The sequence below is a fragment of the Clarias gariepinus genome, chromosome 6 (assembly GCF_024256425.1).
Source record: "Clarias gariepinus isolate MV-2021 ecotype Netherlands chromosome 6, CGAR_prim_01v2, whole genome shotgun sequence".
Classification (NCBI taxonomy): Eukaryota; Metazoa; Chordata; class Actinopteri; order Siluriformes; family Clariidae; genus Clarias; species Clarias gariepinus.
The window spans coordinates 25,994,190-26,066,278 of record NC_071105.1 but is presented as its reverse complement, the minus strand read 5'-3'; the positions used below and the strand labels follow the sequence as shown (position 1 = coordinate 26,066,278).

General features: G+C 37.6%; 1 protein-coding gene across 2 annotated transcripts; it reads left to right on the top strand.

Moving 5' to 3' along the window:
- The first annotated feature begins 19,283 nt into the window (after window positions 1-19,283).
- frmd4ba (FERM domain containing 4Ba) lies at window positions 19,284-69,535 on the top strand. 2 transcript variants are annotated; one of them, XM_053498550.1, is made up of 24 exons: window positions 19,284-19,575; window positions 40,833-40,898; window positions 41,099-41,193; window positions 41,697-41,789; window positions 42,067-42,151; window positions 46,383-46,439; window positions 47,066-47,088; window positions 53,892-53,975; window positions 54,630-54,695; window positions 54,933-54,990; window positions 55,223-55,309; window positions 61,246-61,322; window positions 61,937-62,075; window positions 62,442-62,583; window positions 62,731-62,864; window positions 62,945-63,061; window positions 63,158-63,386; window positions 63,595-63,651; window positions 63,768-63,891; window positions 64,458-64,622; window positions 64,875-65,614; window positions 66,244-66,376; window positions 66,693-66,892; window positions 67,881-69,535. In XM_053498550.1, exons 2-24 carry the CDS (start codon window positions 40,833-40,835, stop codon window positions 67,889-67,891), a joined length of 2,982 nt encoding a protein of 993 aa, XP_053354525.1. In that variant the 5' UTR covers window positions 19,284-19,575; the 3' UTR covers window positions 67,892-69,535. The 2 variants fall into 2 exon arrangements, with proteins under 2 accessions (XP_053354525.1, XP_053354526.1); XM_053498551.1 differs by lacking the exon at window positions 66,693-66,892 and having other exon boundaries at window positions 19,286-19,575.
- Window positions 69,536-72,089: the final 2,554 nt, after the last annotated feature.

Below are 72,089 nucleotides of genomic sequence, written 5' to 3'. Positions count from 1 at the left end.
TGCTTAGACCTTTATCTACTAAAGCTTTTTATTCATGCAGCACAGTCTACCATCATATCATGTCTGCTCTAAGAACCCTAAAGCATTTTTTTATGCTGGTACTCAACTCTTCTGAATCATATAACCACATACAGTAGTCAATTCATCCTGAATGATGTTTTACAGTGTCATTTGGGATGTTCTGTATATTAAACAATTGCTCAGTCCAGAAAAAAAACAACCTGCTCCTCTGCTATGCTCTGAGTCCACGTGGTCCCCTAATATTTCCAACAGATGATTTACTTGGGCCCATTTTTAAGTAACCACAGGTTCATCTAGGACTCATTAAGACCCATCACCTACCTAGCACCACATTCCGGTGGAAATCCAGATGCTCCCCAAATGCACTAAATCTTGTTCCACATATGCAAAAGCAAATGTCTATATAAACTAATCAGCCTGTAACCTTTATTTGCTCTCCTTTGCGTAGCATGTTTGGTCACATAGCAATATGAAGCCAGTCTGGTAGACTAGACACAGATTGGTTAACCAAGTCCTGACAACTAATTCTGCTGCTTGATCTGCTCTACTGAAGTGTTTTAACTAATTTTCAGATAGTTACCATCTCTTAAAGATTTTACATAACCGATTCAGGAAGGCATTAATGGAGATTTGGAGGGGTCTGATCGCAGGGTCAACTCGAGGCAAATGGCCGAGTAAAACCTGTTAAAAAAACCAAGAGGTTGACTGATTCCTAAGAAGAACTTGTTACATGACTCAAGATCCTCTTTCAGTATGCACAACTGTTTATCCTGACTTTTCCCTTTAAATGCAACAGACATGCCAGTAATTGATGACTGGTTCAGGAAAGGGAGTCAAATTGAACTGCATGTTTGTATCCAAGCCATAGTCATTTGTGGTCTCTATTTATTCGTTTATAATAAAAAAACATTTTGATAAATTTGCTATCGAGCCTTGTCTTGAAACATGAAACTGTTAAATTAATATGAATTAATTAATAAACAAGTCAAACAAAACTAGTAAGTTTCCTTGATAAAGAGTTGCTGGTGCTTCAGTGATCTGGTGGGAGGATTGTGATATACTTCACATTGTACTAATCCTTTTTTTAACAGTATGATGAAAGCATATTTTTGCAAGAATGTTGTGTCTTTTTTTTATTCACTGAAAAAAAGCAGCTTTACACAATCATGAATTTCCTTATCTTTACAAAGAAAAGACCAGACCCACAATGAATCCCCATTACAATAATATATGACTCGGGTTTGACTAGAAACTCAACATACCATGCAGAAATGAGTTTCACACTGTTAATCATGACATTAAATCCTACAGATCTGCCTGACACCATTTCAAAGAAGTGACTGTTTTTTTTTTTCTACTAAATATGTTCTAGTATGAGAATAGCATGTGGAATTATAGGCATTCTTGTTTGAATTAGCTGGGGGTGTTGGAACGTGTGTGTAGTAAAACCATGTTTGAATTTGTCATCTTGAGCTGCTTCTTTGCTAGACAGGTCATAGGTGCCTGTACTAATTAAAGGCTCACCAAGCATTTGTGGCTTAATGTTTTCGCTTAAATGCTTAACCATTCTCTGCCTGGTACCGAATAGGCAAATTTTGCCTACTTTGTAAAGACAAGCTAATCTATTTATCAAAGCTTAAACTGCCACATAACTCTACAAGCAAACTGTTGCAAGTCTGGTAATTAAGATAGACATTAAAAAAGCACTTCTGAATGAGAACATTATTTTTTTAATTAATGTGAGAACAATGTGCCTGAGGAGGTTTTTTACCTAAACAATGCAACATGCAAGACAAAAACTATAAATGACAAAAGCCAGAACTACAGCATTCAGCATAAAAACTGATAGTCTGCTTTTACTGCATAGCATATATGCACTTAATACTAACATATTAAAGTAAGTAAAAAAAAGAAATAGATAGATAGATAGATAGATAGATAGATAGATAGATAGATAGATAGATAGAATGTTTCTTTTATTGTCATTGCATTTCCTGGTGGAAATGCATAACAGAACAACCGTTTGCAAAATGGACTTTACATCAATATTATAGCTATTCAGCCACAGTAACCACACCTGAAAAATGAACCCCCAACAAAACCAGCATTTATGTTTATGCTGACTAGAACCATGTCCAATTTCCCCTTAACATAATTGCAGTTACTATGCAAACAAATATGTGCTCTCTCTGGATCTCATAGAAAGTCATTTTAAGTCATTAGAAACACTTACACCAGCCAGACTGTCTAATTTCTCATGGACTCTTTCAGTTCTTACTGCAAATGTGGTACAATCTCTCTAATAATGTAGCCTCATAAAGGTTATTTCATATAAATAAAGGCATCTTACCAGAGCTTTTTAGATGGTTGATGTCTTGCAGATTTAATCATTTTACGAGTATGACCATGTCGTCTCCCTCACATTTAGTTTAGGCAGTCCACTCAGACCAACCAGAAAATCAAAGCCATGAAAAATACGTCAGTGTAGTGGAGAAAATAGGATTAAACATGCTGAACGCCAAAAGTCTGGAAACACAGCGCGAATTAAAGGAGGAATTCTCTGAGTAGAGATAATCCCCCTTATGGATTTAACACAGTTTGGTCGCAAAGAGCAATATTTTTTACCCCAGGACTGACACGGGCTACAGAATTCACATGGGGATTTTAGGATGCCACAAGTACAATCTTGCTTTGAATCCATCATCTCAGTATTTTTAATATTTGACTAACGTAGGCAGATTTATCACACAACAAGTACTTTAAACAGAAATATTCTGGTGTAGGATATTCCTCTATCACAGACTTATCTGCTTGGCTTTACTTGGATTTTAGCTTTCAACCAGACAGCTGTTTGAGTCATCAATCTTATTCATAACATACTGTATAGTACATTCTGTTTCACTGTATATGTAAATGAGTAAGAAAAAATAAACATGACAAATTCTCACCTTCAGTTATATAAGGTCAACAGGATTTATGGTGCATCTCAGCCTCTAGGATTGCACTCTTGTGTCTGTGACTGTTCCTGCATCTGCTGGGATTGGACCAATGATGATTCTGTCATCAATGATAATTGAAACTGATCTTAATTATAGCAGTGGTTAAGTGCTCCCACATCCATTAAGAAACTTCTGTAACAGTACTGGGATGTTCCACTAACATACGACAGCTAATTCTATTAGTTTAAGCTTAGTTTAGGTAACAATTCAGCAGACAAACTAACGAACTAAACTAAGTGAGAGAATAGGGAAATATCACCAAAGCAGCCAAAAAGGGAAGGATGGTATTACACATTTAGTAACAAGAAGGAAGTAGGAAAAGAGTAATGGATGAATGCTTTATAAGTGACTAAAGACCAGTGAAGTAGAATTTTTTTCAATATCAATAATTGGGACAATGACTGTAGAGGCTTGTCAACAGCAGCCTAATCACCTAATCCACCACTTGGACATCTTAAAACAATGACCCCTTATAATAAACCCCTTCACAGCTTAATATATGCCATAGTATTTTTCATAACAGAGTCTATTGTGCTCCATAAAGCCAAATATTAAGCCACCAAACATACTAAAAAACACACCAAGTGGGAAAATATGCAGAATTTTATACCTTTGTTGAGTGGGTTGCAAATACCGGTTAGGACATGTACTTTATGCATGATACAAGGTATTTTTTCAAACATTGTTTACAGATAATTCACTTATAATTTACTGTATAACAATTGAAGTGGGTCATACGTTTACATACTGTACACTCTGCTGACTGTGCCTTTAAACAGATTGGAACATTCCAGAAAATTATGTCATAGATTTAGAGGCTCCTGATAGGATAACTGACATTATTTGAGTCAATTGGTGGTGGATCTCTGGATGTCTTTTAAGGCCTACTTTCAAACTTAGTGCCTCTTTGCTTGACATTGAAGAAATAAGCCAAGACTTCAGAAGAAAAAAAAAATTTGGGAGCAATTTTCAAATGCCTATGTTCATCTGTACAAACAATATAATATAAAAAATACTACTAAGTATAAACACCATGTGACCACACAGCCAACAAAATCATATCGCTCAAGAAAGAGATACGTACTTTGGTACAAAAAAGTACAAATCAATCCCAGAATAACAGCAAATGACCTTGTTAATACACTGAAGGAAACAGGTACAAACGTATTTATATTAACAGTAAAATGAGACCGTAACCAGAAAGCTCAGAGAACTCTTAACATTAACAAAAAAAAGCCATTTCTTAAAAACTACCAAAAAACAGTCTATGGTTTGTAGCTACACGTGAGCACAACAATCTTGCTTTTTGGAGAAATTTCCTCCGGTTTGATAGAACAAAAACACAATGTTTGGCCATAATGACGTTTGACATTATGTCATGAGGGAAAAGGGGGAGGCTTGCTAGTTGAAGAGCACCATCCTACCTGTGAAGCATGGAGGTGGCAGCACCAGGGACTTGTGCACCTAACAAAATAGATGCCATCATGAGGAAAGAAGATTAAGTTGAAGCATATTTAAGCAACATCTCAAGACATTGGACAACATTCCCAAACATACATTAAAATTTGTGGCAAAAGGGCTTAAGAAAAACTAAATTGAGGTATTCTATTGACCATCAATCCAGCTGAAAATGTATGTAGATCTGGAAGAAAAAAAATTGTGAGCAAGGAGAGTATAGTTACACCAGTTCTGTCAGGAGGAATGGGCTAAAATAAAATTTAAATACTGAATACTAATTAAGTGTATTTAAACTTCTGACCCAATGGAAATGTGAATGTGAATAAATCTTTCCCTCTATAATCTCAAAGTAAAAATTTTTCAAAGTAGTCATTGTAGTTTATCGGAGATAGGGAGGGTTTACTAGGATTAAATGTCAGGAATTGTAAAAAAGTTTTATGTAAAATTCCAACTTCAGCTGCAAATAAATAAATAAATAAACAAGCAGGCCTGATAAAGAAACTGACACATTTTTATTTAATTACTTTTTAATATATGCAATGGTAAGCAGGCTGTATTGGAGGCTAATCACATAAATGGTGTTTATGTACAGTACTTCATAAATTTCGGAACTAGCATTTGCCAACCTCCTACTAGCATTTTTTTCACCTTTGACTATGGTTTATCCACCTCTGACTAGGGTTTATCCACCTCTAACAGGCATTAAAGCAGCTTCAAATCAACAGCTTATGTTATTCCTAGACCAGCCTTTAAACAACAGCGTGTTCTAGATTGCGCTGTTTCATCTCCATTTACCTGACTGTCTACCGTGACTAATCACATTGTTTCCTGTGTCAACTAGTTGATCAGTTAAAGTTTGACATCATGAATATATATTAAAAATTTTGGGCGTAGAAATTACAGGCCTCCTCTTGCCGATGCTGGCAAGAAACCAGCAACACAAAATGAAAAAGAAAAAAATTACATTATTATAGGGCTAGCCAGGTAGTAATGTCATTTATAGTTTTTAGAATATTTTTTCTTATTAATATTCATGATGTTCAGTTCTTTAAATGGTGGCTGATGTTACCAACCAAAGAATTTCAGTTCAAATTAAAGACACATCAGAATTATAATAAAACTCATGTTTGTCTCCATGATTTATCAATATTACATACAAAAAAAAATCAGAAATTAAGCCCCTCTAATTCACATTCTTCTTTTATTGTTTTTCCTTGTGTAATAGCAAATTCGTGTCAACCCTCAGGCCAAGTTTTACAGTATTGATTCTTTGGTAATGAATCAAGATTTCCATTTAACAGTTACCTACCAGAGACGATGCCAAGTTTTCAACTTCAGTGGAAACTCAGTAATTAACGTATGTGTTGTGCTACAGGTGAAAAAACTTTGGATATGTTTAGACTGCTAACAACCAACACTACACTAAACCAAATAACATATTTAGACCTAGTTATCTGGCCAACAATTTAAAAAATATACAGACTTGTTTTTTTATTTGTTTGTTTGTTTGCTTGTTTGTTTTGGGTAAAAGTTTAAATAGAACTTAATCTCAAATTAACCTGCTAATGTTAGTCATGTCTGTCGGTCAGTTATAATTTTATATTATATTATAATATATATATATAAAACACATATATATATATATATATATATATATATATATATATATATATATATATATATATGTATATCTATATATATATATCACTTTTTCTGCTCATCAAAAACCATTAACTATTAGTCAAAGATAACATAATTGAACACAAAATGCAGTTTTTAAATGAAGGTTTACGTTATTAAGGGAGAAAAAAAAACTCCAAATCTACATGGCCCTGTGTGAAAAAGTGATTGCCCCCCTTGTTAAAAAACACACCTGAGTTCAATTTCTGTAGTCACTTGCAGGCCTGATTACTGCCACACCTGTTTCAATCAAGAAATCACTTAAATAGGAGCTACCTGACACAGAGAAGTAGACCAAAAGCACCTCAAAAGCTAGACATCATGCCAAGATCCAAAGAAATTCAGGAACAATTGAGAACAAAAGTAATTGAGATCTATCAGTCTGGTAAAGGTTATAAAGCCATTTCTAAAGCTTTGGGACTCCAGCGAACCACAGTGAGAGCCATTATCCACAAATGGCAAAAACATGGAACAGTGGTCAACCTTACCAGGAGTGGCCTCTCAAATTACCCCAAGAGCGCAGAGACAACTCATCCGAGAGGCCACAAAAGACCCCAGGACAACATCTAAAGAACTGCAGGCCTCACTTGCCTCAATTAAGGTCAGTGTTCACGACTCCACCATAAGAAAGAGACTGAGCAAAAACGGCCTGCATGGCAGATTTCCGAGGCGCAAACCACTTTTAAGCAAAAAGAACATTAAGGCTCGTCTCAATTTTGCTAAAAAACATCTCAATGATTGCCAAGACTTTTGGGAAAATACCTTGTGGACCGACGAGACAAAAGTTGAGCTTTTTGGAAGGTGCGTGTCCCGTTACATCTGGCGTAAAAGTAACACATTTCAGAAAAAGAACATCACACCAACAGTAAAATATGGTGGTGGTAGTGTGATGGTCTGGGGTTGTTTTGCTGCTTCAGGACCTGGAAGGCTTGCTGTGATAGATGGAACCATAAATTCTACTGTCTACCAAAAAGTCCTGAAGGAGAATGTCCGGCCATCTGTTCATCAACTCAAGCTGAAGCGATCTTGGGTGCTGCAGCAGGACAATGACCCAAAACACACCAGCAAATCCACCTCTGAATGGCTGAAGAAAAACAAAATGAAGACTTTGGAGTGGCCTAGTCAAAGTCCTGACCTGAATCCTATTGAGATGTTGTGGCATGACCTTAAAAGGCGGTTCATGCTAGAAAACCCTCAAATAAAGCTGAATTACAACAATTCTGCAAAGATGAGTGGGCCAAAATTCCTCCAGAGCGCTGTAAAAGACTCATTGCAAGTTATCGCAAACGCTTGATTGCAGTTATTGCTGCTAAGGGTGGCCCAACCAGTTAATAGGTTCAGGTTTGGATTTTTTTCTCCCTATATAATAAAAACTATCATTTAAAAACTGCATTTTGTGTTTAATTGTGTTATCTTTGACTAATAGTTAAATGTTTGATGATCAGAAACATTTTGTGTGACAAACATGCAAAAGAATAAGAAATCAGGAAGGGGGCAAATAGTTTTTCACACCACTGTATATATAATAAGTTTTTTTTAGGCTATTTTGTTAAAATGACCAAATATCACAATTATCACTTAAAAGCACAAAGGCTGTATAATGGAAAATATGAAAATATGTTCAACCTAAATAAAAAAACATGTTCTATATCAGGATATACTGTGCAAACACAGAAACGTGGCTCATGCATGGAACTTTCCATTCATTCTAGTCTTTCCATTTTGAAAGCTCGACTATGAGCATAGCCATCTTGGTGCCCATGGCAAAAAAAGGAAGAATGGGACATGATGATTTGTCTCCAGGCTCTAACTGAATCCAAAAATATTCCTCTCTTGTAAATGGTTCCTGCTTTATCACACCCACCCTGTTCTCATCAATGTAAAATAATGCAGAATGCCTATATAAGAATTTTATTGTTCTTATGTACATAATTGTTTTTCGGTAATAATATGCAGGCCACTACTTAGAAATAAAAGGAAGGCCACTACAATAATTTTAAATTTTGCCTTAGGAGATTAATTTGGGATGCTGGACAATGTAAACTGGGTTTGTGTGTGCACAAATGTTAAAAGGACTTGTATATTTATGTATAATCCAGTTCCCAGTATGTGGTTTTGAGATATAAAAGGACCAGATATGTCTTGAAAAGAAATGCACCCCTCAGTGAGGCTTACAATGTTTTCACTAAGACAAGTCTTGCTAGGTTAATTATGTACTGTACCATATTCTTGTTCCCATTTCCCCGGTTTCTACATCCTCTTACTCTGTATTTCAAACATACATAATTATATGTTTTGTTCTGATTTGTTGTGTCTATGCAAACTGGTTGAATACTAATGAATCATATGTTCATCCTGCTCAAGCTGAAATAAAGAAAGCAACAGCAAAAGGCTTAAAATGGCCAAACAAGAACAGAAGACCTTAATTGCACGTTTCATATCAGATTTACTGTATCTAATCATGCAAGCCTTGCTGTTTTTCTGCATTTTGCTACTAATTTAATGAGGACTATTGAAACATACTGTAGGATCTAATGGAACATTGGAGTCAGTGTGATTGAAATAATGCAAAAATTAGTGTACACTTGAATCACAATTATAATCAGCCCTATACATTTTTGGTTGTCATAAACAAAATAAATAATAGTCATTTACTTTACATGTAGATATATGCTTTATGTAATTTATATATTGTTTAATCAATAATTCAGCACCATGGGGGCTTAGTGGTTGGCCTTGTCACCCTACACCACCAGAATTTGGGGTTGGGACCCCATTTAGTGTGTACTCTGCCTTGTGCTCAATGTTCTATGGGATAGGCTCCCTTGCAATAGATGATGGATGGATAGAATTTAAGATGTTAAACACACCTAAAATCTAAAAATATATATATATTGGGGTAAACGTCCTGACATAGTTGCATAAAGTGATTGTTTTCTTTTTACAAAATACTGTACCATATTTTCTGTACTTCCTTATTATTCTGTACAAGTATATACAACAGATTCCCTAATGGCAGTGGCATGTTTCTGGTAACAATCAAGCAGGTATGGAATGAACAAGTGACACATTTATATTTACATTTAGGCATTTGGCAGACACTCTTATCCAGAGTGACTTACTAAAGTGCTTTGAAGTTTCTGTCATTGGATAGATTTTTACACTGGGTTACTATGTTACAAACTAAGTGCCATCAACACTGTTGGGAGAGTACCGTAGTGTACAAGAAGACCCTGTTACACCAGAATACGGTAGACATCTTTTTGACTCTGCCCAGCTGGATACAGCAGATTTTGGAAAATAGAGGACTTCATACTATATATTGCTGTTAACAATTCTATTGTATGAATTAACAAATTATTCTTAATAGCTTGATTGTTATTATTTAAATGTAAAAAATGAGTATTAAAACATTTAATTTCACTTTTGTCCTAATACTTTTGGCCACCACAGTACAATCAATTATGCAAACTTTATTTTAGCATTATATCATACATATGGTATATTATTGCTCTTTGTCTGTATTCAAAGGGGAATCTATGAGCAGTAATATATATTATAAGTATATTATATAAGTCTATGGGCAGTAATATATTAAACCAAAATCAAGAATAATCTATTTCACAGCTTTTTTTGATAAATGAATCACTAATAATCTTAAAATAAATTGCTGAACAGTATTTTCCAAGTGAGTAATGTTACACCTTAATGCTGACACTAAATCCATCGTCTAGTCAAATCTGATCACTATGGAGCCCAAATGTGACAACTGTTAAAAAATAAATAAATAAATAAATATATAAATAAATAAATAAAATATTATAAAATCTTTTTTCCTTTTAATATCAAAGGATGGATACACTTGTTTATGACCCAACTATAAAAACCCAACAAAATGTGAATAGTTCAAGAGTTAAATTACTTTTTTAAATAATGTCATCTTATCAATCAGATGAAGTTTTTTTTTTTCCTTAAAACATTGCATGTGAAAACAGGAGTGATGATATACATGCATTTTAATGTATACAGACTGATGATACCAGCCATTCTATATATTCAAATAGATGCTATTGACCCCTTTTTTTTACACAGTAAATGTTCTGCTGCCTCCTTTTGGTTGACATCCTGCAGGCTGTTCGATTTTCTGGGATGGTTTTCCACTGTTTTGGAGTCTGACCTTAGGAATTTCCTCATTCATTAGTGAGTTTAACCACTTATGATGGTCTGATTCATGATGGTCTAATTCAGCATTCAGGTTCATCCCAAAGGTGTTGAAGTGGGGTTGAAGTCGAGGCTCTGTTCTGCTTCGACCTTGGCAAATAGTGTCTTCATGGAACTCGCTTTGTGACCAGTAGCACTGTCATGCTGAAGCATGTTTGTTTCGTTTTTAATAAAAGAAAATCTTAATTCTACATTATATACTGTAAAGACACCCCAAGCAATTACATGCTTCAAACTTAGTCGCACCAGTTTGGAGAAGGCCAACATGTGGGTGTGACGTTCAGGTGTCTGCAAACAACAGACCATATAGCGCTGTATATGTATTTTAATGTAATGTTTCTGTTCACACAGACTATGTAGGATTTATCTAATTCTAAAACCATGCAGCAGCAATATGTCAATTATACTGGTTGGCCTATGTGTTAAACAAAGATAATAAATAATTCTTCATATTTTCATTTGTCAGTGGCTTGGCCTAATGAATATCAACAACTTTCACACCAGACTAGGGTCATTGAAATATCATTTTTTCTTTGTCCTGATCAGGATTAACGTGGACCTGTGACCACACCACCAGAAACACCACTAGAGGTCAGTATGCTGTAGGTCAATTCAGACCCAGTGACCATGCGGAAAGTCTAGCACAATTTGATATTTGCGTTTAACACCCTTGTCTCAGATGATCAGTTAATTACTGGGTTTAATATGTATGGAGCTGCATGTAAATCATCCTATCAGTGCTAGACTGTGGTCATACAGGATGTTGGATAAAACAGCAGAATTGGACCTTGAAATTTGATTTTCCAGATATAATAAAAAGCCATTTTTATCTCAATATCACCAATAGGATTTTGAAAGTAAAATATCAAGAGTTGTTAATTTAGATACATTTTTGTTTGTACTAATTGTTTTAGAGTAGCAGCGGTAAAACAGCAAAACCAAACCAAGATGTTCCTTAAGATTACTGATGATCCATCTTTTATCTTATCTTATTTTATCTTATCTTGTAATGCGTAAAATGTATCCATTGTAGCTAAGAATGGACATCCATCCCAAAATATAGGCTACAAAACACAGTTTCTTTTATGGATACCTGAAAAAAGCAAAGTCAAACAGGATCTAAACTCAATCAACAAAATGTACCTGAAGCATTTTGCATTTCACCATTTTGAAACCACTGCATACCAACAACCTTTTTTAAATATAATTTCTGATCAGAAGGGTATGAATGTGTCATTTAGGGCAATTATGCAGGAATGACATAATTTGTCATGATATTATCTACTACACATCCATTATTTTACAATCTACACAAGACGGTGTTATTACCCTTGGGGTATTATATTAGACATGCCGTATAATAAGAGATCAGGATGTTGGGTGTTGATAATGTGCTGGTGAAAAAGCTGGTGATGGGTTTGCTTTTGACAGCTAATTTCCCCATGTTAACATTTGCTACATGGGAGGCAGGGGTTAACACATAATCAACTATATAATCAATTATGTATATAATCAGGTATATACATTTTGGTACAAGGATATGTTTTTTTTTTTTTGGCATTAGGCCCCACCACATTGAATTTGAAAGGAAACACTCAAGATGTAAGCAAAGTCAGGACTTTCTGGTTTAGTTTAAGGAGTCTGACAAAAGTAAAGCATTAACCCAATGTTCTGATGATTCTATTATCATGCTGTATATTCCAAATAAAAAATGTATTGTCATCAGAGTTTAAAAAAATGTTTGTTTTTAATAAAAAAAAAATTAGCTTTATCACCCTTGATGTACACAATTTAAATCAGATTATCCTTTAATTTCATTATGATTAACATCCTGCAAACATGATCCTGGACAAAGTGCTTGCCTACTACATTAGCATTTTCATGTAAATGGATGCAAATGACAGAGCAGCAGAGGAATGGTAGGCACAGAAATTACATGTCTGTGATAATCCCCAGGGTCGATAAGGCCAAGAAGAGATTTTCAGGGGGCACCAAGATGCACACTGCACACATGGCACTGGAAAAGGAGGAGGAGGAGGATGCGGAGGAGGAGGAGGAGGACTAATATGATGTTTTTCCCAAAGTCCCAGTCATTGGGGGATGGAAGGGGAAAATTGGAAGGGAATCCTTATGTCAACTAGTGTTAGCTTTAGTTTTAGAAACGTGTGCTCAATTTGATCACAATATTATTGACGCGCATCAATCTTGGTATGGCTAATGTTCAATACAAAATTTATCTGTATATGTGTATATTCTCTTTTTTTGTAGTGTGTGATTCAGAGGGGTGTGTTTTTTCAAGGTGTGTGGTTCTAATTAACATCCTGAAACTGCGCTTACCAAACCCCTCCTCCTACTGTTTTCCTTATTGCTGTACAAGCAGCTTTAAAAGAAATGAGCAGTAAGCACGTGGGCAGCAGAAATGGTATTCCTTTGTTGTATTTATTATATTTAGACAGAATCCCTTTGTTGTACCTGTGTTTGTCGGCAATTTTCATGTTGTAAATGCGTTCTATAATTATGTCTCGTCTGTAAATGTGTAAAAGGTATGGACAATAATGCTTTTTTTTTGCCATTCCTTCCTTTTTCCTGCAGCAGTGAATTTAATCATTTCGGGAGTGTTTCCATTGTTTCAAATGCTATTGAGTCCCAAAGCTCTGACACTCCCTTCCTTCCCCCAACTCTCCCTCCTTCTCTCTTCCTTCCCCATCTCTCCCTCCTCTCTCTCTCTCTCTCTCTCTCTCTCACTATCTCTTGCTATCTCTCTCTCCCTATGGCCTAGTCCACAAGTTTTGCCTTTTAGAGCAAAGCCATGGTCACACACACCTCCACACGCAAATAAGCTCGCATTCAGCTGTAGCTTTTTAAAAGCCTTTTCCATGAGGAAAAATAAAAGGGAGTGGCACAGAAAAAAAAAGCAAACCTGTATAATACATGCAAGATATAGACAATACGAAATGTTAGAGGTCTTGTTGAAGTGGTTTAAAGACCTTTAGACAAATAAGACCTTTGTTAGTTTTAAACCACAGTTATGTACAAAACAGTAGATTCGTATTCCAGTTACTTTTTGTACTGTTCCTCCCTCTCTTTACTCATTACTGATAAGGTGAGCAGTGGAAATTTTCTGTGGGTTGTGAGTCACAAGAAAGTAATTATATCACGTTATCAGGCCAGTGGTTATGGACTTGAGAGAGAGAGAGAGAGAGAGAACGGGCTATGCATTGCTGTTACAAACAAACTCAGAGGTGAAATCACAGAGCTGGAACAGTCACGGCTGCCAGTTCTTATACACCTATAACTGCACTAAGCAGTTTTTGCACTGTAAATGTCTATAAATGCAGTTTCATGAAAAGAATGTTAGGCTGGAACTATTTATCTTATTTTTATACATATTTTACACTATATTATATAGTTATAAAAACTACAGACGTTTCTTGCACAAAAATGTGTTGGTATTAGCATGTATCATACCCAGAAATTGAGTACTGTATATTCATTTAAAGCCTAGTTACCACAAGAACTGCATTTCTAGGTTTGATTCTGACTCCACATTTATAATGGAATATATTTATGGGGGGGAAAAACAATCCCACTGTACTCACTGCATTAATCTAAACTCCCAACTAAGTCTCGCTCCTGTCTTCGGTGTTAGACAATATAGAGCCTTATTTCCCTATGTTTTGTATATCCAGGTCTGTTCGTGCCTCTTTCTAGTTTTGTCCTTGTTAAGTTCAGCATGTGTGTAGATCACTAAAATCTTTGCCTGTTTATTGACTCAGACTGCTGGTTTGTTTGTGCTGGTTTGTTTCATAAAACTTTTATTCAAGGCTTCTCTTTTCTGCCACAAATTGAAGTAAAGTTAAGTAAATTGCATCGAACATGGAAACAACAAATACTAAAACTCTGAAATTTATGTAAATATTTTAGGATTCTGTTTTTCACTCAAGTTGGTCATTACAAAAATGCAAAAAAGAAGTGCTGTCATTTTGTCTGCAGACGTGTACAGACTGTATGTCCTACATTTTTCTAATCAGATATTCCAGCTCTGCCTTTTCCTATTAGAACTTTGCAATAAAATTAAATCAAAAGCATATGCCAATTCACTTACAGCTTTTTAACCTGACATTAACTAATTTTATAGTAATTATAGAATAATATAGTATAGTAATAGTAATTAGGATGAGTAATGTTATGCTCATCCTGAAGCTTTTTTTTATGTCAAGTATTTTCAGCAAAGTTCAGCAGATCATTCAGACAGAATTCATGTTAACACATTAATTCCTTTGTAGGAGGTCATTTAAACTGAACAGAACCACACTTCAATATTCTTGTGTATAATGCTGTCTGTAAGTTCGAAATAACAGCATTGTTTGAAAAGTAAAATGAAATGTAATTTATACATATTTATATCTGGTTCACTGCCAGAGTTCCTGTAATGTGTAAGGGAAGTTCTTGTATGATTATGTGTACAGTTCCCACAGACAGATGCATCCCTTCCACAATCTGGTGACGACTGGTAAGGGTATTCACAGATTTTAAGAATCAGACGTTCTGCTCACTGAATGTTCACAGAAACGACTACGAACAAAGTTTTACTGGGGGTAAGAGTCTCATCACCATACAGTGCTTGACGTCTTTTTTCTGACAATTTCATTCATTAATATTGGTTTGCTTTTAGAAGCTATACTACATTATTTAAACTCCTATCATCCATCATTGCTTGTTATACCATACACTACAGGCAGGAGTTTGGAAGCACTGATTAACCTAGACCTTTGGACACGTTTTTGTTCACGTGGAAACCAGGAAACCAGAGTACCCAGAAAAAACTCATCAAGCATGAAAAAAACATGCAAACTCAACACACAAAGCAGACTCTGTTTGGTGCCATTTTCTTTGATGCAGCTTTAAAGAGAACAAATACCTTACTTACCTTAACATCAGGAAATAACTACTTGATGAACAGCAATGCAATCGGAGCAAGAAATCAAATTAGTTAAGGCTGAACTCCTTAGAAAAAAGACTGAATCTCATAATCTCAAAAATGACAAGCTGCACAAAAAATGGTTAAAAAAATTAACCAGTTTTTTACATAAAGATGAAATCTTAATTTTATAAACTCAATAGACTTAGGATTTATTTGAAATTAATGTATATATTTTAATTGCGTCGACTTCAACATAGTTTTTATCTCCTTTACATTGACCCCTTTTATTTATTTTAAATGTTACTATTGTAAAACAACTCCTACAAAAGCTTTGTTACATAACCTCATTTCAAGGACTCCGTTTTGAACCATCCACTTCCATAAAAAGTTGGTAAAATACCTCTACTTAAAATGCCTGGGATAATTGACATTTAGTTCATATGTCCAGGAAAAGGAGGACAGATCCCTTTAAATCCTTTGATGACTTGCACAGATGAATTTCATCATTTGTGGTAGCCTTATACAGGAGCTCCAAACTTAGACTGATTACATTAGACTGTACTCATTCATTCATCTTCTATACCGCTTTATCCTGTATTTAGGGTTGCAGGAGGCCTAGAGCCTATCCTAGGAGACTTAGTGCACAAGGCACGGTACACCCTGGACAAGGTGCCAATCCATCGCAGGGCACACACATACACACATTCATTCACACACTATGGGGAATTTGGGAAAACCAATAATCTGCATGTCTTTGGACTGTGGGAGGAAACCGGAGTACCAGGAGGAGACCCAGTAAGCATGGGGAGAACATGCAAACTCCATGCACACAGAGACAACAGTCAAGCCTGATGGGGGAATCAAACCCGGACCCTGGAGGTGCAAGGCAATTATTTATCTAATAATATTTAAAAAAAAAAAAATTTATTATTTATCTAGAATAAGTTCATTTTAATCCAAACATTTATTTGATGTTTACTTAAATAATGTCACAAAATCAAGAACACAATTATAATAAATCAATTATACCAAATATATTATGTAAAATGTACATGATGACACAGAATCAAATTTCATAATGTATTCAGCTTATGTTAGACTACTCAACTATTTAAAACTTAAGTTTAAATGAAAATGGGATTAAGCAATGAAGTCATATTTTGAACCTTAATCAAAACTACTTGTTCTTTTTTTATCTGACTGACATATTCGTTTTTGTGAGGGTACAAATCTAGGTTTTGGCAGACAAGCAATAAACAAATAGTCACCCTTACTTTTAAGATAAAATGCATTTACCAGTTTGTAAGTTTGTAAAAAAATAAAAATAAATAAATAAATAAATTTGAGCAAGTATGCATTAATACATTATTAATAACATGCTTACTTTTCCTTTTATGATCTTTAGCATGATATGATCTTTCAAAAGGCCCAGGTCATAACTCCATTAATGTTTAACAGTTTTATTTAAAAGTAACTCTGATTTTGTTTAAATTAGGAATAGGAATTTTAAGATTCCTACCTATTTGTCCCTGGGCAATCTACTCTCAGATTGACCAATAACTGACTTGCTCCTGAAAGTGTTCCTGTCTGACAGTAGGCGATTCACCACAACCCTGAGCAGGATAAAGCTGTTAGTAAAGATCAATGAATGCATTAATAGATGAGTGTTCTATTTAGTGTAGGATAGTTAAGCAGTGGACATGTGGCTCTGGGGTTAGCATGACTGACTCACTCCTGTATGGTTGGGGAAATTACCAAGATCAGGAATAATCATATGAGGTGCATTTAAGTCAAACTGGGACTTTTTTTAATTTTGAATTGCTTGAGTGAGGTCAATACGGTATGTTGGATGTGGCAATAATCAAATCCTATAATCCTGTAATTTACTTAAGTGGTGAACGTGAATGATTGTATATAGGGTTTCCATAGACATATGTGTCTCTTCTAAAAGTTGGTGACAGGTTATCTGTTGATTTTCAGGGTACTAGTGACCCTGGAGGCCAATGGTGATCATTGTATTTATTTCTATTTTTTATTGCCATGGTAGGACCTCCAGTCCACATTTACATACTAAGGGCAATATGGCAATGGCAACTTACCTAATCTCTGGAATATGGAAAGAAAACCAGAGTACTGGGAAGAATCCCACCAAGCTCGGGGAGAACATGTAACATACTGTATATATGTGTGTGTGTGTGTGTGTGTGTGTGTGTGTGTGTGTGTGTATGTGTGTGTGTGTGTGTGTGCAGCTTTTATAGCAGTACATATTTATTGTCCTCTAAGAATAACTCAACATGCAAATGTTATTTATCATAACAACGAAAATGAGTAAACCCTAAGTGAACATTTCAAAACTGTGTCAATATTTTGTGTGAGCATCATTGTTATCTAGCACTGCCCTAATCCTCCGGGGCATGGAATTCTCCAGAGCTGCGCATGTTGTTGCTTGGATCCTTCTTCATAATTATACCTGAGCTGCTCGATGTTGGACACATGGTGCTTCGCCAACTTCCTCTTGAGGATGCCCTATAGGTGCCTGATAGGATTTAGGTCTGGAGACTTACTTGGCCACTTACAAACACATGAACATGATGAATAGGACGTGACTTTGCATGGTTGAAGATGTACAGCTGTTATCACTTAGGGTGTTCTAATGTTTGTTGCTGGTTATTTTGACAATATATTGAGTTCCAGAGGACAGTAAGTCTATACTGTTATACAAGGTGCACACTGACCACTCTAAAACATAGTATTGTCCTTTGAGAAGGTATACTAAAATGGTTGCTGAAATTAGAGGGGTATATACACTACAGTATATACAGCAATGCAATCGGAGAAAGAAATCTAATCAGCAAAAAAGACTGAACTCCTCAGACAAAAAGACTGGATCTCATAACCTTACAAATGACAAGCTGCACAAAAAATGGTTTAAAAAATTAACCAATGTTTTACATAAAGATGGACTTAGTATTAATTTGAAATTAATTTATATAGTTTAATTGCGTCTACTACAACATAGTTTTTTTTTTCTTCTTTACAGTGTCCTCTTTGATTTCTTTTAAATGTAACTAATGTGAAACAACTCCCACAAAAAACATATTTGCTCAACATTATACATATATGTATATATATATATATATATATATATATATATATATATATATATATATATATAGAGAGAGAGAGAGAGAGAGAGAGAGAGATAGATAGATAGATAGATAGATAGATAAAAAGATAGATAGATTGATTGATTGATTGATTGCCAGTACTGTTTGATTGGATGTATGAATGTGTGTTCACTTGTAATGGGTTTGGATCCCCTATAGGGTGTTTCTCCCGCCTATTTCCTTGGGATAGGCTCCTCTTTGGATAGGATCTTTTGATTCCACTTATTTGTGGAAGTGAATGAATGAATGAATGAATGAATTTGTTAACTACAGCATATAATTAATTTTTTTTATGCTGAGGTTGGGCTAATGTATGTTTACTCATCACTCATCATCTATATCGCTTTATCCTGTATTCAGGGTCCTGTATACCTGGAGCCTATCCCAGGAGGCTTAGGGGACGAGGCAGGGTACACCCTGGACAGGGCACACACACATGCACACACACACACACACACACACACACTTATTCACACAATCCAGGCAATTTGGGAACACCAATTATTCTAATCTGCATGGGCTCTCTTTGGACTGTGGGAGGAAACCAGAGTACCCGGAGGAAACCCACAAAGCACGGGGAGGAGATGAAAACTCCACACACACACACACACACACACACACACAGAGAGACGGGACTCGAGAATAAAAAACTCATGTTTATCTTTATTGTATTTATGATTCTACAGCTTTTTCCCGAGTGTACTGCTGTCACTCAGTCAGTCAGGATAGGCGAGCGGTTTGTTAGTGTGGGTTGGTCCGTGTGTGTGTGTGTGTGTGTGTGTGTGGAGGTAAAGGGGCGGAGGAGAAGTGCGCTTTTGTGTGTGAATGGGACGCGACCGCGGCGGCGGGATCCCACGTCCTGACAACAACAACAGGAGAGGAGGAAAAAGGACGTAAAGCGTGTAAAGACCGCGCTTCTGTGTGTGTGTGTGTGTGTGTGTGTGTGTGTTTTCATCGCTTCCACATCAGCATTAACGACTCGTTGCTTATTGCTTCACGCTTTTGTTCCGCGCTGGAAATGAGTCTGTAGTGTCACACAGGGCGAAGCGGCTCGGCTCGGCTCGGCTTGAGGAACAGCAGCGGGAACTTGACGCTGGACTGAGAGGTGAGCTCGCTTTCTCACTCACGGGCTGTGTCTAAAGCTGACTCCTCACTCCGGTCTTTCAGCGCGAAGGAGACACTTTGTCCACCTTTCGGCTTTGTGTCTTGCTGTTTCGTAGCCGTGTGTGCACTTTAAGTGCGTTAAACTTCAGCGCTTTTGTCGCGTCCGTGTCGTTTTTACATCAGATATCGTTGTTATACGATAAGTGCTGAATCTTAACAAAATACTGTTTGTTCGTTTAATTGTTTTTGTGTGTTTATTGAATTATCCATCTATAGTAAGGAGAAGTTTGGGACAGGGGTGCACACTGACCGGAGTTGCCGGGAAACATGACACAATGACACAAAAAAGCTGTACAGTGCTTTCTCTACACGTCTATTCTAATATTGATTGGTTTCTTTCTTTAAATTGTACCTGGATCAAATACATAATCTGATGCAAAGACCTGTTCACATAATCAAAGACCAAAAAAAAAAAAAAAAGAGTAGATTTTAATATGGAATATGGCACGAGTTCAAATCATTCACTATATGATCTTGTGCCAGGCTGTCAATCACAGAGTGCTTGGCACATCACAAGGAAAAACCTGTGGTGCACCCGGAGACGTGCACGTTCTTGTTTCTTTTCCTGTACTGACACATGGTAGGTGCTGATTAAACCTCTTGTCTGGGTGTCTTAAAGAGTGCTTTTAAAGACCCCGACCCCATCAAACAGCACGCTGTTTCCCTTTAGTGTTCCTGGCTGTGGTGGTGGTGAACTTCCCGTTTCCTGGGAAAGACAAACAATGGGAGAACGGAGGACATGTGACATCCGGGCTGTGTCTAAAGCTGACAGAAGGCAGACCAGATTTAGACCGGGTGCCCTCCCATCTAATAGAGCTGATCTTTATGGAAAGTGTTAAGGAGGATTCAGCTATTTGAAGAAGATGACGTTGACAACACTGATGTTGTGCAATCAGAAGGAAGTACAAGCACTTCACGAGAGAAAACAGAAAGTCTCGTGTCAGACAAGGAGGGTCATGGGTTGTGAATTAACAGGTGATTTGTTCCTTAAGGGCAGACACAGTGTTCTGTACATTTCCTGCAGGCTTGTTATGAGGCCAGTATTGTAATGATCAAGAAAAAAAAAAGCAAACACGCATACCCCGCACACACCTCGCGCACACCCAAACACACAGAACAAAAGCAGACAAGCATTGTGCTGAGTTTTGGTCTCGGTTGTTCACTTGCCTTTAATGCGGTCAGCTGTTCCAATTCAATAAAGCTATTAACAGACACAAAGGATTGAAGCACAGCCAACACATGAGAGTCATTTGACTCTCAGGCTACATTAATGTTAGACATAGAAGCCATGCTTTTAATTAGGCCTGCACGATTTGATAAAAGAAAAATCACATTTTTGTTATTATTTTAACACATATTGTGATTGCGATTTAAACTATGATATTTAACTATTAAATGTACCATTTTGTATTCAAACTTATGTATCTGAGCTACAGTAACACCAAATAATTGCGCAAATGATCTCATTGAAGAGATGCTTGCCAATATGTATAACTGATGCTTAAATTGTTGACAAATGCTATAAAAATTTCAGACTCTGCGTATATTAGCTGTAATAAATTGCATCCTTTTACATAAAAAAAAATTGCACAGGTCTGTATTGCGATTTAGAATTTTTTATGTGTTTCATTGTGCAGCATTAATTTTATGTAAATGCTCAAATACCTTAAAATCATTTTTATTTAGAGTTTAATGTATGTCTAATTAAGCCTGGGGGGATTTGTTCGACTTGAATTCGTATGCACCTTCATTTGCAAATTTTCTCTCGTATCACATTTCACACGTTTTCTTTCACACATATAAGATTAGTGAATGTTGTCATATGATACAGTTGTAAATCCAGACCAGTTTATGATGACTAATGTGACAGATGGTCGAATTTATGTTGTCATCTCGTTGGACAGGTTTTTTAAAGGCAAGCACTGCTCAAACTTTCTCATCATTCTTGTGTACTGACAACATATTTTAGTATAATCATGATTTTTAAAAGTTCACTATTACACCATGTGTAATAGTGTAATTTTTTATACAGACTTGATCAGCATGAATTCGTTTTTTTTTTTTGACGAAAGTTTTTTTTTGAGTTGTAAAGTCAGTGCCTGTTACTGAAATGACAGGAGGCTTTTAGGTTTATAACGGAAATCAATTGTAGCGAGTGGTCACAGCAGGAATGGCCTAAAGGGACACGGAAATGAGGAGTCAGTTAAAACAAATCAGTTAAAGTGTGACCGAGGCACGTTACGAAATAAAGAGGTTTTGTCAGTAGTGGTGGACAGCAGGGTCCTACAACAGGAGTGGAAAAACAAGATGATTGAGTGGGTTGCGGTTATATCAGGCCCTCGAGTAATTCTAGAAGATAAAGTCCTGCTGCATATCATTTGAGCTGTTGGGGTTTTGCTTTGCGATTTGTAGAAATGACCACATTGTGGCAACTAACAGTCATTGTTTCATGAGAAAGTCTCTTTGAGTCTGGCTTTTGAGTGGACTAAAATAAAAAATAAGAATAATCTGTTATAACCCAGTAATCCAAATGTAAACCATTTACATTCACCCAATAATCCAAACATAATCCAAATAAGGATAAAGGAACATTTTAACTAAATCCCTGCTGCATGACTTACACAGAGGTTGTTTTTGTATTTCAGTATCCATTTAATGTCTAACTAGACATTTATCCTTTAGTAAAATATAGCTGGTGTTGCTGTAGGCTATGTTTAGTAGACAGATGTACAGTGATATCATGGACACATGAATATTTTCTCGAAAACCCTCCCACATACAGTATGTGAGACTATTGAGCTGCGTTAGTCACTCAAATGATTCCTAGTGACACTGTCGTTCACCTTGTGTTCACACGTGCGTTAGGAGAATCTGATGGCAGATGCTTCAAGTGCTTTCTGCTGCTGTGGGATCCCTCTGGGAGGCAGTACTTATTTTCACTGAAACCTTTCTGGAACAATAAATGGCACTATTTTGTTTTTAACCCCCGAAAATTGCACATTCTCTAATGAAATCAATGAAATTATTTGCCTAATGGATTTCAGTGCACAGCCTTTTTTGGCCATTTGTGTTGTGCATTAAGAACAAAAGTGATTCTGCAATGGAAAGCTGTTGCTTGTAACGCAGCTTAACAGACCAAACATTCACAATATGCTGCGAGTCTTTGTTTTGTTACTTGTTGCTCTCTGATGTCTATTTAAAGGCTTTTTTAAAAAGAGTTTTCCATTGTATTTTTTTCCCTGGTTTACATTCTTGGAGCTGCTTTGAAACAGGTTTCGCTGCCTTTTTCTGAGTCAAAAGATCTTATGTGTAGCTGCTGTAGCCGTGAGCATTATGGCCTTTCCGAGTGGTGGGTTAGTCTGTTCTTATAGAGCTTCAGGTGCTCGCTTTTTTGGCATCTTTTTTTACTTCATTTACTTGTCTATATAAATCTCAGGCAGAAAGCCCTGAGAACAAAGCATGCTGTTCTGTTTCATACAGCACACTGGAGCTTCCCTGCTGCTCGGCTAATGTGCTAGAGGGGAAAATTGAAGATGATTTGTTCAGTAATTACCTCATCAATCACACACACACAGACGCAGATGCAGACACAGACATACGTACTGTACATACACACACATACACCTAATGCCGCTGCAGAGAGTCAATGATAGTGGCTGTTAATTTAATTAAACACTACCTGGTATTGGAAGGATGGGTCATTGATGATTGGTTGGATCTCTGTGTGTGTATTTGTGCGTGTGTTTCCTCTCTAGAGAGACATTAGTATGGAGTATATAGAAACACAAGGGCACCAGGGAGCAGTCATGACCTACAGTCTGGAAACGGCAGAAATCAATAGAGCAGCGTGGGTAAAATGCAAAGTCCCAGATGAATAGGCCTAGTTGAATGTGGGGGAGGAGAGGTAAACTGTAGTGAGTGAGCAAGAGAAAGAGAGAGCGTGTATGAGGTAGAGGATCTCTCCTAGCTTTTCCTGTATTCCCTTGTTTCTGTCTGAGCCTGTGTGTCTGTGTGTTTGAATCAGGGGAAAAGAAGCACGCAGAAGTGTCATGCTCTCTGGTCCCAAGGTCTCCTGGCCATTTCAGATTGCTGTATAATCTCACCATTAGTCAGACAACATGGTGAGGTGATTCAAAAGCCAAAGGCTTAGAGGAAGTGCTGGTAGTTTAAGCATTCAATGTTTTAGCTCAGTCAAAATTCAACAGAAACTGATCAGTGCCACTGTACATCATTGTTGCTTTTAAGGAGACATGAACAAATGTGCTTGCGTCCACAGGTTAAGTTGATTCAATTCTAATAGTTTTAGACATTTTAAATAATTAAAATCTATGTCTTCTGTGCCGATTAAGAGTGTGTAAGGGGACATCACCTTGTCAGCTGAATTGTCTCGCCCAGTGAAAAAGGCATTCTGACATATTGCAGTTAAACACCGGTCGACCTATATTTAATTAAATAAATAAAGTTAACTGGAAACAGTCTGTGCCTTGGTTACTTCTCAGAATCAAGACTCAGGAAAAAAGACTGACGAGAAAGATAATCCGTGTCTAACAACCTCATTGACCTCATATAGGGCTTAATGTATGATCAAAGTGAGCTAGATAACTAGTCCTGCCCTTCATTAGAAGGTATAGGTATAGAGTTTAGAGAAGAGAATTGCACAACACCGTATGACATTTGCATTCTCTTCTGCTGAATGAGATGTCCAGAGAGGTGATGAGACAGGATTTCCTGCTGTGACTCAGCCCTTCTACTGTTGTCTGACTTTGTCTACACAACTGGACTATCACATTTGCAAATGACCGTAGTGTCGCAATAGCAGACAGTCTTGGATAAAAAAAAAAAAAAGTTTTTTTTTTTTTTTTTGACTACATTTAAAATGCTCTTTGAAAATGTTGTTGCTGTGTATGGTGTACCTCAGGTTTACTCCATATGTATTGTGTTTTTCTGCCATCGTTCACTGCCCTTTAAGGAAGCTCTGTGTTATGTTATAGCCTCATCTACTAATGAATATGACCTGTGTCAGCACAATGGTGTCAGTCACACCAACAATATGACCTGAGCTCGAGCTGAAACCTGATGCTCTCGTAGTGTGTATGTTTCCCAGAAAACTGCTCCAAAACTCTGAAAGCTCATAGCTGTCTTCTTTAGCTCACTGTATAGACAGTGGGATTGACCTGGGGATGCTGAGGCAATAAGTAGGTATAGAGAAAGGTGATGACTATGAGCTAATGGATGCGAAACAAAGAGGTTCAGATGTATGCAAACGTAAATAGAAACCGATATGACCCGCTGTATATGCCCCATTCCTATCCTTCTAATACAAGAGGTTATGAAGTAATTGTATTGTAAAGGTACGAAAATGAAAAACACAAAGCTGGGTCAACATACACACTGCTCATATTTACAGCCCTCATGGTTGTTGAGTGAGTGGAAAAGGGAAAAAATTAGGAAGAATTTATGTACAAACAGTGATTCAGAGATGTTAAAATGGAAACATGGGTATCCTGGAGCAGGACAGCAGTGCAAAAGCTAAAGACAAAAACTAAGAACAGTTATTCTGGAAAGACATGATTAAATGAAGAGGCTGATATAATAGGAAAAAATGAGCTTAATATAACTTATTATAAGTTATTTAGACTATACAAAAGAGGGTGTAGGCAATCATAAATATTATTCCTGACAGTATATCCTAATCTGTGAACTGTAAATGCAATACAATAAAACGTAATGGGAAAAAAACAGAACAGACTCCAGTACAATCAAGGTTCAATAAACACCCACATCTACACCCAAAGTAATGACGGATGAACGGTGCTTAACTCTTGACTGATTGGTTGTAACATGATGTACAGTACCTTTGACCTTATTCTTCCCATGAGCACATTTACTACAAAAAGGAATATGGACAGCTTATTAAATATGAATGGTAGACATAATGGGACGGTTCCTTTAAGTCCAATCTGCTTAGAGTGAATTTAACAAGGTTAAAAATCTTTAGAAATTTATTCAGGTTGATGCCATACACCGTTTTAGCCAATGATTATACATGATGTGTTGTAACAGAGGTGTTGCGTAGTAGTGTTTGGCGTTTTGTCAACGCTTCCTCATTTCCACATAGCATTCTGTCTGAGTCAACAGGAAAGATCAAAGAGGGGCACATGAGTAGTTCTTGGAAGTAGCACATAATGACGTCAAATTAAACAAGAGAAACGTGTTGAGATTGATAATGGATCTAAAAGTGAGTCAGTTATTAGTAAGAATTGCTTTAGTTTTTTTTTTTAATTATTTATAACAGGTCAATACAACATTTATGAATATGTTAAAATAATCCCAAACTGATTAATGAGCTTTTTGAAAAAGCTGGTTTTGGCAGGTTTTCCTCTAAGTAAATGCGGGTTAGTCGGTTACTGGGACACCAGATCCGCATCACAGGTTTTACACCTGATGCGCTTTCTGATGCAACCTTACCCAATTTATGCGGGCTTGGGACCAGCACCGACTCATGTGACCCTTCATTCTCTGGCATGTTGACATGTTTAAACCTGACGATTTATTTATTTTTTTGTCAACCTCATACTGATTCAGGTGGTAAACTCTTATATAATTAATATTAAAAATTTGTAAGACTAAGTACTATATACTGAAGAGATAAGTTCTACTAAATAGATGTTGGTCACGGAGTCAGATGTTCAGTTTCTGCTGTATGGAAGTAAAAGTTCAATTAGAATATAATCCTGTCACAAGTACTGCATGTGTCTGGGCTTAACTGTGGTGTACGTGTGTGCGCCACCCATTCGCATTTATCAGTATCATCAACTTCTACGCTGTCGTAGTGACTAAGCAGACATTCAAATTAGGTATTGAGGAATCATATTGTTCTTATGATTCAGAAAAAAAAGATGTTTTAAGAGATTTTAATGATAGATAGGTGCAGCTGCCCATGTCATTTCCTAGTCTTAAGGTTACACAGTAGAATATTTCATATTAATTCTTGTATTTTAATACCACAAGGACTATTGTTGTGTAGCCTAGCACTAGAAAATGGTTCTGCAGGGAGGTATATTATATTTGCCCATGCAGGGAAGATAAAGGGAAGCTTTTCATACTGGTCATCTAATGCATGTGATATTTAAACCCAGCACCCCCTTTTTTTTCTCCTCTTTATTCTGTCTTTTTTTCCCTCTAAAGCTTAGCATCTGTGCTGTGCCTCAGAGACCTTATTAGTGGGGGCAGACAGACAGCATGCAAGTGACGTTAGGCAGTGGCATCCTTTACCTCCCCCTTCTGCTCCACAGCATCTGTGTTAGGCACACACGCATACTGTTTAACACAGTTCAGAGCCTGCTCTGTGGGGCGCTGCCTTGTAGCCCAGTGCTAGCAACAAAACCCCAAATCTTAGTCCACATGGACATCTCAGTGGGTTAGTAGCGGCGGGGACGGACATGCTGTCGGGACTTACAAAGCAGGGGCTGACTGTGCTGCTGAAACTGTTTTTTGTTGTTGTTGTTGTTGTTGTTGTTTTCATGGATAGTGTCACGAAAATGGACTCCAATAAAAGTTTGTAAGATGCTTCATTAAAATGATGTTTAGTGATTGGAGTTTATCACTACTGAACTAATATTGGTTAATATTAATGCTTATGAAAACGCAACTTGAATTTAATGTGAATTTTAAATGTAATAAACTGTGCTCGTTCATTGAGTTATTTTTAGTTCAGGATGCCCAAACTAGCATTTTTACTGCTGCTTGTGCTTTGTGCGAGATAAACAGAGGTTGTAGTCAGATTGGACCTGGGACAAATGCCTTTATCTAGTTTTAATGTGTGGAGATTAGTTGTCATATAGCTGCTGGACCATCGGATCTGTAGAGCCATCTGGATTTAGTTCTGGTCTTTCTCACCTTTGTGAGATCTTCACACATTTAACTTTGTGTGAATGTGATTATGAGAGAGAGAGAGAGAGAGAGCCTTTTAATTGCATGGCTTTTATTAGCGAGCGTGCCGAAAAAGGATCAACTGCCACTAAAAACATTAAATATTTAAAGTGTGCGTAGATGTCTTAAGTCCACTTGTAAACTTTAGCAATCAACTATAAATTATTTATGAATGTGTTTAAAAAAAAACAAAAAAACTTCTGTACCCATTATTTTCAGATTCTCTGCAGCTTTAGTCTGTGCAATAACAGTAGGTTCTTGAGTAAGCGATTTTTGTGATCATTGTGGGTGTTCTCTTAAACAATATGCAATTGAAAACGAGACAATAAGTGCTTAAGTATTAGCAGTATCTCTCTCTTGGAGAGTAATCGCTATTGCAGTGAAGCGATATGTCTTTACAGCCCCTGATGTATCGTCTTCACAATGCAGAGGTCACGCAGATCACAACAGGCTACTATGAGTAAGGCTGTGAGGTCATCATGAATTGTCCAGCTAAGGGAAGAATGCTAGAGAAAAATAGACCATGAATTGACAGACAATTTAACTGGTGTTCCTAATGCAGGCTCTAATTCTTGCCGTGGGTTATGCCGTGGTTAATGTTAGACATAGCATATGTCTATAATATTTGTAGTTACATACATTATAGTTCTCTCGTGTATTTATTATATAATTTCAGGCTTTTCTAGCATAAGGCTTAGATCGGCATTTACTTGTTCTTCTTAGGAAGTTTTGCAAAGAAAAATATTGGAATATTATCATTTACAAAGGTTGTTCGAGATGAAACTTTTCTTGAATTAAAGTTTAAAATAGATTTGGGAGACTTCAGTACAGTACGGTAATAAGATTTTTGGCTGCAGTAAAATATTTGAATGGTGCAAACGTTTTAAAGAAGGTCATACATACACGAATGACGGTTCTGAGATGGCTCAGAGCCCACTACAGTCGTTCCAGTGAACCTTTAGCGAGTGGAGTGCCTGATCCTTGAAAATCAACAGATAATTGGTCACCAATGTGCAGAAGAGACACATCTGTCTGTGGGAAATGAAATTCAACTGCTTTATGGGCATTACAGGAACTCGGCAGCAAATAATTGCCACACAGCCCGTACAATTTTGACCTAGATTTCCACAGGCATGATTCAAGGAGTTCCTGGGAGGCCAGCATTTCAGATGTGATGGCTCTGGTGTGCTAAGAAAACTATATATAGAAATAAAGGAAGTTTTAACTCTTATATCTGTATTATGTTATTCTGTTTCTGATTTTTATTCTGATACACAATTAAAAGTGTGGCATGGTGGCTTAATGCTTAGCACTGTAGCCTTGCATCTCCAGGGTCTGAGTTCACCTCACGCCACTGTGTGCATGGAGTTTGCATGTTCTCCCTGTGTCTAATGGGTACTATATACTGTATAGCTTTCCTCCGGGTACTCTCGTCCCACAGTCCAAAGACATACAGGTTAGACTGATTAGCGTTCCGAAATTGCTTGTAGTGTGTGAATAAGTGTATAAGTGAGTGTATGTATGTGCCCTATGATGGATTGGCAACCTGTCCAGGGTGTACCCTGCCTCCTGCCCTAAATCTCCTGGGATTAGTATATAATCCTGGGATGATATACAGGATAAAGCGGTATATACAGTGAGTGAGTAAGTACACAATCAAAAGTCCCGGTTTGACTTGAACAACCCTACAAAATTCATATTCACACAGTTTTGAAGTTTACATGCTTTATCCATTAATGTCCTATAATGCTTAATTTGGTTAAAAAACACAGTAGTTTAGTTAACAGATGAATACATATTCACTGATGTAACTTAATCTTAATGTACAATGTACTCTTTTAAATAAAAGGTCATGTATACTACCAATTTGAACTTACAGTTTGCATGTTTGTATGTTTGCATGCATGTAAGTGTGAATGCCTGGCAGAGTCTGTGAGCTGGGACTGTGGGGGTGTTTGTTTTGGTCTGTGCTCACTACTGTGTTGTCTGCTACTACAAGCTGAACCTCAAATAACTGATACAGTGCTGACACAGGCTTGTTTCCTGCTCCTCCTTCTTCACACGCTGTCTCTCACCCTGTTAAGCTGGAATCCTGAGCCAGACATTTGCTTATTGTGTATGTTCATGCTTATACTATTTCATATTAAAATGAAAAGGGACCATCCTAGGCCCAGCCATATGTAGATATTGTACATAAAAACTTGGTACAGTATATGTAATAAGATGGCAGCTCATTGTATTTATTATTACCCAGACAATTAAGTTTGATATCTGATAGCTCAAATGGTGACAGATGTTTAAACAGTCCCAGAGTCCCAGAAGGTCGATCCTGATTAGCAAGTAGCAAGTGTGAGCGTCTTTCCAGAACGGTAACCTGCCTTAGGGTAGATCCTGTTTTGATCCTCTGCTCCTGTGTTTGAATGCTGAACATAATGATTGGTGTTGGTTTACACACAGTGACATGTTTAAGCCTGCTGAAGCGTACACCTTGGCTTTCTGTGCATTCCAATAAGTGGAGAAAACACATTCCTTTATTATACCTTATTTACTGTGGTGGTTGTTTGGAGAGTAGATGTTCACTTTGTCCACCTAAGAAGCCAGAAAATAGTCAGTGGATTGTGCCTAAGTCCAGACGTGTACATTTACATTAACTCATTTGGTTGACGTTTTTATCCAAAACGGTAAGGATTCTCTTCAAGTGGGTATATACAGTGGAGACAAAAGGTTTCACTCTTTTAAGTTTTCCACGTTTTGTTTCACACTCATGAAATTCTTTGTTGTTCATTATTCCACACAAAAGTAAAAACATGTGGTTTTTGTTTTTTTGTTCATTTATTTAAAAATAAAGACTGAAATATTTCCTTTATATAAGTATGCATATCCTTTATGACACTTGTAGTTAAACTCTGGTGCATTCTACTCTGATCAGTGGACCTTGAGATTATTTTACAACTTGACTGGAGTCCACCTGTGCCTAATTGACTTTATTGGACATAATTAGGAAAGGTATGTACCTGTCAGTATACGGTTTCACAGTAGATTGTGTATGTCGGAGTGAAAACAAAACCATGAGAACGAGAGAATCATCTGTAGACCTGCGAGACCAAGATACACATCTAGGGAAGGATGCAAGAAAATTTCTCGATCAATAAAAGCAACCTAAGAGCAAGATAGCCTCTAACATTCTCAAATGGAAAAGATTTAAAACAACCAACAGTCTTGCCAGATGTGGCAACCAAACCTAGCGAAGTAATCAGGAATAAAGGGCCTTGGTTAGATAGTCAACCAAGAACCTAAGGGTCACTATAAATCAGATATGTGTTCCATTGGGGAGATAGGAGAGACTTACAGAAGGACAGCCATCACTGCAGCACTCCACCACCATCAGGGGCCTGTAATAGAGTAGCAAGACAGAAGCCATTCCTTACTAAAGGTCACATGACAGCCAAATGGAAGTTTGCCAAAAAGCACCCGAAGGACTCTCAGACCATAAAGATTAAAAAGATTGAACTATTTGAAATTAGGAAATTAGACACTGCCCATTACCTTAACCATCCATCCATTCATCTAGGAATCTCCATAGTCCGGACTAGTGGTGTTTGGAGAAGTGAAATAATGGGAGCTTAAGACATGAAAAAAATGCATTATATGGGACTGGAGAATTAATCCGCTCACTCTTTCGGGTAGCTCTAAAACCTGTGTTAACTTGTTGAAGAAATAGTAAAATATGGAACTTTAAAACCCTGTTTTTATAACTGGGTTATGTGGCAAATAGTTATTATCCAATTTGGGGCAAATCAAATTCTAGCTGTCAAGCTGTTCTTTTCTATTGATTGGCCTGGTTTCAAAAGCAGCCTGATGCACTGATTTAGCCTGCAGGAGTGCTATATGCTATAGCTGATAGTTTTTACTTCTACTTAAATCTGTTCAAATTCAAATTTTATTTGTCACATACAGAGTCATACACAGTACGATATCAGTGACATGCTTATTCTTTTTATTTCACTCGGTCTAAAGATATGTACTGTATGAGCACATTTTTCTTAATTTCTTAGTTTGTTATTTTTAACATCATATTAAAGTGCTCTTACAAACTGTATTTTCACAAAAAAAAGGGAGGACCAGTTTGCACCTGCAGCCCATGACAGCTGTGTGTGTTGCTGCTCTTGTATGTGAGCCCCTGCTTAATTTATTCATCTTAGGCAAGTAGGAAGACATTGAGCACACAATGAAATGAAAGGAAAGATCCATTTGAGAGATGCCCTCAAAAGAATATTTGTTTTAAATGTATGACCAATCTAACTGAATCAGGTATTAAGTCATAGAGTTTAGTTCTGCACTATGGTCGATAGGATAAAGCAGGTGATATGTATCAAAAACAAAAATCTTTTGTTCTATATCTTATCTTGATGAAAATCAAGCAGACTTTCAACCTTAAAAACGGTTGTTTTAAAGCACTTTCCAAGCTTGTTACTCCAGGTGCAATAGAAAAATAGGATCTTTTTCTTCACTATAAAACCACACTACTGGCCCTATTTTTAGGGTCAGTACGAAAATCCTGGTATCAAAATGTGGGTGAGAGTTCCTTATTTCTTACAACATCAAAAAAATCTTTATTTAAATAGACAAATTTCTTTTGGCCCTCCTCATAAATAAATTTGCAACAGAACATGTTACAGTTATAAATTTGGTATTAAAATGGATCTTATTTGAAAAGGAATCTTAAATTGTATATGTAACTCAAAACACCCAAATGGCACTTTATATATGATGTGATAGGACACATAAAAGTCTCTCTTTCCAGGAAATTCCCAAAATCCTTGATCTATTAAATAAATATTAAATTTAATTTTGTTCAGTTCAATTAAATTCAAATAAATTCAGCATGACTGGTTTTATCTGTGTGGTGCTTTTAACCATAGACATTGTCACAAACTAGCTGTATTGAAATCTAACCTTAAGAACCCTAATGTGCAATTCAGCGGACATCCAACCTCCTTGAGACAACATGTGGAAGAAATTTGGAGAGAAAAGGGAACCGTTGGTTATACCAGATAACAGGCTTATAAATCATTATTCTTTTATATCTGTGTACCATACAGTCAAATCATATGCCATTTGCCTTTATTTTAAATATAAGACCTGGCATAAGCAGAGGAAAAGCTTTATACAACTCAGGAGTATTTACAGTCATGTTTAAAAGTTAGTACCCTCTTTTAAATCCACATGTTTTTGTGTAAAAATATTATAAAAATCATCTGCTCATAGCAGGTCTTAGTATTAGGCAAAAACAACCTCAGATGAACAACATATAACTTTTTCTTCACAGTGCAATTATTTATTTAACAAAAATGAAGGGAAAAAATGGACAGTACTACGACCCTTAGTGATTCCACAGAATTTAAAAGGGTAAGTTGCAGATAGGTGCTGCTAATCGTCAGCCCTTGATTAACTGATCGGCAGCAGGATTTGCAGACCTCTGTAAAAGTAGAAGTTTTGGCAGTTTGCTGGTCTGGAGCATTCAGGTGTGTGTAACACAATGACAATTGGGAAAGACATAATCCATAGTCTTAAGAAAGCAATTGTTGCTTCATATCAACCTGTAAATGGTTATAAAAACCATTTCTAAACAAGTTGGAGTTTAACATTCTTGAAAGTGAGAAAGATTATTTACAAGTGGAAAGCATTCAAGACAGTCACCAATCTTCCCAGGAGTGTGTCTGGGGAAAAAAACTGTTACATCTCAGACCCTACAGGCTTCATTGAACATGTTAAACGTCAAAGTATACGACAACACACTTAGAAGAAGACTGAACAAGTATGGTTTGTTTGAAGGTTTGGCAGGAGAAAGTCACTTTTGTCTAAAAAGAGCATGGAAGCATAACTGAGTTTCGTAAAAGTGCATCTGAACGAACCACATGACTTCTGAAACAATGTCCAATGGAGAGATAAATCCAAAGTGCAGTTGTTTGGCCTTAATGCCTAGCACCATATTCCGTGAAAACCAAACAGCATTTCAGCAGAAACTATTCATACCCAGTGTCAGGCACGACAGTGGAGGCGTGATGAATTGGGATTAGTTTGCAGCCACAAAAACTGGGCACCTTACAGTCATTGAGATTGAGTTGACCGTAAACGATGTATACAATTTGTGTATATGATATAAAGTTTGGGCCAAAATTTCTCCACAATGATGTGAGAGACTGATAAAGTCATACAGGAAACAATTACTTTAGGTTATTGCTGCTAATGTTAGATCTACAAGCAATTGAATCATGGGGGGTACTGAGTATTGCCAGTGTTTTTTATTGGCTTTATTTTAGGTACATAAATAATGGCATGGTGAAAAAGTTATATTTTGTTGTTCGTCTGATGTTGTATCAGATTCTTCTTCTTTTTTTTTTTTTACACACACACATACACACAAAGAAAATATAGAATTAAAAGAAGGGGTATTAAAACAAATGCATTTCTTTTAGTTTTTAATGAGAGACTATCCACATGTTTAAATACACTGTTTTTTACCTTGCAGTCTATTGTACAATATTTTCCATAGTCAGAGTGCAGACAGAACCATGTGCCACTTTCGTGTCATGGATGGACGGAATAAAGTTTATTTTTAAAAGGATTTCCTTTGGAATATACCGGGTGGTGTCATCTGATTCCTGAAGGAAATGGCTCCCCGTGGAAGCTCAGAAACCTTCATAAAGCATCTTCTAACTGTAAAGTACCCCTTCAGTACGCACATTTGCTCAGCAGCAGTGTATGGCAACTTTCTGCACTTTTATTATATATAAAAGGACATCAAGATGTTTTTAGAAGGCCTGGATAAGGGCTGTTGCTATTGGAGTCACCAGTCTACATTCTTATCTGCTAAGTGTAAGCCCCGAAACAGCTCTTCATTTTGTGCATGTACATCTCTGCTTAATGTCTGGCCGTAGTGCACGGTTTGAGTAAGAGGGTTTGGAAAGACATGAAAATAGCAGAGTAAGAAACCACAATGCCTGTTTATGTGGACAAAACGGAAAGACTGGGGCAGTCATTGTGTCTACTTGTGTGTGTGTTTATAATCTTTGAGTCTGCACGTGCATATGTGTTTGTGTGTGTGTGCGTAAAGTGGGCAGAACGGGTAAGCTCTGGGGCCTGCCCTCCAGCTCTCTCCCCCAAGTAGGGAAAGTCTTGGATTTGAGCTTGTTTATGCAGCATTGAGCCCAGCTACTTGCATTCAGACCCAAAGCTTTTTTTAAGTTACCGTTAGTTTTGGAGAATTCCTGCAGGAGTATTGCTTCTTGGCTTCTAGAAAAACATGGCTCTGGGCTTCCTGTGTGGCATGGAGGACATGCTGGCTTCAGGGAGTCAGTTAGTATGGACTGTTGCTGAGCAGGCCCTGAGGAGATGCTACAGCGATGCACTGGTGCCATGCAGGAGGTTAATTCAATCATGGTGGCATATCGGAGATGTTTATCAGGTATGAGAGCAAAGGTCATGATAGTTACAGTTTGTTGTTAGATAGCTCTGTGTACCATATAGATTAATCATAATCATTAAAATACTGGACTTGAACTTGATTTCTAATGTAAACTCTTTGGAAAATGGCTTGAGGCAGATCTGGACCACTAGTGTTGGACTGTGTAATGTACCGTGTTGTGTGATGTTTAGTGTGAGTCTTTGACAGGGGAAATATTGAGCTGACCTTTTTACAATATCATGAGCATCACATTGGCTCTGAGTTAATGTTCTTCGTTTCAGACTGTGTGAAGGGGGAAGGGTTTGTGTATATATTATTTATGGTGATTTGAAGATGCTCAAGATGTGCCTCTTATAGTGCTGAGAAGTTCTGTGGAGAAAAAAAACTGCTTTCCATGTCAGTTTGAATGATTTGAATGACCAGTTTGCATCCCCCTACTAAGGATTATTTCTCACTTTTAAAACATTAAAAATATACATTTAAAAAGTAGTCGTTGGTTTGTAGGGTAATTGAACTTCATCGTCAGAAGTACAGGTGAATATTTCAACTTTTATGTCTGGGAGAGTTAATAAATCACTTTTAGACAATGTTATTGAACTATGTTCTTTTGTCATAAATAGATCTTTTAAAAACCTGACTTTTCTATATATCTTTTATAATCACATTTTACAGCCCAGAAATTTAGAGTCTTCTTGTCATCATAGTCTTTACTTGGATACTCATAAGTCCAGATAATGGCCTCTCCAGATGTTGTATTTGGCGTCAGACTTTTATAGTAGTTTCTGGAGCTGGTCGATCTGAGTCACTGCCAGTCCATTATGTTTGTTCCATGATGACTCTAGTGGTGACTCTTTGTGTCTGTGTTTAGTGTAGAGCTGGAGAAATAGCTGGCTTTTTTTAGCAGCAAAAAACTGATGATTGGCGTCTTTCTTTATTGCATAATTAATCAAAATCAGTAAGCAGGTTAGGGCTTTTGCAGTGTTTCTAGACCTTGACTTCAGAAAACACTTAAGTTTTAGGGTGAAGATACGTTCGAGGCGGAGTTGACTGAAGTCTCTAACCATGAGATCGGGCCCCAGGGGATATCATCCCCTGTGTCATAACCTCTGAACATCGCATGACCCTTGTCTGTTTTTTACTCAGAGACCTCCCCACACACACTCAAAGATGCACGTTAAAAACAATGGATTGTTTTAGACCTGTTTATCATTAACTATTAAGAGACCGTTCTTTTTGTGCATGGGTTTGTGACAGAGTACAACTAGATAAAGTGTTCTCCTTGTGGCATGATGGTCCCTGGTGATGCAAAAACCACTCTGAACCAGGCAGAGCCACTGCCTCATAGACGGAGAGACAACAGCACAAAGAAGCTGCTGTGCTGAGTGAATACATACAGATTCATAGTGACCAAACAGGCACTTATCAGTGAAGGAGAAGTGTGAGTGGTGGATAAGGACAATAGAGTGGGGGTAGGGTGTTGGGGCCACACTGAGCTTACATAATAGGAATACTGCCAGGATTACCAAAAAAAAAAAAAAAAGAGCTCCTCAGAACTTTGTCTGTTGGTCAAGGTAAAGTTGCTCCATCTATACTGATGTTTTATCTACGTTTAATGATTGTTGAATGATGAAATTCCTTGTCATGTTTATTTAAATATCCAAATGTCGTATTTTTAGAGCTTCATGCTGAGCAAGTTGTCAGTGGTCGCTAAAATTCCCAGTGGAGCATTACATTTAAGTTAGTTATAAAAGACTGTGGTATCGATCTGTGGTATCAGATAGAGCTCTCAATAATATGATGTAGGTGCTTAAATTAAAGACACTACTCTTGTTAACTTGTACATGTACAATCAATTATGCATTATTCCGACTGGCCAGAAGGTGTTCATTCATTTTTTATAACAGAAGCTCTGTCTCTAGCTCTGGTTACAAGGTTCATGTTCATGCGCTCATTCGAGTATGCTGTAGTAGAAAGTTTAGCAAGCCCTTGTATTGAAAGTGTGGCACATATTCTGAAAGTGAAATCTAGTTTATCATTTTTGGAAGGAGTTAGCAGTGCATAGTTAATCATAAAAATCAATTTTGTGATATGAACCATTGCAGTTATTTAACCACAAAAGACCGCAATTTATTACAGGTAATATACAGTACATATTGTCTGGAATTTATGTGAACTATTATGTTAGTTCGCATAAATGGGATACAATATGTTTTTTTTTTTTTTCCAGACAATAAGTTTACTTTTATTTTATTATTTCATGTTAGTAAAACTACTATATGTGATCAATTGTAATATTTAATTACAGTGAGTCTAGATAATTACATTTGAATGCTAAATGGTGCATTTAATACTGCGTTTATGTCAAACCAGGACTTTAAATTGTGCACTTATATTAGCTATTTCCCTATACTATCATCCCCTGCTACAGTAATGCTCTTATCCCAGTGTTTTACCAGTGCTTGGATACCATCATGTTAAAAAGTTTTCTCAAACACCAAAGCCAGGATTGGATTGCCTGCTTCTCACTCTTTCTGTGTTGTGTCAAAAGTCCCAGTTTGACTCGAACAGTCCTCTTAGTTACATATCACGCATAAGTGAATAAGTACGAAAAATATTGCTACGTTATTATTTCAGAACTATAGAGTGGTATTTTATGGAACAAATGACACTATGGGGTAATTGGAAAACAGTCTTTTGTTTGTTGTGACACAGCTTCATAACGTCACCCTGTTGTTGATCATTTTCCTATTATAACATTCCAGGTCCCATTTTTTTCCTTATTCAATAATCAGGACAACATATACTTTTACAGTTACCTAGACCAAAACTGTCCTTCTGTAGTTTTTTGTAAATGTATTATACAGTATAAGTCGGAGTAACTTTGTCATTACAATGCAGCTTTAATTAAGTTGTTCAATTTAGTCCCTTAAGGGGTTACTATAGTGAGTAATTCCTGCTTTGACAATACAGCTTTGTAATTATCAGTGACAATAATTCTCTTGATTAAGATGGATCAAGCACAATAGCAGTCGTGTTTATAAGAACTGAGCATGCTCTAATATAAAAAGGAATGTGATATGAAATTAGTTTCATATGTTGGCAGCCAAGCAGCTATTATCCCTAAACATTAACTTGGACTAATCAGTTTCTTTAAAAGTGTAAAGAGGGTCGATGATGATTAAATATGGATGGTGTAAACTTCATGTAAATCTTGGCATCGCCTGTTAATTAACAGAACACACACAGTCTCTATATACTGATCCACTGAGCTCATTAAATTCTAATTATTTTATAGGACAAAATGCACTAGAGACATTGCACCCAGCTTGTTATTTCTAATCCCACAATTTGCTAAAAGATCGAGACATTGAGTCAGACAAACAGTCTGTGTCTGGCAGACAAGGTGGCTAACATCTTAAAGACTTTGACTGTAATATATCTCTAAAAGACTTGTATTAGACAGAAAAACAGGTCACAGGTGACAATTAAAACATTTCTGTGGTGTTCCTTAAAAGAGCACAATGTGTTCTTACCAAGTCAAGTTTACATCAGTGTCATTTATTGCAGCTCTTGTTGTGGGAGTGGGTTGTATTGGGTGTGTCGTGTTTGTGTGAGTGTGTACGAGTAGGCGCCCAGATCTTTCATCAGGGGGACTCATTAATTTAATATAACAGTGTGCTTGGGTATTTATAGATTATGAATTGTGTATCTATGACTTTCCATTCACTTGCCTTTATGCATTTTTTCTATTTGCGCATTAGAGAAAATTAAATGAAAAGACCCAGAATGACTACATACGTTGAATTATACATTTGTATAAAAAAAACTTGTTTCACTAAGAAGGTAGTGTGATAAATAGGTGGCACTAAACCACATAGCAAGTGTGCTCTTCCATTCTAATGAACGTGTGTTTGGCTGGAGCTGTTTTATTGATGTAGTCTTGTTGCTTTTCAAATTTGGCCCAAAAACAGAAGTGGAAACACGTTTTTCTTTGCTGACTTTTTGGTAACCCACTTTTTTAAGAATTTCCATACATTTGGAATGCAGTGCATTTGGATTGAAATGAATCTGGAAACATTTTCCTGTAATATGGTTTCTCTCTTGCAGATTAATAACAATATTCATGTGACAAAAAACAAAGGTTAAATCTGGAATGAATGTGTGTACTTTGCAAGTCGTACATATGCACAGCGTTGTACAAGACATAGCATTGCTGTTTGGGTCCTGGGTTTGATCTGGATCATAGCTTATATTTTGTTTGAGGTTTCACCACACAGATAATTTTCTTATTATGTTCATGTAGGTTTCCTCTTGGTTCTCTAGTTTTCTTTCACTGACCTCTCCAAAAGACATCCATGTAGATAGAAAAGGTATGCTTAATCTTTCCTAGGAGTGTATGGGTGTGTGTGTGTGCATGGATGCTAATTAAAGGATAAAACAACAGGTATACCTGTACATGGCCATAACTGTCAACATTAAAACCTTCCGCTTGTGCCAGCTCTGGCTCCTGGGACATGACTCCATAGGACCTCTGGAGGTGTGCTGTGGTGTCTGGCACCGAGATGTTAGCGGCAGATCCTTTGGGTACTGCGGGTGTGTGTTCGGCATTCCATGGATGCTTGGTTGGATTGAGATCTGGGGAGTTTGGAGGCCGGTTCAACAGCCTTGAACTTTTTGCCTGCTAAACCCAATATGTGGCAGGTTGTAATGTACTGGCTGATACCTTTCTATCATGGCCAGCATTAATTTAAGCAATATCTTTTCTGTGGGATTGGACTAGACAGGCTGGACCTTGATCCCTGTGGGCATAGATGAGCATTCGGTGACCATAATCCTGTCACCAGTTAACTGGTATAATTGGTAATTCAATGTTATTCAAATCACCTGGCGGAGTTTTATGGCAGATCGGTGTTTACACAAAGTAAAGGGTAACATAACACGTCCTATACATCAAGTATACACTACAACAAGTTTTTTTTGTTTGTTTATGATTCCATCCCCCTCTTCATTTTCTCACCTACCTAACAGATCACCACTGGAGAGAGTAAGGCCTAACAGGACACATGAGACCAGCCAAGCACATCTTTTAGAGCTTGTGGTCATGCACTGTGATTGACAGGGGAGAGAGTAGAACATAACTCATAACCAGAGGGCATGGCCAGTTTTGATGTTCGACTCTACAGGGCGAACACTTTCCTGTTGCACCCTTCTTGCCCCTTCCCTTACTAATTAATTGTTTAACAGTTAATAACTTATTATATCTAAACCTAACTTCTGTATAAGATAAAGAGCTAAATGAACATTTTGTGCTGTAAGGGTTTCTTTTTCACTCATCACATCATGTCCTAAAATTCTCTCACTATCACCGTCATACATCTTGAACCTTTTTTTTAACACAAGATATTTTTTTACAGTAATCTAGATGCCATGTTATGTTATGATTATGTCTCTTTAACATAAGCTGTTCTGTGTAGATAAATGAAATAGCATTGAAAATGGACTTTGCTTCATCTCTTTCATTCGATATCCTGGAGTATTAACAGCTATTTTATAACAGCCATTCCTTTAAAAATATGTTCAGGAGCTGAGTACATCACACACCTTAGTGTTCTGAAATATGGACAAGTTGTCCCCTAAAATTATTAGATAGGTCGTTAATCTAGTTTGTGCCTATTAAATGGCTATGGGTTGTGCGCTGTCTCAGCTTGGTATTTAAAGATCACATGAGAGCGCACAAAGATCATCACTGTATTAAATGCAAAACGGCATCAGTAAAACACCGTCTGTTCCTTTTCCAGATGACGGAGGGCAGGCAGTGTCAGGTGCTTCTGCTGGACGACAGGCAGCTGGAACTGCTAGTCCAGGTGAGACTTTTACTGTAAATCTTTAAACGTTTGTTTTACAAGTGAATATTATGTGTGACTACTTGTGCTATATTACTAAGCCTTTCAAAAGCACAAGGTTGAAAGGGTAAAAAAATAAATCAAGGGCCTGAATAGGGGATTTGGAAACTAGGTTTGTTCATTATACAAGATAATGTATTTCTTTTCTTTTCTTTTCTCAGCCGAAGCTGTTGTCTAAAGATCTCTTAGACATGGTGTCATCCCATTTCAGCCTGAAGGAGAAGGATTATTTTGGAATTTCTTACACTGACACAAAGTAAGTGTGCTGACTGAATGAAATGGCTATTATATGGATATGTATCAAGTAGCAAGTTAATTGACTAGACATAATGTGTGTGTGTGTGTGCGTGTGTGTGTGTGCTGTATGTAGATATGTGTGTATATGTATGTGGATTTATGTTCCTTATATATTTTTACAATACTTATATCTCTTATACAAATTGTCAATATCGGTATCAACTTTCAAAATACCAATTTCATAGTGATATCTATTCTATAGCCACTGCACATAATTTTTTTTACCTGCAACTTGTTTGTTGCACAATGCCAATATTTGCACTGATGTATATACACTATTATTTGCACCTCTGGGTGATGGTAAACTGCATTTTGTTGCTAAGTACCTGTACTGTGCAATGGCAATAAAGTAGTATCTATCTATCTATCTTATCCAGCTAAGCTGAATGAATGCAAGCCATGTTGATTGGCTCGAATGGTTTTGTGTGTGATGTATAGTAAATAACTGATTTCTTTTAAAAGTGGTCAGACTAGCTGGCTGCACCTGAACCGGAGAGTCTTGGAACACAACTTCTCCAAAAAGACAGGACCGCTCGAGCTTAAATTCCAAGTTAGGTGAGTGTGGACATTTCAGCTTGTGCTCCTCTCACAGACATTACATGACACATCTACCAGAGGGCGCTATTGTGCAACATACAGAAAAAGTAGGACAATTGAAAGTGCTTCCAAAAGCGGATCTAATAATGTATGTTGTTTATTAAAGAACAGACATGTGATTAGTATGTTTATTTCTAATGTAGGTAATGATAATGCTGCAGTAAAATTACAATAACCTGGGAGTGTTCCCAGTTTCGTATGTCCACGTATTGTAGCATCTTGTGTTCTCTGACAGGTTTTACGTCGACAGTATCAAATTTTTGAAGGATTCAACTACAGTGGAGCTGTTTTACTGGAATGCAAAGACTTCTGTCTACAATGTAAGTATTTTATGCGTCATAACTGTTTTATGCTTTATAATTGTTATTTTTTACTTCACAACTTCCTAACAAGAATTTATTATCATAATATATAAACTTTAAATAAAAACCATGTAATCTTCTTTATCAGTTGCGTTTTTTTATATGCAGGACCCATTGTGAAATTTTATGTTCGACCAATTATTTAATCGAGACATGTCGAATATATTTATCCATAGTGATTTACAAGCAAAGAAGAATACAATGCAAATGCAAAGCTGTTAAAAGAGCGTGCCGTAATAAAAGAATAAGATTCTTCCAAATTAAAAGAAAGGAAAAGTGTATAAAGACGAGCAAATCCAAACCCAAGTAAACATGAGGAGTTGGTGAAACTATAAATCTCAGTCTTGTGAAAGAAAACAAGTTTTTTATAGTAATGAAAGTATTAAACAATACTGGGAATAAGATGAAAGTTATATTGTACATGCCATCATAGACAACAAGGCAGCAATAGGTAACAGAATGCCAGCACAGTAAGTCTCGCTCCAAGACCAGCTGAAATTTTAATCTTTGTTCAGCTTTTCGTTTTAGTGCCTGATGCTACATTGCCTCTTGTTAAACAATGCCAGCATTCAGCTCTAGTACAAAGTATCAACTGATTCTGTAATCCTCCAAAAATATCACTTGACTGCATGGATTTTGTAGCGTGCCTTTATAATAACAGTGAGAGCAGGAAAAGGGAATAAATTGAATAAAAGGTCTACAGTAAGCTGAAGCTTATGCCACACACATAGACACACACATAGGCCAGAAGGTTGTTAATTAAAAAAAGGGGAGTGCAGCAATGCATTGGCAATAACTGTGAGGAGAACTAGCCAGACATTCTTACTGTCTCTCCTGCGCACACATGCTGTACTACACACACACACACACACACACACACACACACATACATACAGGCACAAAATGTTACAGAGGTCAGGTTTACCAAGTTTATCAGGCATTTAAATAAATAAATAAATAAACATAATAATCATTTACTAATTTAGTACATTATGTCATAGTATACACTCACCAAACACTTTCTTATGACCCCTGTGCTCTCTTGATTTTCAAAACAGCTTCAAATCTTCATTCTCAAAATGTTCCTGTTCATTGCATCATGCAATCCCTGCAGATTTTTAGGTTCACTTTCATGATGTGTATCTCCTGTTCTTCCACGTCACAAAAGTGTTCTGTTGGATTCAGCATTCAAGTGGTGATAAGAATTAATTGCCAAGAACACATTCCCGACACCATTAGACCACCTCCACCAGCCAGGACTGTTAACACAAGGCCAAGTGGAATCATGAATTTGTTAAATTCATAGCATATTCTGAACTGACCATCTTTGAGACTCAGCTGAAGTCGGGATGCATCAGACCACGCTATGCTCTTTCAGCCTTCATCTGTACAGTGTATGTGAGCCTGTTTCCATTCCAATGTCAGGTTTGTGTTCTTGGCTGACAAAACAGCCAAGTCATGAACCTGAAGTTGTCTTCTGCTTTGAGTGGCCTGTCCATCTTAAGGTCTGACAACTTGCACGCTCTGAGACGCTTTATTCGTCTTCACAGTTGTACTGAGTTTTCATCTGAGTTACTGTAGGCTTTCTGTCAGCTTGAACCAGTCTGCACATTCTCTTGGGACCTGTTTCATAAACACAGCATTTTTATCCCCACACTGCCACTTACTGGATATTTTTTGTTTATTTTGACATTCTGAGTAAACTCTCGTTACAGCTGTAAATATACACACGTTATAAATAGGAGGAGCATAGTTAATGTATGACATTCACGCTTTTGTATATTTATTTCGTGGTTTTATGAAATCAAGTAAACATTGTTAGTGGTAAGTCTTGATGCTGTCTGCACAAAAATCCCATGGCATTACAGTACACTTAGAGAGATACAGAAAAGGGACTTTCCCACATTCCAGAATTTGATCCAGACAAGTAGACCTTAAGATTGTAAAAAATCAAAGAACCTTTATCAAAAATGCTGTGAGAGTTGGTCATGGTGTTGGAGAAATCATTGGCGCCGAAGAAATTTCCTCCATTTACATGAGAATTTGAGATGAAAAGTTATTTAAGCATGGATTTTTGCAAGTCATTCGTAAACTTCATAGGTGGTGAGCAGTTGGGGATTAAGGGCCTTACTCAAGGACCCAATAGGAGGAATGTGGTTGTGGTGGGGTTTAAACCTGGGACCTTCCTGACCATAGTTCAATGCCTTAACCACTGACTACCCCTGCCCTACAGATATTAAATACATGAATGGCTAAATCCAATTATGCACGCTAAACTACTAAATACCCATAATATATTAAATTTTATACTATGTCTGGTGATGCTTATTATGGAAGTGCATAGATGGTTCGTAGCTTCTGTAGTCAGAGGTGTCAAAAACATGGGTATTTAGGTTGTTGTTGGCGAGGCAGGTGAGGCATCATAAAAGTCTAAAAAATTCACAGCAAATTGTGAGGTGTAGTAAGTACTTCGTAAGTTAACAGTTCAAGTACATAGACAGTTTGTGACGGCTCGTTGTGAGCTGAGCATGGTTTGTAACATAGTTGTGAGGGATTACATGATAATTGGAAATATATAGTACCATTTCATTGACCATGCATAGCTACTTCTTTTGTGATTTAACTTATGTGACATTATAAAGTTCAACAAGTATTTTAATTCATGCCAATTCAGTGGCCTCTACAAACAAACAGTTTGAAAGTGTAAGAAAAGCGGTCTAGGGTATTGAGCGTCCAGGTTTGATTCCAGACCGGTTTGTGTGCATGTTTTTCCAAATGCTTGGTGGGTTTCCTCTGGGTGCTTCGGTTTCCTCCTGTAGTCCATAGACTGTAGTGGGTGAATGGGCAGGTGTATGTTTGTGTCTAAACCATGCGATATATTGCCACCCCGTCCCCGATTCTGTATACAGGATAAAATGGTATAGATGATGAGTGAGTAGTCAAACCCAAGACACAAAGTTCAAACGAGATTGACAATGAATGAAATGCAGTAAATCAGTTAAACTGTTTGACCACGCATCTTGGGTTCTCATATGAGGCAACACTTTGGCTTAGTGGTAAGCACTGTCGCCTTGCACCTCCAGGGTACGGGTTCGGTTCCCCCCTCTGATCTATGACCCACAAAGCGGAAGGAGACGCAAACAGTTAGCTGTGTATTGATTTTAGGGAGAGTTCTGTTGCGGGCTGCAAAATGGAATGGAGCGATGCAATTTATTTTAATGTGTGCCTTGTTTTTTTTTTGATACTTAAAGTAATTTGAATACTTTTTTTCGTTTTTGCATCTGAGAAAAGGCTTTAAAATAAGACTGTATGGCACTTAATTCATCTCAGTCAACTTTAAGCTATTTCTTGTATTGTGAATAATGACTGTTTATTTTTGCTGTATGCATTTAAAAAATAAAAGTAGATTTTTTTTTAAAAAGAAAACCAATTAATCTTTGTTTCTCATATAGTTTGCATAGCTGTTTAATCAAGCAAAAGTACATTTTAACCCGATTACTCGATTAATTGATTGGCAGAATACTTGATTACTAAAATATTCGACAGCTACAGCCCTAGTGTGAATCAGGGCGATGGATTGGCACCCGGTCCGGAGTGTCCCCCGCCTCATGCAGCTCCATGCCCTAGGTCTCCTGGGATAAGCTCCAGCCCTGCAGGCGACCCTGTATACAAGTGTTATCGCCCTGAGTGTTAGAGGGTGAAAGGCTTACATGTTGGGTTAATTACAGAGAACGTTGAAGTTATCTGAGCTCATTCGAATTCATTAATTTTTTTGACCATAGTGAAGTTGAATCATTTCTTCTAGTGTTATGTAGCTTTATTTATTTCTTTCTTTCTTTGTTTTTTTGACGCTACTTGAAAACCGCTGAACCTGTTAGCAGACCGCACCAACTCAGCGCAGGGGTTCTCTGAGGTGTACTTCTCAGGATCAAAAAACCTCTTTTGTGCTTAGTAAACCATATGTGTGTAATTATGTGTCTATTATTGTGAGATAATGACGTTTTAAAGGTGTGGTTGTAGAGTTTAATGTATTCATTTGTTCAAAAACAAAGCAACAATAATACCCCCCGTGTTGTGGTGGATGGTTTGTCCCTGGTGGAAACCTGCGAGGGGACGGGTGGGACTGAAATAGTTTCAAACAAACCGGAGCCGCAAGTTTACACTCTTTTCGTATTTTTTTCTTCTACAGGGAGCTATTGAGCTGGAGAGTGAACATGTGTTTAAGTTAGCGGCGTTCGCGTTGCAGGTAAGTGTGCTACAAGCGGCTCACACAAACACGCTGCGTAACGTGAGTTTAAATCAAAACGGAGCGAACTGCGCGCTCGCGACGCAACATGCAGTGCAACACTTGTACCGTGTTTGTGTAACGCAGTTTAGGCATGCATGCATCATATAATGGTATCTATTACTCATGCACTCAAGGGAGAATTTTAAAAACAAGCTTATTTGTGCTCAAAGGAGTATCTTGAACGTTTTGCATGAGGAAGAGACATAAGCTTCTTAAAGGTAAAGTTTAAGAAGATAATTAGAAAGCATCATGTGCAGAACCAGGCAAAACCTTTTCTTAAAATCGATAAATACATTCAGATGTTATTGTCATGATGCACAGCAAATTCTTTTGGCTGCTTCAGCTGTTATTCAGGGTGTAAGATGAATAAGCAGTGCACCTACGCAACCACAGTGTGGCAGTCGGCAGGATGATTCATTTCAACGTAACAATAAAACTATAAAATATTGTCTGGTGGAGTTTGCAGTAGATAGATATCATGTGGGAGTGCACAATGAACTCTGATTCAGGCAAAAGTTAGTATACAGTACAGGAGGAATGTGAGGAAAGTGTTCTCTAATACTTGTGTGTTTGATGTTTTTCAGGAGGCCAAAGGGGACTACACAAGGTAAAGCCCTGGATCTTGATCCTCTTATTTATGAAAAAGTTTAGTGTAGTTGTATATCTGTATGTTTATAAATTGCTGTGGAAATGTCTAAAATGTTTGCCCTTATGACTGTACAGTCATATGCTTTTCTTTTCATACTCAACTGTCCTGTCTCAATGTAGCTATAAAGTTATTCGGTTGAGTATCATTTAAGCTGACTTGTTAACAAGATTGATTTTAGACTTGTGTAAAGAATTACCACTTTTCGCAGGTTTGCACCTTAAAATTTAGGCCTCCGTGTTTTAAAGGACTATTCAGCTTATACGAGGGATGGTCAAGTCAAACTTTTAACATTAACGACTCAGTTATGAGCATAAAAACTATCTTTTCCTAGTATAATCCCCAACTACACTAATGCACGTATCCCAGCATTTCACTAGTGCTTGGACACCAGTAAGGTAGAAAAATTTCTTTGTTTACCGGAGCCATGATCAGACTGCTTGCTGGCCTCCCAGGAAATCTATTAATGTGGAAATTGCAAAAGGAAGATCAGGACTCTACCAGGGACGTTGCAATAACTCGCAGCTGAGTGACTAATGTGCTAGGGGTGTGTGTACAGTTAACACAGACAGACGTGTCGGTGACAAATTAATTGCTTTAAAGGAGGCCATCCTTCAAGGATCAGGCGTTCCATTCGTTGAGTGTTTACAGAAATGTCTGAAGTGAGCGCCGAGCCACCTCAGCCAGGATTATCATTCAGGGAAATGTGGCCTTTTTATAAACTTTCACCATTTAGATGTTTTACTGCCAAGAGTCTCACCATATGTTCTTGACGTCTTCTCAATCAAATTCAAATTTTATTGGTCACATACACAGTCATAAACATCCCTGGGGGGGGCACCACATCCCTGGTATTTATGGTACAAAAAGCACATAATGTACAGAGTACATTTTAAAATATTTGTCTTTTCTCTACTGCTTCAGACAGATGTGAAAAACAATTAACAAAATGGAAAGTAAATAAGCATAAGAAAAATCCTTATCAAATCAGTATTGGGTGTGACCACCTTTTGCCTCTTTGTTCTGCTCTATGCTGAAGATAGTTAAGAATGATGCCATTAATCCTTTCCAAATCTCCAAGATCATTTGGAGAAATGCAACACTAAACTTTCAAGAAATCTCCATCATGCTTCCCTGTTGCCTGCAGACACTCACTATTGTTCTATTCTTCAGTAAACAGCCTTCATCCTGCTACAACCAAATGTTTAAAAATTTTGACTGATCAGTCCAGAGCACCTGTTGCTATTTTCTTACTTCTTACTTTTTCTTACTTATTTTTCTAATTTCGTAGGAATTGATGCTGGTTTGAAGCCAAAGGATATTGATTTAATTTAGATTTTTCTTTTCTTAAGCTCTCTTTACATTTTGTTAATTGCTAAAAAATAATCCATTCAAATAAATATTTTAGAAAACATTCTTAGTTTTCATCATTTCCTTACACCTGCCTAAGATCTTTGCAAGTATTGTATATCTGTATAGTGTTACAGACAGTTTAATTTACCTGTTGCAGTATAAACACCACCATATTATATTATCTCAACCTTAGTGGAGGTATAGTTGCAGTTCTGCAAATACCCATGAATGGGTGTGTTGGGAAAATATCTCTGATTTGAGTCATCTGATGTCTGTCATCACTTGTGTGTTAAAGGTAAATGGGCAGATTGTATCATCTCTAAAAAGAGCGCACCTGCACCAATTTTATTCAGGCAGTGAAAATTTTATTGAGTCTACAGAGGGCTTTTCTGAGCAATATGTGAACTTCCAGGCTATTTGATTTTGATTATATTACTGTTTTGGATTTTATGAAAATAAATTCCTTAAATAGAAGTACCTGGAATTGTTTTCAAGTATTGCCTTACTGTAACTCTGATGTATGATTTTGAATGAACATGTTTTCCCTTAAGCAAGCATAGATGCATGCTTTCTGGACCTGATGTTTCTGGTTAATATGTATGGTTGGTTTTGCTTGTGGGGGGTCAAGTCTAGTTGATTATTCCTTCAAGTGTACCACAGAGGAGTTGGCAACGTCAATCCAGTGTTGCCTTGGGTTTTATACAATAAGAATAGGCATAATAAAAGCATTTAAATTAGTTATAACTGCATGCATTAATACATTAAGGAAGAATGACAATGCTGATCAAACAGCTTGTACTGCTGTTGGTTACATTTGTAAAGAATATATTGATAGGGGGGTAATTATAGTGGACATACTTTATTATGCCTAAACCTCTGTACAGTTTACCTTCTCTGTTCATGCTCTTTACCCTCTCTGTACCTTTATGCTCCTTTCATATGTTTAAGAAATGCTGTATGTCTGTGACTGTATGTGTATATCTGTTAAGGTGCCGGCCTCTGTGATCATGGTACATGATTGCGTAATCTGTAAACGAGTGTGTAGGTTAACGCCAAACCCGTTTGTTTGCTTTTGTCCCTCCCCTGGTCCCATGAGCCACTGGAGCTAGAAAACAAAGCTTTGAACACTTTTCGTCACGTGAAGTGAAAGCAGGGCTGTTTGTATGCTCCGCACTGGCCTCTTTTCACTCTGGCTAAACTATTTGTCTTACAGCAATGACCTTTACATTTCCAGTTAACTGGAGACATGGAGCTATGAAATAATATGCAAGTTCTTAAGAAACTATAACCATCACACACATACTGCAGGCATTAAAATACGAACATTATACTGTAGAAGCATGGAACAGACGTCTTTAGGTTTCTTTAGTGTATTCACAGTTGTTACATAAAATTTGGCCAAAACTGAATATTCTTCAAGAATAAGTAAAATTTTGGCCTTAAAATTGTTTTTCAGACTTATTTAATGCAAAATGAATGTAATTTTGTATTTTTTGCCAAACCCTGGCATAAAGATTATTGGCACTCTTATATTTTCTGACGCTCTCCCTGGAGAGAACAGTCTCTTCCTAATCTAATTAAGCTGAAGACATTTGGTAAACTCCACCATGCAGCATATTTTAAGCTCCCACACATTCTTATGGTTTTGCATGTGGACTTTTCTCTTCAATCGGGACCACAGCTTTTCAGTTGGGTTCAAATCCAGAACTTGAGAAGTAGAATATTGCTTTTGTGTTTCTTTAAAGCTTATACAGATTTGGATTGAGTTTGGTTCATCATTGTGTTGAAAGCTCTACGTATGCACAAGTCTGAGGCTTTTGGTAAAAGCTGCTAGGTTTGGGGCTGAAATATATTGGTAGTTGGTATAATTTATGATGCCATCAGTCTGTACACAAGCTCCTGGACTGCCGACCACACACACACACACACACACACACACACACACACACACAAGCTAATGATCTACCTTAAAATTTTACAGTGGTGATCTGGAGCTTTTCCTTGAATGCAGTTACTTTTATCACCAAATCTGTTTGTGCGCATAATCAAAATGTTTTGATTTTGGTCTTTTCTTTTCACAACCTGCAACACCCACAGCGGTGATACCGATTGTGGGACAATTCCAAACTGCTTATTGTTATGGAAGTGTTGTTTAGCAGATGTTTTTGGGATGTGTTTAGAATTAACTAAACTGTGCAAGTCACAAATAGTTTGTCCATTAACTCAAATAATAAAGAAACAATACTCACACAAAACTTGAGTATTTTCAGAAAATTCCACAAAAGCAGTGACACATTTTCAATTCCTTAAACGTCTTAAAATAAACAACAAAAGATTAAATTTGGCGAAATCAATTAAATTCTTAAGTTCTATTGGGTAGTCTAAAATCTCTGGATTATTATTCGATCATTATTTTAATCTGACAGGCAGTATATATATTGACAGTTATATGTTTAATTCTCTCTTAGTCAATGCACTTAAGTATTCCAAGTATTTGCAGAAATGCAAGTAGTTCTATGGTCACCATATTAAAACTTTTGCCGCTAGGCTTTTAGTGAATCTCTTCTCTTTGTGTTTTCAGGTAACAGCTTTTATTTTCCTCATATAACTGAAAATCTTAAATCCGTTCCATAACGTACAAACATTAGACACCAGCATGCCAAGAGATTAGGCCCCCATCCTCCCTTCCTACCTCTCGCTCTTGTCTGTAAGCCTGAGTGGATGTAAAGCTTGAGGGAGTAAAGATATTGTTCCCTGGCAGACACTCAGGCGTCAGGCTGGTTAGTGATTTGTCAATGAGGGGTGTTTTTAAAAACATAATGGACCACTTATTTAAGCATCCTATCATGCGGACGAAAAAAGAAGGTTTGATTGTAATGGCACATAATTCTATGCAATAATTAAGAAAACCTGTAATGGAGAATATCCTGATTTGATGTCCATCTTGTCTAGCACTACATTGGACATGACCAACATTAATGATTTGTAAAGGAACATGTAACAGAATGTCAGTGTAGATTTAAAAATATCACAACCACCCGCTCTACTGGAAAAAAACTACACGGTGGACAACTCAGCTCTGATGATCTGTTTACAAGAAATCCACACCAAACGTATGCACATACCAGGAGAGGCATGTAGTGTTGGCACTGCCATACCAATGGAAAGCTTAAGTGTTGAAACAAATTATTGACTCTAGATATTAGTTTCTCTATGGCACTTATTCAGCCATCAGTTTTTAAATATAGCTTAAGGTTGTTTTAAGGCATGTGCTAAGTAACAATAAAGCGTAATTTATGCAAAATGCCTATTTAGATGAACATTTCCACTGATATAAAATAGAGAAAAATCAGTGTTAAAATCTACAAGTTAAAGGATGAGTGGCAGTAAAAATATGGAAATTGTTTTAAGGTGGTAGATGGCACTGCTCCACCCATTCTCCCCGCCCCCATACATTGATTGAGCATTCCGAGTGGCACGCAGTAACTAATCGTCAATTACAGTAGTAGACAGTTTTCATGTTACTAATTTGGCTTTGATTGCAAACTTCATGGATTATCTGTTTCCGTCTTGTAGTTTTGAGTGTATAACTAATACAGCTGTGTGATTTAATTGATTATACAGTTTAATCGATCCTTTCTAGATCGATTCAGATAATTAAATCGATGGGTCAGTTCCTGATTCAGAATTGATTCAGACTTTTTGAACTGTTTAGGTAAGCCTTTAAATGTAAAATTTTCTAAATTGATTGAATTTCTTTCAAAATATTCCGCAGTCTCTGCAGAAAAAGCAAACCACTTCCATCTTTTGCATTTTATGAGACTATCGATTCTACTTATTTTAGCTTAGTTGGTGTAATACCGCAACCTACTGGACTGGAGTTTGACAGAAGGTAGTAACAGAAGGAAAAAAAAAACACCTTATCGCTTTCTATGACATTAAAAGAAACACAAGTTGGATAGCATTTCTGTGCATATTAAGTATTTTTACTAGTTTTAATACCTTACGACCTGTAAGAAATAAAGAGAGGCCCAAAAAATTTATACATGTATAACAGGAAAAATATATGCCTTTCTTCTCACAGCCACATAAAAGCATTACCAATGTTGTGACTACTGATCTTCAGAGGAACCATATTACACATTGCTACTATAATTCAAAGTTTTCAAAAAGGGCATAGATAACACGTATACTTTTTTTGTTATTGTTTTTTTTTTGTGCCGCTCTGTAAAGCTGCTTGAGGCAAATCCGACAGTAAGACATTTAACGCCACAGAATTATATTGAATCGAAAATGGCAATGCCTAAAAATCAAACTGATTTAATCGACCGCCTACTTATGATTCACAGCTTTAATTAAGAATAATTAATAACTAAGAACCGTAAATAGTTTTTTTAGCATACCGGTCCGATTATCAATGAATTATGAGAAAGCACGTCCACATGCCAGTTGTATTAAAACAACTTGCTTGTTTTCACTTTCCTCTCTGCGGGAGGTGGTTGAGTCTCCAGTGAAATAGCTGACACATTAGTGTTTCGTTCTGACACGTTGCCTCCTGCAGCCATCTGTTTGATACTACAGACGTTGTAATGAATTCCAAGTTGCTGACTGGGTGTTGTGGTGAGGGTAGAACTGCGCTGTACTTTAACACATGATCCAGTTGCCCAGCACAGCAGGCAAATTAATGCCATTAAACATTAACCGTGAGTCAGTGAACTGGCAGAGACTGCTGTACACTGCTTTCAAGCAATCTCCTGTTCGATCAAGCAATCAAGGGAGTATTGCATTAAGAAATGTAAAGCCTTAAACTGCTGTACATGTTTTTATTAATCTTTTGGCTAAAGACTATTAGTTTAGGTTTACATAAGTGAACTCATAGAATATGAATGCTTTCTGAACTAGCTCAGTGTTGCTTCGTTTCTTCTGTATATTATCTTAAACAGCAATACATTTGTGTGACTTGCTGCTACGTTTGGAGTTCATTTACACAGACACGGACATTGTTTGAGAGCGTGTGAGCTTGTGTTACTACCTCTCAGCACTGTAGAGCTGACCAAAAACCTCTCGAATGGCTTTTGTCTACGTTCACTAGTAACCCTGACAAGTAGCACTTCTATTCGTGGCATTATAATTGCAAAGGACTTGGCATTGCATATGTTTTAAGTGACATACTCATCCTGACCAGCTCACTCCAGATAAATTAGTATTAATACTGGATTTAGCCGACTAAACAGACTTTCTATTTACTCTCTTGATCTCCTGGCAAATTCTATATGTCCAACCTATTTTCAGGTAGCTGTGTGTCTTCTATTGTCATTCAGTTTTAAACAGTTTTAAAGTTGCTTTTTTATTATTATTATTTTTTTAAATATAGTACATATGATCTGTTTTTCTGTTAATCCATTTTTCAGCGATGAAAATGCAGCATCAGACTTGAAAAAGCTTCCCGTGTTTCCCACAGCCGTGTTAAAGGAGCACCCGTCCCTGGCCTATTGGTAAGAAACTTGACAACGTTTAAAGCACCATTAAGCAAACTCAACCTCTGCTTACAGGTTTACGATCAAGAAACCTCACATTTTGCCATAAAGGCCCCTGTAATTATCATTTCCAACGTGTTTAATTGTAGTCTGGAAGTGCAAAACTTCAGGCTCCAGTGATGGAAGTTTTTTTAGTGCAACCAGATGCAGGTGGTCGTAGAACATGCGAAAAAAGAGACAAACGATCCTGGTTGGTTACAGTAATTTCTGGTTGTAGACAGGTTTTTTTTTTTTTTTTTATAGTTTTTGATCTAGTTCTATTTAAATTTAACTTTGCTCCATTCTGAATCATGTGCGTTTGTGAACACCTGTGTGGGTATGTGTGCAGAAACAGCTGTGAAGGCAAGGTTTGTGTGTGTGTGTGTGTGTGTGTGTGTGTGTGTGTGTGTGTGTATGTGTGTGTGTGTGTAATTAGAGAATAGGATGAATGTGTGATGGGACAGATGGCATTTCACGGATGAGTGTGCTGAACTCGTGTCTAAAGAGTACAGTCTTTACAAATGGCACATTCACAATTCAGCCGAGCGTTCAATTACTATTCATTTTGCATGTGTGGATATAAATACCCCCTCTTACATACTGTCTTGCTCTTTCCTCTCTCCTGGTTTATAGTGAAGCCCAAGTCATTGAGCATTATAAAACCCTCAAAGGACTCACCCGAGGAAAGGCCATCATACAGTAAGTACCTGATAATTTCTCACTACCACAAGAAGTACATTAGAGATCCCGAAACAGATATCTAGACGAAGCAGACATCTTGGTCTACATCTGTCAGTTTGATCCGATGAACCTCTGGTGTAAGGCTATGTTAAACGATGCCTAGACGAGTTAAATATAGTAGCCGCTTGTATTCTAAACAAAAATTTTTTGCTTGCCTGACTGCTCGTTTCTGACGAAAACTTACTTTATCGACAGGTACCTCTTGTTAGTGGAATCCTTACCTTCATATGGTGTTCATTATTATGAAGTAAAGGTAGGCTAATGTTTTGCTGGTGAAATTTAATTAAACTTGTTTTTCTAACATAAGAAATCAGCTATTTCTGATTTGTTTAAGCTTATTATATCTGACTGAAGAGCCCAATTGATTTACTGACATGTTCAACCATTTTTTATTGGGATAATGCAATTTTAACTACCAGGTTAATAAACCTGAAGCGTAACTTCCTTTCAAAGACTTTTTTTTTATTTTAAATCCCCTTTCACAGGACAAACAAGGAATTCCATGGTGGTTGGGAATTAGCTACAAAGGCATTGCCCAGTACGACCAACAAGACAAGCTAAAACCTAGGAAGGTAGGTTCCTGCAAACAGAGGAAACTGTGACATTTTTTTCCCTTTCACCTCTTAGATGCTTTATCATAACCATGAGTTAATGTTTCACTTGTATCAGGGCAAATCTGTGAGAGAAGCTTCAGACAAGGCAGAGAATCTGTTTCCGTCTATCACATCACACACATGCATAATATCTTGGAGCATTTTGAGTATATGCAAATGAGAAATAGATATTTAAATAGTATTGTTTTTTTTTTTTGTTTGTTTTTTTTAAAGATTATATGCTTATGTTTTATCACTTTTTGGAAACGAATATTCATGCAATTTCGCAGATGTTCTTCTCGTAGAAACACATCAGAAGTTTGATATTAAAGTTAAAAGTCTCTGATTTTGTATCCAATAAGAATTATTGTGCTATTTTTTTTGGGGGGGGGGTATGATTTTGTTGACAATCTGAGATATTCAGATCGGATCACTGATGCTCCTGCCAGTCTTAAAGGCTTAAACCAAAATAAAAGGACTAACTAGGAGAAAAAAGGACATATGAATCTGAAATCAAAAACAGCTGTGAAAGTCTTCTGAATTCTGGAAACATCGCGTCCCCTTGCTCCTTTTTCATATTGCTAGCTGCCACTTGTCTGTTTTACTTAAGATGTAAACAGCACTATCACAGATTAGGAAAAAACAAGTATGCATGACAGTTTTTGCATCCTGGTGTGCAAGAACCTGGCCAAATAAAGATAATTCATCAACAGTACCACTTTTTTTTTTACCTCCATCTTAAATCTGTCATTGTCATTAAGCCACTTGAAGTAATCCAGGGCTTGTTTTACATTAATGTTTACCTAATTTTCCTTAAGTACAATAGTTATTCTGAGTTTAAGCACCATTTTAGTCGCTAGCATGGGACGTAAGACACGGCTTGTGAGAATCACAGGGAGGAGTCAAAGCCCTAGTTAAATAAGAGAAACTATGTGGTGTTAATATAAACAGCGAGAAGTGTGTGTGTTTGTTTCAGCGTGAGCCTCACTAAAGTTCTGCGTTGTTATTTTGCCTGCTGGCTAAAAGAACCGCACCTTATCCGTATACGTAACAGACTGTACTCGGATCGCATGCTTTGCTGCTAGGAATATGTGCTTCATTAGCAGCTTCATCTTATTTATACAGAATTTCTGTTAAACTGTTTTTGGCTTCCTGCCCCTCCATTTAAGGTCTATATAAACCTTTTTCATTTGGTGGCTGTTCTGCATTTTTCCTGCAGAGCCCTTGTCATTACAGTTAATGATTTCTGGCGTTCGTTAGTCGTTTGTAGCTGGGTGTGTATCTGGTGGCACAGCGTTAATAGGCATCTCCCTGTCTGTACAGCCCAAACCTTTAGAGACGTGGTGTAATTGTGGAGCTTGAAGGCAGAGCAGGGACTAATGCTGGCGACATGCCAGTCAGACACAACGTTTCTGAAAGGGGTCTTGGCTCATTTGGTGATTCCCTGCCAACCTAGTTTTCCTCGGGCAAAGCTGAGGTATAGATAGGGAGTTGAGTGGAAATGTCCCAGAAGCACATTCTTTTCTCAGTCTCATTTTCTAGCTCATCTCGTGGCAAAGTTATAGCAAGGACATGTAAAAGTGGTATCGGCTCGCCTCTCGTTTTCCTGTCTTCTATTCTGCCTTGCTCTATGGCAGGTTTTTTTCTGTACATTCTTTTTAAAAGTACCCCCTCACCCGGTTGTCAAAGTGCACCCCATCAGCCTGCCAGAATTGATTGTGCCTGCTGTCAACACTGGCTGCCTTTGTATCTTCCCAGCCCACTACCAACAGACTGCTCTCATTATGCAAATCCAGCCCAGTCTTTGTGCTCTTCACTCAGCCTAAACAATTGATCAAGCAATAAAACACAATTAGTCTGGCAGGGGGGCTAAGAGAAGAGAGGATGGGCGTCACGGCTCGGCCCATGTCACGTGAACAGCGTATTGGGGGTCGTCTCATTTAAAATCTTTTAAAAACGCTTTTCCCGCACTGTAAAATCACAAGAATGCAACCGCTATAGAACGAATGCATTTTTCTTTCAATAGTAAGTGCATTTCAAAGTATCATTTACCATTTCTGTTTTATGTGAAGTAGAAGTGTAAAGATATCAGATGTGCAATTGGGAACTGTATCTCGGAAGCACAGTTTAAAAAAAAAAAAAAAGACTCAAATTTTGATATAATGTTTATAAATAAACATACCAATGTAATATTGCATAAGCACAATAACGTCATAGTATATTAAGAAGAACATAATATTTAGCTTCACTTAGTGTGCCTAATTTAGCTTCACTGGCTAATAAAACCAGATTGGTGAATAAATGCATTTTTGACATCAGCAGTTAAAGATAGTATAGCATTTGGTAACATTTTTAACTAAAGGAGAAGGAATTAAAAAGCAAAATAAAATATTAAGAGCATTGAAGACCTCAAGTCACCACATATCTCATTCCTCACAAACATTCTCACATGCACACCTCATTCTTGATTACGAATTATCCTTGATGTTTAGGCGTTTTGTTATGCGTGGTTGCATTTGTTTGCTCTAAATCTATCATATTATGACAAACACGTCTCAACAAGCTGTACAAAGGATATTACAATGATGAGAATTAGTTGGTTTTTAATTTCATTGGTTATGAGACCAATGAAGTGAATGACACTACAGCAACGCATTTACCCTAGCAACTGAAGACTAGCTTTATTCCTGCCCCTGAAGGGTGCGTGGGCATCAATTAAAAACGCTGGCATTTGGGAGATTAAAAACTAAATATTCAAGTATTGTGTGTAGTTTAAAAAATATTACATTTCCTTAAATAAATCTTCTACCAAACATTTAAAATGGTTTCTCATTGTTGCATTGGCTAATGTCACTGGAGAATGGTGTGGCACTTTGTATGTATGACCCATAGTACATGTTTCCTGGATTTAATTACATTTCCCTGTTGCAGAATTTGATTAATATAACACAAAACAATCTTTGTTCCAATATACAAATCCAGGTCATGCGAAATGTTGTTATAACATCTGTTTACCAGGAGAGTGTGCAGAGACATGTAGGATTACAGGAAATGCTACTCTATGTATTCATAGAATCAGATTACTTGATGAGTGTAGCTACGTTACAGTGACCTTTTTATGTTCCTTGAGGGGTTTTATGTGTAGTCAACACATTTATTATTCAGGATTAAAAATATGGTCTTTAAAACAAACCAGTGATTAAGAGTTATGGTTCTAACCTTATTGTTGAGGTTTTTTGGGTGTGTTTTCCTGGATTAGGGCCCAATATGCAAAATTTTAGTTCTAGTAATTGCCTCAACTTTTGTAAGGATCACAAAAAAGAGAGGCATTGGTAGTTGAGAAAGTTTAGGCCATTTGGTGTAATGAACAGAAGATCAGTGGATAAAGCCTCGGCTCCACCAGGATGTCTGCGTTGGGCCCTTGAGCAAGGCCCTTAACCCTGTTTACTCCATGGATGCTGTACCGTGGCTGACCCTAACCCCAGCTTCCACTCGTTTTGCGAGTGTTTTTTTTTTTTTTTTTTTTGTCCTTCGGAACTCTTAATTATGTTACTTCTTAAAAAATATCTTCTCTAACAGTGCAGGGTCAGAATTTGACAAACACACACAGAATGTTGGACTGACGTAGGCCAAGATTTGGTGGTAGTTGTTAAAGCCTGCCATCTTTGTGTGACCTGAATCGTCATGTAATGTTTGCTTCATAAACACAGTGCAGCAATGTAATGTTTTCGGAAGGCTGAGTGAAGTACTTTTTCAGTCAACAAGTTTATTTCAGAAACAGTGGAGGTTAGCCGTATTAGGTGTGTAGCACTACTCGCTCGTTTACACCTCCTGACTCCTTTACCTAAAAGCACTCCTTTGAAATTTAAGTAGCCTGCTTAATTCTAGGTTGAGGAAGTCTGTAAAGTAATTTATTTGTGCTATAGCCTTGTTTTTTTAAGATTCTTGATAAAATAAATTTATCCCTTAATTGAATTATGTATAAAGCATCTTGTAAATTGCTGGACAAAGACATCTAATTGGATAAACCTTAGATGTCCCACACTAAGAGATGATAAGCAGTCCTGGGTCTTTTGCGTAAATGGCTCTTATGCGGAAATAAACTCTTGAAGCGTCACATTACACACTTTTTTCCCCCTGCTTTTTTTTCCCTGTGTTGTGAATACCAGCTCTAACAATGTTTAGAGCTATGTTTTTTTTTTCCCACCAGGTTTACAGAAAGATAAAAGTGGAAGCAGTGCACTAAATAATGTAGTGTCTACATTCTATCTGTGTATTGTGGCATCTAGTAGAGAGATATGATTTCTGAAGCTTATGATAAGGGGTGAAACATTTTCTTTTGTCAGGTTGAGCAGTGGTTAAAGGGGCCGTCTTGTTTTTACTAAGAGGTTAGGAGTGCCATGGCCAGCGATTAATGATTAAATATAAGTAGTAGATTCCATGCATATTTGCCCTGGGAAGCTTCGGGAGGGGCGAGAAGTTTGGGTCTGGATCTGCTGTAACTGTTGGAGCCAATTCAGGCTTTGGGAAAAAAAAAATAAATCACACAAAAACACCAAAAAATTAAGTATAATGGTATGGTATCATGAATGGTATATTATATGAATGGTATATATGGAATGGTATCATGTGGTATATCTGCTGCATGCTAGAAAGCATTAAAGGAAGCAGTAAATGTTTTAGCGTGTAACCAGTAAATCTGGTTTGAGGATGGATTTAAAGCCAAAAATACAAAAGGGAGCGGTAGATAGAAGGAAGAGAATGAGTCTAGGCTTAGTCAGGACGGGACCGAGAAGAGAAGAAAGGGAGGGGTGAAAAAGTGTGTATTCTACTCAGAGTTGTCAACCTGCCGCAAATGGGATAGGTTGGAGTAAGATTTTAATGATGTCACACATAGGAGGGGTGTATGGGAGGGACTTACTGAGCTGAAACTCTTGCAACACCTTTTGCGTTCTCTGAGAACAGACAAGAGTGTATTGTTCAAGGGAGCCTCAACCCTGTGGGAAACTAGAGCTGGTTTGATACACCAGGGACTTTATGGAGGCTCGTTAACCTCACTGGTAAGCGCTCCATTTGGATCTGTACGTTACAGCACAGTAATTAGGTATTCTGTCTGGTGTATTTTTACTTTTTATTTTATTAATTTTTTTTTATTCGATCTGAATCGAATTAATCACATTTAATATTAGATTTCTCGAACGTTTGTGTAAGAGAATATGGGCGGGCCTTTTAAGCGCATTCAAAATAGTTAACACATTATATTTAGTTTCAGCTGTCTACCGTCATTAAATGTCCTTCATTCTGCGCGTGTTTGAAAGAGCTGAAGTGTGTTTCCTGGTTGTGGGGTTGTCCACTTGCATTTCCGCCTTTTTTCTAGGTAATCTGTCATCATGATTACATGCACTGAATACATCGTGTTTTATAGCTGTTTCAAGTCTGACAGAGCTGGAGATGAGTTCCCAGGAAAAAAAAATTTAGCACTTTGTCTATCGGTAGCAGATGTTTTGCAGTGACCATATCCAGGGCCTTGTTCCTTTCCTTTAGGGCAGATTTGGAAATAAGCTGTCGCTTTGAACATGGCTCATCTCCTATAGTTTCATTATAGCAGCATTGGTGTTAAATTGACCTTGTAGCAGATCCCTTTTGTCATCTGTTTCCAGCTAAATGTACACCACCAAGTCCTGTTTGTTTTGGTTTGTTTATTTTCCCCTTCTTTCTCAGAAAAATGGCCGAAAGATTGTTTAAAAATGTTTTAAACACGCGTCTGTTTGAGGAGTTCTAAATGATATCATGCTTTGTGAAATAATGAGAATGTAAATAATTTATCTGCTATGTGTAAAAACATCTCGTGTACAATAATGTGTTTATCTGCTCATTCTCCAAATCATTTACCTGAAGCTGATATCCCTCTGTAGGTCTTTCACTGGAAGCAGTTAGAGAACTTGTATTTCCGTGAGAAGAAGTTTGCAGTCGAGGTCAACGACCCTCCCAGGTAAAACAAGAGGAGAGTTACACATCAGAGCTATGACACATTTTTACCTTGTACATCCTCCCTAGCTCTTCACACTATTTAATTAATTTTGATGCTCTTTGGAGAATGAATGCAAACTTGGAAAAAGCCTGTTTTTACAGTTTAAGAATAGTGCTTTTTCAGATTTTAAAAATGCTTCATCTTGCAACGCTAGTCTTAAGTGATAGTTACCTATCCATGGCTCTTGATTGTAGATGCTTGGCTTTTAAAACTTTGGGGGGGGGGGAGTTTTTTATCAAAACTCTTCACAGCATCAAGGTCAATGTTGATATCCATGTTGAAGGATTTGATATGTAATGGGGGTTAAAGTTGATGTGTAAACACACATGACATTACTGCTTGACTTTTTTTTCTTTTTTTTCTTTCTTTTTTTTTTTCAAATAATGTCATACGACCTGTGAAATAGCCAGTTATAGCTCACTGACTTAAACCATTGTCTTCACATATCCTACCTGACACATTGCTAGACCTTTGTACTGCTTGGGTGTGCTGTTTTATAAAGCTTTATTATGGTCATTGAACATTGTTTTTTGTTTTTGTTTTTGTTTTTAATGTGTGGATATGTTGTTTCTTAGGAGAGCATCGTCCAAGTCCACTTTCGGCCAGTCCGCACAAGCTATCCACACCTGGTATGCCAGCCACTCATTGATCAAAACCATCTGGGCGATGGCCATCAGCCAGCACCAGTTCTATCTTGACTGCAAACAGAGCAAAGTGAGTCTGTCAGCATTATCTACATCACGCTTTCTCGATGTAGACATGGAGCTCATGCAGCTGTGTAAAGGATTTTGCTTTTAAGTTTGATTTAGAAGTTTTTTTTTTGTTTTTAACACATTGTGTAGGCATATGCAGTATGTTTTAGTAGTAATAACTAAAAACAGATAGATTTTTGGTATAATTTTGTATACAAGTTTGAGAGATCAGATGTCGCTTTCATGTACTTGTATTATAGATGCAGTATGATCTAGAAAAGAAAAAATAAAACAAACATCCTATATCCTATGTATGCTTTGTATTTTCTTATGTTGTCTTGAATTGATCTGTCTAGTCTCCTAGCTGATCTTCATATTTTTTATCAAGTCTAAAACAGGCACATCAAAGAACTTGGGGGACCTCGCCATGGACCTTACAGAAATTAGATCCTCCAGAGTGAGCAGGCTGGTAAGCGGAGAGAGCAAAGACCATCTCATCATGGCCAGCAACGGAAGCTTGGCCTCTGCAGGTAATAAATCTAAGATTTATTATTTCTTCTGTATTAAAGCCTTTAACCAGATGGGCCTGTTTTATTAGGTGTAGTCAGCTGAAGCTGAACACTGGAGTTTGATGTGATTTTCATTTGCATCAACCTGGGGTTTGTTAATGTGTTTAGGTTCTGCAGATTCTGAGGTAAATGAGGAACTGAAGAAAGAGAAAATTGCTGAGTTAAAGAAGAAAGAGCAGAGCCTTCAAGCTCTTCTGGCTGAGAAATTGAGCGAGCTTAAGAAGATTTGCCTCAGAGAAGCAGTGAGTGTTTTAACTTAAGATCACTGTAGTAGATTGATAACTTGTAAGTTGTCTAATAAAAAATATCTTTTTCCCTCTAGGAAATTACAGGTAAATTGCCTAAAGAGTACCCCTTAGCACCAGGAGAGGTGCCTCCTACTGTAAGAAGACGTGTAGGAACTGCTTTCAAACTAGATGACCTTTTCCCTTATGATGCGGTATGTTGCATTTATATTTATCTGCCTTTCAGTACCATGGCTACATTAAATGGCACTTAATGGCATTTATTAAATGCCCTTTTTTTCTACCCCCAGGACCCTCATTTAAGGAATTTAGAAAGCCGGTTTGCTCTACAGCGAAAGATCGTAGAAGCAGCAAAGAAGCTTGCCAATGAAGCAGAGCTCTGTAAAACTGTGAAGAAAAAAAGGAGGAGGAATTTTGAAGATGCTATGAAGACACTTCAAACTATTGAGAATGAAATTAATGAATACAGAGTGCTGACGGGGAAGAAACCCACACAAAGGGCCTCGCTGATTATCACTGGTACACAACTTTTTTAGTTTATAAAAAAAAAAAAAAAAAAGTTATTTACCTGCATGTAACAAATGCGTTTTTTAAATTATTATTAATATACCACTATACATTTATTTAAACTGCATATGTTCATATCAGTTTAATTAAGTTATTGTATGTGGCTAAGGATAGTGATCAGAATGATTGTGTTAAACGAAAATCTTGATCTCTGGTATAGATGACATGAATGCAGCAGAACTCAGCTCGCTGTCTGACAGCTTAAATCTGGATGATGGTAAAAGTTTTACAAAGTTCACATGTAGTCCTACTACTTTGTCATCTGAAAATTTAAACCTCTCTATACATTTTAAACTGCATCTTCCAACACTTTCTCTTTGCCGTTCATTACAGACGAGGCGTTTGTCATGCAACGGCAGCGTTCCCGTTCAGTTCAATGTTCCCCACGGCCTGACAACCTCGGCGTTCCATATCAGTCGAATCGCAGGGGATCCGAAGAACCGCACAACTCTGACAGGTGAGACTTCTTCCGAGCAATAACAGTGTTCTCTGTCTCTCCTAACTAGGGTTTTCCTTTGCATTTGGGGCTTTGGATGGTTCAGGCTTGTAAAATCGTGTTAAGGCTTGTTAGGAACCAGACATACATTCCAGCTTCGGATTGTACCTCTGTCTATACCTCTTATCATATCTAGTACACTGTGTGTGTTAAAAATAGTGAGAGACAAGCTTGTTCTTGAATGACTGCTAAACAACAAATTAAGTGCTCAGTAAAGGAAAAGGGGTTGTTATAGAGAGAGCTTTTATGGAATAATTTTTTTTTAAATGGTAGTGTGTGTTACTGGTGCAGTGTGATGAACAGGTTTTACAGACAAAATCTCTTTCAGCTGTTATGTTTGTAAAGTTGTTAAGTTTGATTAATGAGGTGCTCATTTAGGTGTTAATCATAAGTGTAGCAGGAAACAACTCAGCGGTTTTTATTTATTGAATGTTCTCCCATTGGCCCTTAAAGCAGCAGTTTCCGTAATGGAAAGTGCTTAAGAGGAAGTCAACGTTTTGAAAGCAATCTCCTTATCTGCATTACAGATTAAACTATGCTGAAGTCCGAGAACCTTATTCCTACGTCCCTCAGGATGGTTTATCGCCGCATAGTAGCCCCTATTACGCTCCCTCCAGGCAAGCAGGGAACTCACGCAGCATGCCGCCAACACCCCAGCTGACGCGCAACGCCTTCAGCAGCATCCAGCTGAGGTACTGATCGCCTTGAACACCCATCTCCAGCCCTACAACATGCCTCTATATCTGTCTCACTTTAACATGCATCCATGTTAACCCCGTTAACATCAACACTCATTTAGTTTAGCCTCCACTCTGTTGGAACAAATTTATACCATGCATACATGTGTATTATGGGGTAAAATTTTTGCTCAAACTTTCTATTTAAAACCTTCTTTATAATGATGCACAAACACCTTTTTTTTCTCTTTCTGGTAACGCATACAGATGTGAGGACGACCCACCTGAGCACTTCCGCCAACGCAGTGGCAGTCTTGAGTCTCAGTCACTCTTTGCCTCAGAGTGTGACGGCCCCGAGCCTGTGTTTACAATCACCCCAGCTGCACGGCGCAGCAACAGCACCGAAGTACTCGATGATGTCTCCTCACACACCAGCCAGTCGAGCACGGAGTACTGCGGCCATTCACGTGCTCGGAACCGCCATCGTCGCCAGAGGAACTGCAACTATGCTAATACGGGCAGCATGCCCAACCTGGCACAGAATAATCCTCTGTGCCACAACTACACAACAGCACAGCCGAGGCCCACCCCAACAGCCTACTACGTCACTGGATACCCCTGCTATGCAGAACCGTACAGTAACGGCAGCTATGCGTACGAGGATGAAGCGGCTGGTCACTATAGTGTAAATCCTTCCTACCAGACTATGTCTTACCATGCACAAGATCAATACTGTGACTACAGTCACACTGAGATGGACAGCATGAGTCAGAATCCTTACGCTACACTGAGGCAGGCAAGGAGTCGTCCACCATCGAGGAACGAAAACCTGACAAGGAACATGCAGAAAGCGATAGTGGCTGAGCACTTACGAGGCTGGTATAATCGGAACACAACACACAAGCCGATGTCGTATGAGTACGAGAGGGAGTCCCAGCAAAGCCTGGCCTACAGGATGGCACACCATGCTTACAGCTATAATGACCGCAGTTCCCCATACGCCTCAGGTTAGTCATTTCTGCTTTGACATGGCACAAATGGTCAAACAGTCCTAAAAAATAATACCCCTAACATTTTGGATTTCTATAAAGACTTATTGGAGCTGTCAGGATTTTGAGAAATAGCAAGAATAAACTAGAGGCAATTCTGGTTGTCTTAGCAACGGCTCTTTCTGGACTGCGGACGTGTACAGAGCAAGTGTAACCTGATCTTTTTCATACTTAGGAAATGGCAAAGTGAATGTGTGTGCTGCTTCTGACAGATATACCAGAGAAGTTAGTTCTAGGGTGTTAGCTTTTTTGGAGCAGTCAGGAGACCTGGAAACCAGAGGTAGTCTTTTGCTTGGCATATGTGATCTTACTAGTTTTGGCCACCACTATATAGTATTGAGGGTGAGATGCTGTCTGAATTAGGAAAATAGGAGTGTTATGAAAACCTTTGGTCCTAACCCTTAGAAAAGTGATTGCGAGCCATTCCTGGGAGGTTTCTGTAATAGATAACACAGTAAGATGTTGTATATAAGAGTCACTAAAGGTCAAGAAAGGAAATGTGCGTTTTTAATTCAATGCACTCCATACAAAGACATTTCTTATATATTTTTCTACACCGACTTATTTGCATTGTTCTTGATTTCCAGTATCTGCAGTACCCAACACGGGAAACTGGCGTGATCACTTGTCCGTGGGTATATCGGACTATAGCATGGGTCTTCATCCACAGCATGCCTATGGCTACAACTCGGTCCATCAGAGTCACCTTCCACAGAGCCGGTAAGAGCCTCTAGACCTTAATTACCTTGTAGTTCATTACAGGAATTGTCTTAACCACAGTGTCATGCACCTTATGCCTCAGGAATGCACTAATTGCAGAGGATCGGTTCACTGTTTATCTGTGCAGTGGACCTGTACTCAAAATAGATTTTGCTGATTCCTGCTCATTACATCTTTTGTGATTGGAGATTATTACTGCGGGTGTTTTATGGGTTACAGTTCAGTAGAGCGTAGGACTTCACTCTTGTACTATGTTCACTACAATGCCTGCATTTCCTCTCTCCCACTGCTTTTCTCCCATCCTCTTTTCCCTTAGACATGCCTTCAGTCCACACCCTGCACCCTCCTGGCACTACCCACCTCCTCCCTTCTTACCCAGTGCTTGTTCTTCCTCATCCTCTTACTTCTCCCTCCCTCCACCTCCTCCTTCCCGCTATCGTGTGGAGCACTCGGGCTGTGACGGTTCTGAAACTGACATGGTTAATAAAGCCTCCTTGCTAAATGTAGCCCTTGATAGTAAGTAAAATGTGCTTAGTTCTATGTGTTTTCTTTTCTGTTTTGTGAGTCGAGTTATAGAAGTCCCTGGTTGTCTGTGCTCCATGTTGTTTGTGGTTTGTGTGGTATTTCTGGGTTTGTCCTTCCATGAAAGGAAAGTTGCATGGCTTCAAATGTATCCGTTTCTCTAAACAGAAAGCTCTTAACATCATGTCCTTGCTGCACATAATCCTAGATGTGTGTGCAGAGAAAACACACACAGGTTTCTGCTTTATCTGACTAACCACCATTACTTTCATGCCAGCCACCATCTTCTAGCTCCGCCCCCAGGCCCCAGAGCTCCGTCTCCGTTTGCTAGGAGGAGCCCAGCTCCAGGAACTTTAGACATGCCTGGTGCTGTTGCCAGTGGTTATGACCAGGACTATTATTACACTCAGTGCTAGTGCATCTTGCAGCACTAAACAATGTGGTGAGCTGCATACAAAAACCCCACACTGCTTCTCTAACCTGTGTGCTTAATTAACTTGTTATTCCTAACAATTATTTCTCTGATGCACTAAACCTGTCTAGTGGCTCAGCTTTATTGCTGCGCGCTGCTGTATAGGTTTGTGTTCAGTGGTGGTGGGTTGGTCTTGTGTGCCGGGCATCAAGCTAGACGGGTGGCATCTTGTTCTGAGGACGATTATGTGACGTCTTGATTGCTATGCGTTGTACTTGTGATTGTGCACGCTTTTCATTAGATGTCTGAATGTTTTAACCCCATGTTGAGCAAACCCACTCATAACCATTTTATGAGAACACGGTTCGGTTCTCTTAATTATTACAATTCATTATTCCCATAAAACCTAAGGAATAAAAGCTTACTGCAGACTATCGTAATGCAGCTGTTACTGGCCATGCGTTTGATTTGATTTAAGGTCGAAAAAGCAGGGGTTAAAAGATTCGGAAATATTTGCGCAAAAATCTGATTTCCTGATGCACTTTTCTCATGCAATGTTTTCTGTTTCAGGTCATACGTAGACGTAAACCAAATGGATTCATACCTGAGTAGCCCTGTGGACAGTTTTGACTCTGAGGATCAGACACTTTACTGGCATGAGGACTCCAAGCCTGGAACTATAGTATAGGAAATTAAGAACTTCATGCTTTGTGCCTTTTTTAAATCCCTGTTTTTCATAGTTTTTTACCTGAGTGAAAAGTTCAAGCATCAGTGTTTTTTAAAGGAATATTACCTAGCAAGGAATTCACATGGCCGGCATTCAGAGAGCACAAGAACTCATTCCCTTTGCAACAGAACCGAAATTGGCCTTTGGGACACTCTGGAAAACAACGCATTTTGAGTGTGTTTTTGGTGCTAGCACTTCTGGAACTTGGCCTGCCCTAATAAATGCCTGCTGTGGAGTTTCTTTAAGATGTTTTTAATATGGTAATAGCGATTCGGCCAAGGTGGTATTCAAGCCAAATCGCCTGGACCATTCCATTGCCATGAAGGGATATTACAATCGTAAATCCTCTTCACGGACACAAAGCAAATATTAATATGAAGGACTAAACTCAGCTGGTTCCTGTTGTGTGAATCGTGGACTTTTTGCAGTTTTCGTTTAAAGAACGTGATTGATTAATCTTATATTGCTATTGAAGTTTACTCTCTATAGGGAAATTAATTTTTTACTAAAATTATTATGCAAAACAATTGGCTTTACAAGGGCTTTGAACATGGCTATGCAAGAAAATGGTTCATTCAGTATTTTTCTGTCATGTTGTCCCACTCCTGTAGGTGTTGCTCTTTGAATCATGTGTTTACTAGCTGAATTTTTTACTCATTTAAAAAAAAAATACATTGTGTTGCACATGTTTGTCCATCTGCTGTGTGTGTGTATATTTATGTCTTTTATAAAAGACCAGGAGTCAGTATCATCGTATTGACAAGATTAACACTGCTTTGAAATGGTGTTTTAAAAACACAGACCACCTAACAGCCATGTTCTTAATAGGTTGCCCACCTCATATACATGTCATGCCCTGGACTATTATACATTACTTATTATTTTGGATGGGAATCACTATGGATCACCTGATAGAATATCATGACACCTAGGTGCCGATTCAATTTGTATTGCGATTCTGTAAATTTTATAAATATTCTGATTCTATATCAATTAATTTATTCATTAATATTGATTTACAATTTAGTTTTGTTTAATTTTTCAATTTTCTTAGAAAAAACCTGGCAAACAATTTGCTCGTATCACTTGTGTTGAACCGTGATACCTAATTGAATCGATTTCACAATCACACACACACACACACCCCTCTGCTTATTACTAAGCATCAAAACAGATTTTTTTTTTTTCCCAGATTACTTGGTATTCCTTAAAGCCCAAAATGTTTTTAGCACGTTTTTTTTATCTGACTGCATCCAATAGCAAAAACTAAGGACTGGTGTTTGCCTTCTCTCTCCCTCTCTGGCTTCAGCCAAGAACTCTTTATGTATATGTAAATTCTGTATATAGAATTTATTTTTTGTCATTTTTAAAGAGTTTTTTTTTCTATGTGCTTTTTTTTTTAAAAAATGTGTAATATATAGTAATCAGAATTGTTAAGCTGGTTCTTAGTAATTTCTTTTAGAAATTTCTTTGAATTAAAGAAAAATAACAAAACAAATTCCCCTTTTTTCACTTTAAAACATAGAAACGTCAAGATGTGCCGCATGGTAAATGACAAATGAAAGAAAAACAAAGACTTATCACACAATCAGTTTACCAGAAAAGCTTTTTGTTCTTCTAGAACACACCAAGTTAGAAAAATTTTCTCTCAAAGAAGACATGTAATGCCTTGCATTCCTTCCAATGTCTGATTCAAAGTAGACAAATGCTGTTTTGCTGCATGTATAGAGAACCAGAAGAACCTGTAGGAGGGCTGGCACACCCATTCATTCCTTACTGGGACCAAAACCAGATCAGCTTTGTTTACATAGCTGAGTAAGAGCAGATCACACCTGCACTGCCCATTCATTGCAAGTGCATGGTATTTTAGGCCAATTGAATAATTCACTATATACAAAAAAATAAAAATATCAATTATTCATTACAAGTTCTATACCTCATGTAGCTACCTCTTAAAAAAAAACAAAAAAAAAAAACTCTGGTCTTGAGTAAGGGGAGGTTTCTTTCAGTGTCATGTTAATCCAACATTTCAGAGCCGTAGGAGTTCTTCACTCTTCCTGTTGGCCTTTAGTATTCTTCTAATACACAACATCTGAAAGCACTCCATGTACACACTTGAAGTATGTTTAACTACTTCAACCTAAGAGAACATTCTAAAAATAAAATGGTGCATCACAACAATGCAAGCAAAAGCTGGGAAAGCAAATTATTTTTCTTAAAATTTTTAGTTTAAATTAGTTGCATTTTATTAAATTGTAAGCTTGTTAGTTGTGTTGTAACTCCACAAAGTCACCTAACTGGAAATGCTGAATACAGATCAAGTTTCAGCTGCGGCCTTTGATTGCATTCGCCTGTTGATACAATGCTGCAGAAGCAGGAAAACTGAAGCGGAACAAGAGCAAAGTACAAACCTTGGACTGGTCATGGTGAAGCTCAGCAACTTTATTTCAATATAGCGCTCACTACAGATGCTAGGGATTGATTAAGTAGACTGTCCTGCACAATACGGCTCTCTAGCTCTCCAGCTTTCAATCACAGCTGCTGGTTAAACGAGTTGGCACCAGTGTGTAAAGCCTGAGTTGCTGTTGCTTTTTTTTTTTTTTTATTCAACAATTGCACAATTTACAAAAATATTAATCTCCATTATGAAAATAATAAATTGTACATTTTTCAACATTTCGAGTTTTTTTTAAACATAAACAAAACAAACATAAATAACTGAGTTGCTGTTGCTTGAATAAGGAGGCCAGAACAGAATGATATCACTGAACATCTACTGGATTTGGATCTGGTGGTGGCTTTGGAGACTTGGTGACCCCACGTTTTTAATAAATCAGTAATGGAGATCCTTGGGTGTGTAAAATAACCCTGGTGGTGAGGAAGGCAAAGAGGACAAAGGCAGAGCAGAGGACAAAGTGGTGGAAGCTGAGAAAGGAAGAATGTTGTGAAGTCTTTAGGGAGGAGTTGAGACAGGCCATTGGTGGTCAGGAGGTGCTTTCAGTTGACTGGACAACTACAGCCAATGTGATCAGGGAGACAGGTAGGAGGGTACTTGGTGTATCATCAGGTAAGGGGAAAGTGGACAAGGAGTCTTGGTGGTGGAATGAGAAAGTCCAGGAGTGTATACAGGGAAAGAGGCTAGCTAAGAAGAAGTGGGACACTGAGAGGACTGAAGAGAGTAGACAGGAGTACAGGGAGATGCAGAGTAAGGTGAAGGTAGAGGTGGCAAAGGCCAAACAAAAAGCATATGAGGACTTGTATGCTAGGCTAGACAGTAAGGAGGGAGAGGGGGATCTGTACAGGTTGGCAAGGCAGAGAGATAGAGATGGGAAGGATGTGCAGCAGGTTAGAGTGATTAAAGATAGAGATGGAAATGTACTGACAGATGCCAGGAGGGTGATGGGAAGATGGAAGGAGTACTTTAAGGAGTTGATGAATGAGAAAAACGAAAGAGAACAAAGAGTAGAAGAGGTGACTGTTGTGGAACAGGAAGTAGCAAATATTGGTAGAAGTGAGGTGAGGAGGGCGTTGAAGAGGATGAAGAGTGGAAAGGCTGTTGGTCCTGATGACATACCTGTGGAGGTATGGAAGTGCTTGGGAGAGGTGGCAGTAGAGTTTTTGACAAGTTTGTTTAACAAGATCTTGGAGAGTGAGAGGATTCCAGAGGAATGGAGGAGAAGTGTATTGGTGCCAATTTTTAAGAACAAGGGAGATGTGCAAAGCTGTGGCAATTATAGAGGTATAAAGTTAATAAGCCAGACAATGAAGCTGTGGGAAAGAGTAGTGGAAGCTCGGTTAAGGGCAGAGGTGAGCATTTGTGAGCAGCAATATGGTTTTATGCCTAGAAAGAGTACATCAGATGCAGTATTTGCTTTGAGGATGCTGGCGGAGAAGTACAGAGAAGGTAACAGGGAGTTGCATTGTGTCTTTTTAGATTTAGAGAAAGCGTATGACAGGGTGCCAAGAGAGGAGCTGTGGTATTGTATGAGGAAGTCTGGAGTGGCAGAGAAGTATGTTAGAGTGGTGCAGGACATGTATGAGAGCTGTAAGAC

Excerpts from the sequence above, each read along its gene's own strand:
- frmd4ba (XM_053498550.1), top strand. The coding sequence starts at position 40,833 with ATGACGGAGGGCAGGCAGTGTCAGGTGCTTCTGCTGGACGACAGGCAG. Across the intron at positions 55,310-61,245 it reads ACAAGCTAAAACCTAGGAAG|GTCTTTCACTGGAAGCAGTT; the intron begins GTAGGTTCCTGC and ends ATCCCTCTGTAG. Across the intron at positions 63,387-63,594 it reads GGCCTCGCTGATTATCACTG|ATGACATGAATGCAGCAGAA; the intron begins GTACACAACTTT and ends TCTCTGGTATAG.